General features: G+C 44.6%; 3 protein-coding genes across 5 annotated transcripts in view; 2 read left to right on the top strand and 1 right to left on the bottom strand.

The window, feature by feature from the left end:
• The window catches only part of NRAP (nebulin related anchoring protein), a 73,627-nt gene extending 62,456 nt beyond the window's left edge, over positions 1–11,171 (bottom strand). For all 3 annotated transcript variants that reach the window (XM_049764401.1, XM_049764402.1, XM_049764400.1), the window contains exons 1-7: positions 11,100–11,171; positions 10,063–10,157; positions 9,564–9,651; positions 5,486–5,590; positions 4,149–4,253; positions 1,497–1,601; positions 580–684 (exon numbers count right to left, since the gene is read on the bottom strand). In XM_049764401.1, the coding sequence (XP_049620358.1) occupies positions 580–684; positions 1,497–1,601; positions 4,149–4,253; positions 5,486–5,590; positions 9,564–9,651; positions 10,063–10,157; positions 11,100–11,171 (675 nt within the window). The remainder of the gene's footprint in view (positions 1–579; positions 685–1,496; positions 1,602–4,148; positions 4,254–5,485; positions 5,591–9,563; positions 9,652–10,062; positions 10,158–11,099) is intronic.
• A 14,159-nt stretch (positions 11,172–25,330) lies between these two features.
• On the top strand, positions 25,331–46,800 carry CASP7 (caspase 7). The gene is made up of 6 exons (XM_049764514.1): positions 25,331–25,446; positions 40,176–40,306; positions 40,757–40,885; positions 44,104–44,279; positions 44,630–44,759; positions 46,523–46,800. Exons 1-6 carry the CDS (start codon positions 25,331–25,333, stop codon positions 46,756–46,758), a joined length of 918 nt encoding a protein of 305 aa, XP_049620471.1. The 3' UTR covers positions 46,759–46,800.
• Positions 46,801–67,730: 20,930 nt separating this feature from the next.
• Positions 67,731–71,553, top strand: part of LOC126033458 (caspase-7-like) — a 12,801-nt gene continuing 8,978 nt past the window's right edge. Inside the window, exon 1 of the mRNA XM_049790434.1 lies at positions 67,731–67,852. Coding sequence (XP_049646391.1) covers positions 67,737–67,852 — 116 coding nt within the window. The 5' untranslated portion in view covers positions 67,731–67,736. The remainder of the gene's footprint in view (positions 67,853–71,553) is intronic.

Below are 71,553 nucleotides of genomic sequence, written 5' to 3' on the forward strand. Positions count from 1 at the left end.
GGGGCCGGGCGGTGGCGCTAAAGGTAAGGTGCTTGCCTTGCCTGCGCTAGCCTTGGACCGATCCCCTGGTGTCCCTTATGGTCCCCCAAGCCAGGAGCAACTTCTGAGCACATAGCCAGGAGTAACCCCTGAGTGTTACCGGGTGTGGCCCAAAAACCAAAAAAAAAAAAAAAAAAAAAAAGAAATTGCAGGTGAAATTGGGGAAATAAAAAAAGCTTTTCAAACCAAGGAAACCACTTACTGATCTAGCTTCCACAAGTCCTTGGTATTAGGCTATGGACTAGCTGATAGAAATTCTCTCAAAGTCATGTCTGATAATTTGAAGAGTCTAAAATGAGAAATTTAAGATCAAGCTAATCTATCTGGCTTTCCACTAATGCTGTCAAAAATTTTTTTCTCTAAAGAAGAGTTTTCACAAAGTCTATACATGTAGATTCCTCTGACTCAACCTAAACCTTTATTCTTTTTAGTCCCCATGCAAGACTGAGATGCCTTCTACATTTTTTGTCCCTCCATCTCTAAACAAGGAAAGATCAGGGAGAATCATGAAGGACAATCCCTAATCTCATCATTCCTTACATCGCTTTGAAGCTGGCTTCCTGCCTTGGCCCGTAGCAGCTCAGGCGTATCAGCCACCGTGGTGAATCTTGAGATGCGCTCATCATGGCCTCTCTTGTATTCCACCTATGGGGAGAGAGCAGAGGCCAGGTCACACCCAGAAGCCTGTTAGAGTCTTCACAAGTATCACCTGCACTAGAGACAACCCTGTGGCCAGTCTACCTGGCTGGCCGGGTGTGATTCTACTAGAAGTCTGAAAGAGTACCAGGCACTGTTGAACACTCATAGACATGAACTCACGTCACCTCCAAAACAGTAATAGAACTACTCCTCTTTATAAATGAGCATCAAGAGAAATGACAGGTTAAATAGTTGGCTTCTGAGTTAAAATGCCAGACTTCCAGGAGCATAGTCTAAGATCTGAATCAACAAGCTATGCCATTCTTGAAGAAGACCTTCCATCCAATGAATAAAAATCAGTGTCCTTGGGGGTCAGAGAGATAGTATAGGGGGGAGGGCACTTGATTCGCACATGCCCAACCTGGGTTTGATCCCCAGCATTCCTTATGGTCCCCTAAGCACTGCCAGGAGTAATTTCTGAGTGCAGAGCCAGGTGTGACCCCTGAAATTGCCACCCAAAAATCTTTTAAAAAGTCAATATCCTCAATGCTGAGGAGACCTCAAGAAATTGTTCAGCCCATTTTTTGCTTGAGTGATCGGCTTTTCTTCATTTGACAGATGTAGTTCAATAAACACAGAACATAATTTCTGGAAAACATAGGATCATGATTTTCTCCATAATGTTGTACTACCAGTATCCACTTATTCAAAACATCTCAGTATGCAGTTGCTGTTAGTTTATTTGTTTACTTTTGACCTGGGACTCATGAATGACAAACTCAGCATGATCAAGAATGAGTAGCAGTTAAGGTACTCACTTGGCTGGCCAGCTGGTTGGCTCTCTTGGCCCTTTGGTAAGCAGGAGTGATCATGGCTGGGAAGCTCCCCTTGCCCTTCTGTGGCTCATAATCTTCTGCAAAGTCCTGATGGCCAGAACCAATGTCAGCATGAGAACTAATATGATGTCAGAGGAGAACTAATATAATTTTAATGGCAAGTGCCACCAGAACCCACAGATTGGATTTATAAGGAACTTGAAAATATGTCAGTCCTTTAGAATAAACTGGAAAATGGTGGTCTGAATAACATTTCCCTAAGTTAAAGAAATCATATTTCCCATATCAAAGAGTCTTTCTCTCCATGCTTATACTATGTGGAACATAGCACTGCACAACTCAGACCAAAGGGGAGAACAGCCCTTCTGGCTCAATGACTTAAACCAGATTATGTCTGAGAATGCAGCAGTACATATCCTAGGGACTTTTCTAAAATCAGCCATTGGCGACAACATAACTAAGTACTAAAAATCAGATGTGTATCCCCCTCAAAAAAAAAAACACTTTAGTTTACTATGTTACTGAAATACAACTGTGAAAGACTTGTAAGAAATAAAAAAAATTAAAAAACACTTTAGTATCTGTAATGATTACTTTTCTTTAATTCATTTCATTAATAATTTTAATTAAATCACTGTGAGGTATACAGTTACAAAGTTGTTTATAATTGAGTTTCAGTCATATAATATTCCAATATCCATCCTTTCACTAGTGCAAGTTTCCCACCACCAATGTCCCCAGATCCCCTTGTAACATCCCCTGTTTGCCTTTATAGGAGACATTTTTCTTTTCTCTCTATTTCTCTGTTTCTCTTCCTTTTTTCCTTTTAGACAACGTGGTTTTCAATACTATTACTGAAGGAAATCATGCATATCACTTTACTTCCCTTCAGAACCCAGTTCTTGTCTAGTGTGATTATTTCCAACTATCTATCAATGTCATAATGGTCCTTTCTCTACCCTAACAACTCTCTTTGTGGAAAGTTTCCTACCACAGATTAGTTATCCTGGTCTTCATTTCTATTGTCTTTGGATATTATTACCATATTATCTTTTATTTTATACCCCACAAATCCTTCTCCCTCCCTCTGATTCATTGGGAAAAAATGAAGTTATGAATTTACTTAACATGGATAGATATGTACAATATTATGCTAGTTACTTTCTTTTTAAATTTTTGGTTACACCCGACACTGCTCAGGGGTTACTCCTGGCTCTGGCTCTGCGCTTAAAAATCACTCCTAGCAGGCTCTGGGGACCATATAGGATGCTGGGAATCAAACCTATGTCCGTTTCAGGTCAGCCAAATGCAAGGCAAACACCCCATGCTATCTCTCCGGCCCCTTAATGAGACATATACACTTTAGTGTATCTTGGCTTTTTCTTCCCATTTTCTTAAAGAAATAAAATTATTAAAAACTAACAATATTTTCCTAAGTGGTTTCCACAAAGAACAGGTGCCCCATGTGTGTGAAAGCAATTAGAGCATTCTAGGTGGAGTAGAAATAGCTTCAGGTGATTAGTGGAACACTTTGTTTACTAAAGGAAACATGGGCACTCAGAGTCTTTGTTGTTGTTGTTGTTTTGATTTTTTTTCTAACAGTAGGTCACGTAAGTTTGGTTAACCTCCAGACTAATAGATACAGTATGTCAATCACTAACGATCTGAGTTAAAATTCTCTTTTCTACATAGAGCCAAAGCTAAAAATCTAGCATGGGCCTCATGGCTGGTTGGCCTTAAATTCTGTTGTCAATTTCCCTTTCCTCTGAATCTGGTGCTCTCGCCTCCCACTTTACAAGGGCTCTTGTAATTATGTCACAGGGACATATTCACCCTAATAATCCTGCATGAACTTCTAAACCTGAGAGCTGCAGTGTTAGTGTCAAAGTCCTTTTAACCATGTAGGAAAATTTACTCACAAATTCTAGGTATCAGGACTTGGGACTCCCAAGTTCCAAGATAAGGTCCCAGATAGGCTTCCAAGATAAACTCCCAGAACTGTCTTTCATTTTATAGCTCATGTGCCTTACTTACACAGAACTGCCACTCTGAGTGGATGACCTGACTGCCAGGGCAGTGCACCCCAGCTGGGGGCCAGATAAAGTGCTCACTGCATTTCTCACAAATGGGACCTAATTTTCTTCATAGTCCTGGTCCTGGATTGATCTGATAATTAGTCCATTGGGCCTGAATGGTTTTGCTTTGATTTTCCTTTTCCCTATTTTTGTTTTTCTTCCTCTCTTTAAATTTTCCTTATGATTTCAATTTCACCTAGAAAGATTAAATATTTAAAATACTTGATCTCCCATAGACTCATCCATATAAAAGTAAGACCCAGAGCCACATGGACTGTGTCTTTCTCTATCTCTGTCTCTGTCTCTCTCCATCCTCGCCCTCTGAAGATGCCCTTACCATGTCTAGGTATGCTGCATAATTTCCAAGTCTTCTAAGTAATAAACCTCTTTTAGAAAAGCTTCTTGATGGTTTATGGAAATGTATTAACATTCTTTTAACATGTTATTACCAATAGACTGACAATAGCATTCATACTTCTCCCTACCACAACAGTCAAAATAAAGGAACATCTCAAAAGAATTGCTCCATAGTGACTAATGTCATTTTTAGGGCACTTACCTCCCCCAGAGCCTTCCGGGCCTCAACCATCCTTACAATTTCAGGATCTGGCAGACCTCCTGGGCACCAGGAATTGTCTTCTCCATATCCAGTCCAATAGGCTCTCTGAAAAGAAAACCCAAAATGCATAGAAATACACCTCATACCATTTGGTGAGCAAACCACCCACAATCCCAGCAACACTCATATTCATTGTCAACATTAGATAGGAATTCTCTTAAAAAATCTTAATTCCTTTGTCCTAGCTAGAATGTTCATTCCTTTCAGATTTGAAAATAACCCATTTTCCTAAATAATGAAACTATATTAGTTTTCTATGTACCATCAAAGAGTTCCAAACTTAAATCATTAGGATTTTGCTCCTCAGTTCATCAAAACTGGGCAGCAGGGGAATGCTATGGGCAGGATAATGTGGGGCTTATCACTCAATCAAGCTGTAAAAGCCCACTGCAATGATCTGTATGTTGTGGGGCTAACATTTGGCTAAGCAAATAACATAAAGAAAAAAAAAGAGAGAGAAAAAGGCTGAAGCGGTGGCACGGAGTGGTAAGGCATCTGCCTTGCCAGCACTAGCCTAGGACGGACCGCAGTTTGATCCCCGGCGTCCCATATGGTCCCCCAAGCCAAAAGTGATTTCTGAGCGCATAGCCAGGAGTAACCCCCCCCTGAGTGTTACCAGGTGTGCCCCCCAAAATAAAAACACCCAAAAAAGAGAGAGAAAAAGGAAGGAAAAGTTTACCTTATGTTAACGGTATATTAAAGATATACTTATGTTCTAACTAGGGAATAATTAATTAATAGAAAACACTTATGTGCTGCAATGCATAGATGACAGAAACCCTTGAGAGGTTTTAGAGAGCAGTTGGCATGTGATGGACTTATTCTGGGCCAGATGCAGGAATTTTGAGTTGTGATTCTGAGACTGGAGTCCATTAACAGAGGAAATAGAAAGAAGAAGTCACTCATGCTGGGCCATCACTTCCACACGGACAAGGAGTTTCCATCTGTTTTTTTTTTTCTAATGTATTTAACAGCCCAGAATAGTGTCTTCCATATAATAAATGCAGTAAACATTTTGTTCTAAGTTCCAGGATAGGACATGATGAATAAAAGCATGAAGGCAGTGAAGGGGCTTTGTGGGAAAGACCAGGAAGGTGTAACTATGAGATGCAAAAGACAGATATGAATGTCTCATGAAGATAGCTCAGGTTTGCAGTGCCTACCAGAACACCTACTCTATTCCCTCTAGAAGTAGAAATGACCAGCATTTCAAAGGCATAGCATGTCACTGTGAGTCTTATCTCTTTCTCCAATCCTATTCCTAACTTGTTTCTCACCTCATTCCCCAGTGGCTGCCTGGTAGGTGCAGCTGCGCCTTCCTTGGATTTCATGTCCCAGTGAAAAACAGACTTAAACTGTTCGCTATGCTCTTGGTCACCAATCTGTACAATGAACAGGCCATCAGTAATGTTTCCATCAGAGAAGAGAAGACAAGTAACATACAGCTAAATCATAAGTCTCAGATGCGAAGCCTCAAAGGCCCATAGCACACACTACATTTTTGGAAGCACTGTTGTTGCTTCTGCTCCACAAGCCTGGTGGCTAGACAGAGCCTCTGCTGCATGCAGGGCCCTATGGGCAGAGCGTTTAGAGTTTATTGCTTGAACTAAGACTTCAAGATGACCACAGGAGCCACTGAACTTCAATCTGCAACAATTTCGCCCCAAAATATAGTAAAGCTTTGCCCCCCCCACTTCACATAAATGTTCCCTAATATTTTACAACGTTCCCTTTAACATCTTGAGCGATAATACACCTTGCATTAACTTTTGCATACAGGTACAAGGTTGGTGTCAAGGTTCATTTTTTCCCATGCAATCTAATTATTATATCTAATCATTGCAGTGCCATATATTTAAAGGCCACTTTTAACTGAACTCGGTGGTGATTTTTGGGAAAGCCAGTGACTATAAATCCAGCTCTAGTTCTGAGTTTTGTATTATAGCCCATTGGTTTATTGATACATTCTTATGAATTCATCATCCTGCTTTTATAGTAAGTCTAGAAACCTGGTAACCTACAATTTTGCTACTCGAGATTTCTTGGCTATTCTAAAATCTTTGTTCATAACAATTTATAGGCTTAATACTTCTTTTGTTTGTTTGTTTGTTTGTTTGGTTTTTGGGTCACACCCAGCAGCGCTCGGGTGTCATTCCTGGTTCAATGCTCAAGAATCGCCCTGGCGGGCATGGGGAACCATATGGGATGCCGGGATTCGAACCACCATCCTTCTGGATGCAAGGCAAACGCCTTACCTCTATGCTATCTCTCCAGCCACGGCTTGATACTTCTTATACAACTCCAACATATTTATTTTTAAATTCATAAATGAAAAGATCTTTACATGTTTTTCCTAGGACTTTTGAGAAACCACCACAAACATTACCAAGACTAAAGGCGAGGCTTCTGGTTAGCAGATCTACTGATATTTTTGAACCAGTTAATTTGTCCTGGAGACAATCTTGTGCATTATAGGATGTTTAGCTGCACAGCTAAACAGATGTCCTGTATCCTCCTTCCCACTAATTGTGGCAATTGACAGAAGTTATCACCTTGTGTCCCATGAGGGGTAAAATTGCCCTCTTTGAGAACTTGATTTAAGGATACAGAAACAATGAAAATAGATGTTCTACCCACTTACAGAAGTTCTGTTTTGCTATCCAATCCCTTTACTGAGAAGTGTTGCCTATAACCACAAGGTTCATGCTTATACTAAGAAACAGGAAGAGGAGGGAAGCCAACAATGTTACTAGTAAGATAAGAAGTTGAAGAGTTCAAGTTCAGAGTTCAAGTTCATTATCTCAACAGAAGAGAAGCTAATTATTTTCTCCTAAAACTCCAATCCCATCTACCAAATAGGAAATTTTGTCTTAGTAATGATTTATATATTCATTTTTAAAGATGGACACGTAGAAACAGGAAAATGTCCTTCTGTCTCAGTTACCAACTCACAATCTTCATTTTCCTTCTTCATCATGACCATTAAATTATCCCTTATATTACCTGTTTTAATTTTATCATAGGTACATTAAGTTTGTGTCCACTGACTTGACAAAGTCTCTCAGAGTTACAAGTAAGAAAGTAATCCACTACATTCCCTGGGGTAGTTTTAAATCAGGGACTTAAAAGGGGGCAAGGTTGTCTATTTTAAGGCTTATAGGAAAGGAGAAAGTGACCTCAATTGTCTGGTGCACACACCTTTGAAGACATACACACATGTACCCCAATAAATAGCAGCACACACTATACAAATCGAAGATACACACAGAAATATACACACACATTTATACGTCCACCCTATAGATGTATAGATATATAGTCTATGTATACACCTATGTATATATGCATGCATTCACATGGCATCATGCATGCATGATGTGTACATGTACATACCTATATATTCACACTTATACACATGCATTCACATAAATGATACCAAATGTAAACATACAGTCTTGCCAGGAAGCTCGTGTGTCTATTTGTGGCTGGAAATAGAACCATTGGTAATCTCAGCCACTTTCCTGCTAGGGTCTGCCACACAATTAAAAGAAAAGGAGTCAGGAGACTGGAGAGATAGTACAGCAAATAAGGCCCTTGCCTTGCATGTGTCTGAGCTGGATTTGATCCCCAGCATCCCAAATGGTTCCTATGCACAGCCAGAAATAATTTCTGAGTAAAGAGCCAGAAGTAACCCTGAGCTTTGCAGGTGTGCCCCAAAAAACATAAGAAAAGAAAGTGAATCCACTATTGCCTTAAAAAAGGTAAATATTGTGCGCAAAGTGGTGTTTGTGTGTGTGTATGAGAGAGAGAGAGAGAGAGAGAGAGAGAGAGAGAGAGAGAGAGAGAGAGAGAGAGAGAGAGAGAGACTATAAGGTAAAGACATGGCAGTTGAGGCCTTATTAAGATCTATAGATATTAAGGGATTATTTTATAGGCAGTATCATACATAAACCAGCCATCCCCTGCATAAGTGCATCTCTTTGAGTTTAATCAATAAAACTCTAGCTACACTGCTACCAAAGCATTGGGTATCTGAAAACTTGAGCAAGTGCTTTTCCCCCCTTGGAGTTCTTTACTCATAAAGCCCCACAAGAATAACAAGAAACTTTAGAAGTATGATAAACCACACAAATCTAGACCTGTACTTACTAGCTACTCGCTAAATGGACAACTGAATGACCTGTGTCTGGGCCTCCGTGACTCTGATAGTATTCAGATGATTCTTGTGAAGGATAAATGATATGATTAAGTCAAAGAACTTCCTGGAGTTTTGGCACTCTAAGAAAGCAACTCAATATGTATCTTGTGATTTCATGGAGTGTGATTTCATGAATTCATCATCCAATGAGCAACCCAGTGACCCTGGGACCAGCAGAATATGGTAATCATAATTTCTACTTCAAATAATTAGAATGTATGTATTAGGAAAGTGAAGCAATGCTACAAGTAAGTGTTATGACACACATTGTAAGAAACAATAATTTCACAGGCTCTGTGAAGCCCTTAGCAAAATGAAGTACTTGGCAGGTGACATCAAGAAAATGATCCAGGAAAGATAAAGGCACATGCTCTTGAGCAGGAGGAATGCAGAAAGTGATTTTAAGGGGGGGGTACCCTAAGGAAGGCAAAAATCATCCTAGAGAGTCTTCCCCCTCTGTGTAATTTGCTAATTTTAGACAGCTACTAACTCTGTCCCACAAAGTCACTTCTTAGGGGCTGGCCATGGGGGAGAGAGGTTAAATAATTCATCATCATATCAAAAGCAAGCTTTGATCAATAGCCAGTTATTTGACAAAAGATCATTGACCATTTTCCCAAAGATTGCCACATTGTGGCCTTCTGGTCAACCCAATTATAACTCACAACAAAATAATTTTGGCCTACTCCCTTCCAAGGGGAAATAGGTGGAAGATTTTAGACACTACTGAATCCAGAGAGATTAATAGTAGGGAACTAGAAGCTTTTAATTTTCTGTATCAAAATATCATGTGGTGGAGGACAAAGGAAATAATAGCTTTGTCATATGTACCCTATTATGTGCACTTTGTTTAATGTGTTAGTTACCCGCTGTATGCTGAGTTTATTGTATAGATGTGTTCTGAGCTGGCAGACAGATAATAACGTCAATAAGGACCTCAGTTATTCAAGCAAATTGTCCTGAGACTCATCTATCCTGGCAAGATAATTACAATCTTTGTTAATTAAATGCACTTTGTTGTGCTGTGGAGAAAACTGTCAGGCTCACATCTAGACAGAGATACTTCAAACAAGCAAACAAAAACAAAACGCAACAGGTGGCTGAGCAAAGAGATTGACTTTCAGAGATATTTCGAAAGTGAGAATTAAGTAACTTACCATGGGGGTGGCTGCTGAAGATTTCTTCACATTTAGGTTTAACGGGCTCTGATAGACACTTGTGAATGTGTTGTTCTTGGGGTTGTGGCTACAGAAATGAAATACAAAACCAAACTTAGACTGTGCTTTAGCTGAGAAGATTAAGTGACTTCTTAAAAGTCAATTTTTTTTTAACAGATAAATATAAAACTTTTTTCTAGAAATAATTGCTTTAAAACTCTGGAAAAAATCAACAAGGACTCTCATTACTTAACAACAACAAATGTTGAAACAGATTTGATCTCTTATTTGAAAGTTGAAACTTCAGTTCATTGCATAAAATTAATTTAAAGGAATTAATTTAAGTTCATTTAAAGTAAATAAATTATTTAATTTAAATTTAAATTATTAACTTAAAGGAAAACTTTTGGACTTAACCCTAGAGTTTGTTTTGAATCTGTGATTGCATACTTGCTAAAAATTAAAACTCAAGCTGGGTGGAAGGGCAGCAAACACTTACGCGTGACAGTATGGCTTTTTCTGGTGACTCACAAAATTATTAACTGAGAGCATCATCTTGCAAGTTTCACAGTGAAAACACGCTTTATGCCATATCTAGAAATCACACAGAAGAGATTTAGCAAAATTACCTCCTATTTTTAACACTCTGAATTTCATATCTTTTGAAGTAAAAATAAAGAAAATTGGCATTTCAACACACAGACAAGTACACAACTAAAATATGTCAGACAAATAATTTTTGATTGTTTGGGGGTCACATCCCAGCAGTGTTTAGCGGCTACTTCTGGCTTTTTGCTCATGAGTACTCCAGGGACCAAGCAGTTTCAGGAATCCAATCCAAGCTTCCTGCATCCAAAGTGTGCAGCAAATAACATAAAAAAATTTTATGGAAAATAAATACAAATGAGGAGGGACAGAAAAAAAGGTGAGGGAATATGTATTTCTTTTTGTTTGTTTAGTGGTTCTAAAAAACCCACCTAGGTTTTGCCTTATACACAGCAGACCCGAATTCAATCCCATATGATCTTTCCAAGACTGTCAGGAATGATTCCTAAGCCCAGAGCCAGGAATAACCCTTGAGCACTACCAGGTGCAGCCTAAATAAAACGAAACAAACAAAAACAGAAACGAAAGAAAGTAAGATAGGAAGGAAGGAAGGAAGGAAGGAAGGAAGGAAGGAAGGAAGGAAGGAAGGAAGGAAGGAAGGAAGGAAGGAAGGAAGGAAGGAAGGAAGGAAGGAAGGAAGGAAGGAAGGAAGGAAGGAAGGAAGGAAGGAAGGAAGGAAGGAGAGAAAGAGAGAGAGAGAAAGAGAAAGAGAGAAGAAAGAAAGAAAGAAAGAAAGAAAGAAAGAAAGAAAGAAAGAAAGAAAGAAAGAAAGAAAGAAAGAAAGAAAGAAAGAAAGAAAGAAAGAAAGAAAGAAAGAAAGAAAGAAAGAAAGAAAGAAAAAGAAAGAAAGAAAAATTCCACCTGTCCTTAGGTGAGAAAATAAAATTCCATTTGTGTTATCTATAAAGGCACCAAGAAGCTCCTACTAACCTGATCTAGACAGCTGATCTTCTCAGCAGGGTACACTCCATACCCACACCTCGAGCAAGCCTGCACATTCATTTTAAAGTCTTTCTGTCCGTCCAAGAGAGAAAACGAAGAGAAACGACAGGCAAGAGATCCCTAGTCCCAGGCTAGCTGTGTCAGTCTTCCCCAAATCTCAACAACTGCTAATTAAATTCCTGTGAGTACCGAGATAGGTTTCAATCCAACTTCCCCTTTTCTTTGCTGACCTTCCTCTAGCTCCAAGTCAGCAGCGGGGTGGCTTTTAAAGCCACCACTTACTCAAGGGGCTATTTTGGCAACTCACTCAGCACGCATGCGTCTGAGGACTAAGGTGGAGGTATTTCGAGCTGACATACTTCTCTAAATAGAAAAGTGAAGTCACAGCGGCATCATGTTGATGTGGGTGACCAAATCCCCGTGTGTGATCACGGAGCACGGAGCAATTTCACAAGAGCTGTGCTCATCCCCCAAGAAAAGCACTCAAAGGATATTCATCCTCTCGTCCAACAATCAAATTAGAAATGCTTGCTCCGTGAATCCTGTGACAAAAGCAGAAAGGCCAGCTCCCCACAAACAAAGGAATCAGACTAGACTGATTTACTCTTTGGGGAGGGTATACGCATTATGGAATTTTAGCTTTCTATTATCTGTTTGGGGTATTTTGGTTGTTGCTGTTGGTGTTTGGTTTGGGGGCCACACTCAGCAGTACCCAAGACTTACTCCTGGCTCCACACTCCCACCCCACACACACCCCACACCCCAGCTTCTGTTGCACTTTTGTGATGGAATGTTCAGCTTATTCATTGACTTCCTTTGCGCAGTGCTCGTTATCCCCTGTGCTCTCGTCCTATACACAATGTGACCTCAACCTGGTGCCTGGTTCTGTCATCCAGAAGATGGGATCTGAGAGAGAGCAAGAGTTCTGGAACTAAGATCTACCAGCCTAGTGGCTGAGAGGGAACAGCGGGGTCAGGCACTTGTCTTGCTCACAGCCCACCTAGGTGTGATCCTCGGCACTATATACGGTTTCCTGACTATTGCCAGGAGTGATCCCTGACCATGCAGCTAGGACTATGCTCTGAATACCACCAAATAAAATAACATTATGTCCACCAGCCTAATGGAGGAGGTACCCAAGAGGCAGAGATTCAAGGAAAGTGATGGCAAGCAGTAAGCTACTTTGCAGCTAACAACTATCCTTTGTTTTGGACATGAAATTGTGCCTTTTGGTTAAAACCAGATCTACAAAGCATCCAGAATGGGAAAGTAACTGTTAGGCTTTATGCATCCCAGATAAACTATGCACATCTTCATTTTCTTCCTTGTTCTAAAAGTCTTTAAAAAATGTAAAAAAAAAGGGGGGGGCAGAGTGATAGTGTAGTGGTAGGGCATTTGCCTTGCACGTGGCTAACCCAGGACAGACCTGGGTTCAATTCCTGGTGTCCCAAATGGTCCCCCGAGTCAGGAGCTATTTCTGAGCACATAGCCAGGAGTAACCTCTGAGTGTCACCGGGTATGGTGCCCCAAAAAGAAACAAAAACAAACAAAAAGAACAGCCACAAAAACAAACCACTTTATTTGCTTGTGTGCCAAGCCAAAAAAAAGCTCAGACCAAAGCTTGCTGACCCCAGGATATCACTTGCAACTATACCTGAGTTAGTAGTAGGTAGATGGGAGGTGGAGGGATGGATTAAAAATGGTTTCAGTGGTTCTATTCATTGCAGCACTCAGTACAATAGCTAAGTCTTAGAATCAACCTAGATGTTCAACAACAGACAAGTGGATCATGAAGATGTGGTACATATATACAATGGGATACTACATAGCTGTAAGGAATAATGCAATCATGCAATTTGCTGCAACATGTATGGAACTGGAAGATATTATGTTAAATAAAGTAAGCCATAAGGAGAAAGATAAATACAGAATGATAACACTTATATGTAGTATTTAGAAGAACTGAATTAAGAAATACAATAGTTTAGATAGAGTTGTCTCAAACACCTGTCACCCCAGAGTATAGTGAGGAGAAGGAAAGAAACGGAGTGGAAAAGGAGAAACACAAATATGGAAAGATGGGGGCCAGGGCCAAGTGGTCTCAGGTGCATTAGTGGTGTTTAAAAAAGGACAGAACTAAATACATATTCAAACCAAAGGCAACAACAATGAAATCAAGAGTCTCAAACTTTAACAATCTAAACTTAAAATGGGCCTGTTATACTGGCAGGCTGGGGGTAGGGGGCAGAGGGAGATGGTATGGGATGCACTTAGGGAACATTGGTGGGGAGAGATGGACACTGGAGGTGGATTGGCTCTGATTCATTGTATATCCAAAACCCAACTATAAAGGACTTTGTAAATCACAATGATTTCAATAAAATAAGATAAAGTGTTTTTATTCTGAGCAATTATAATTCATTTGGTTAATTATATCTTCTATGTATATTTAAGCAGGTTAGTCTTTTTTTAATTTTTTTATTTTTAATTATGAGAACAAAGATGTAAAGGAAGAGGACAAGGTAAAGTTACAGTGGAAGGACAATCACCCATAACATAATTCTCAGAAGAAGTCCCCTCGCTGATATCTTAACTTTGAACTTTCAGCCAAAGAACATTAAGCTAAATAAAACAGAATCCATGTACAATTACTTTGTCCCTCAAGTCCCCAGATTGTAACACATTATAATATTTCTTAACAGCACACAAGGCAATCTAAAGCCATAGAACTTACGTAACTCCTTAAACATTAGAGGCATAGTATTTTTTACATTTCCATGTACATGCATATTAGCTTAAGTTAACCTCAAATTTTAAGTGGGTCTTTTTTAAGGATTAGAGTCAAAGGAGCACAGTAAAAACGGTGTTAGAGTGGCAATTGTTGTTTGCATAGGCCCACCAAAATATGAGAGGCATGGAAAGGAATAACCTTGGCCTAAGTACAAAGAGACCCTACCCCTGAATAAGCAGGTTAGTCTTACATTACATGCCAATCACTTTTCTCTATAAATAATAAATGACTTTATGCCCTTTGTTTTATTTTTAAGAAAGAAAGAATTGGTTCAGCCCTGACTGGTCCACCTGGCCTGAGGTTTTTCTGATAAGTGGAGCATTATGCAAGTTATGGTGGGATATCTAGTTCTGATGCCCTCTTTCTGAGCATGGTGCTATGACACTGAAATCTTAGGTGCAGAGAGATGAAACTCTCCCTCAGATTCAAGAAATAGATATCCATTACAGTGGGTAAGGTGCTTGCTTTGCATGCAACCAGCCTAGGTTTACTCAAAACTGCATATGTCTCTAGAATCCCATCAGGAGTGACCCCTTAATTAAGCCCTGAGTACTAGCAGTTGTGGCCTCCAAAATATAGAAATAAATAGATGTTCTCATGGTTGAAGATCATAGAATATGAAACCATGAGATCAGGGGTATGGAGATCTAATACAACTGCAGTCAAAAGAGACAACACCCCAGTTATCTGACATGGAGGGGTTAATATAACAAATATAGCTATAGATGAGAACTGGAATATTAGGTTGTAATATTAGTAAGCTGTCAAGAGAAGTGCATCTTGTTTGTATGTAAGTTACCAGGATTCATCGGTTTCATCTCATCGCCACGTGGTTACCGTATTCTCTTTAGTGATGGGGATGAGTCTTTCTATTCTTGTTTATTTTTGTTTTTTATTTTGTTTTTGGGTCACACCAGGCAGCCCTCCGGGGTTCCTCCTGGCTCTAGGCTCAGAAATCGCTCCTGGCAGGCTCAGGGGACCATCTCGGTTGCCGGGATTCGAACCACCGTCCTTATGCATGCAAGGCAAACGCCATACCTCCATACCCATCTCTCTGGACCCCAGAGTCTTTCTTAAACCTAGAGAGTGTCCTTGTCTGGTGAGATATTTGTTTTTAGATATCTTAAATCAGCTTAATTTAAACAGTGTGGTTACAAGGCTGTTCATAATACAAATGTTCTTTTTCCCCCCAACAGTTGCAAAGTTGTTCATGATTGAGTCTTACAATGCTCAACACACTTCACTAGTGCACTTTTCCCGCCACCAATATCCTATTTTCCTCCCATTCCCTGCCCTCCCTCTCTCTCTCTCTCTCTCTCTCTCTCTCTCTCTCTCTCTCTCTCTCTCTCTCTCTCTCTCTCTCTCTGTCTCTCTGTCTCTCTCTCTGTCTCTCTCTCCCACTCCCTCTTCTCTCTCTCAGTCTCTCTGTCTCTGTCTCTCTCCCCCTCCCTCCCTTCCTCCCTCCCTCTTCTCTCTATCTGTCTCTGTCTCTCTCTCCCCCTCCCTCCCTCCCTCTTCTCTCTGTCTCTCTAAATCAGGGGTCCTCAAACTTTTTAAACAGGGGGCCAGTTCACTGTCCTTCAGACTGTTGGAGGGCCAGATCATAGTAAAAACAAAAATGATGAACAAATTTCTATGCACACTGCATATATCTTATTTAGAAGTGAAGAAACAAAATGGGAATAAATACAATATGTGGCCCGCGGGCCGTAGTTTGAAGACCCCTGCTCTAGATGCTGTGGTTTGCAAACCTGTTACTGAGGGTATATGACGCCTATCACTGTATCTCCTTTGAGCATCCGGTGCGATTTTTGATTCACTGTTAAAGGGGTGCGTGGAGGCGCCCGGTGGCCCAAGTCCCCTAGCGCAGGCCGGCTCCGTCCCCAGTGCGGGACACACGGGGGCGCCCCAGCTCACGCAGGACTCCGCGCCGCGCTCGACCTTCCTTCGGAAGTGGGTGGGATCTCGGTTGGAAGGAAAACAGCTCGTCCGAGCGCCGGCCGCTGCGTCGCTCCTGGAGGCGGGAAAACCTCCGCGGATCCCGCGGCGCGCCGAGGGGCTGAGCCGGTTTGCGGGGTGAAGGTAACTGGCTGAGAGGCGGGTACCGAGCCCGGGTGTGTGTGTGTGTGTGTGTGTGTGTGTGTGTGGAAGTTGGACCCAGTACCGGGTGTGTGTGTGTGTGTGTGTGTGTGTGTGTGTGTGTGTCAGAGGCGGGTACCGAGCCCGGGTGTGTGTGTGTGTGTGTGTGTGTGTGTGTGTGTGTGTGTGGAAGTTGGACCCAGTACCGGTACCGGGTGTGTGTGTGTGTGTGTGTGTGTGTGTGTGTGTGTGTGTGTGTGTGTGTGTGTGGAAGTTGGACCCAGTACCGGCGGAGTCGGGGCAACTCGATGAGAAATTCCCTCCGGGAAAACTTTTTCGGGGCGCGCTCCTGTTTGGCTCCGTTTGGGGGGTGGCGTGCGACCCGAGGAAAGGGTGTGTGTGACCTGGGCCCCCAGAAAGTGCTCCCTGGGCCCGAGAAATGGCATGCTGGTGGGCGTTTGCCTTGCACGCAGAAGGACGGTGGTTCGAATCCCGGCAACCCAGATGGTCTTCAAAAGAGCCAGCCAGGAGCGATTTCTGAGCGTAGAGCCAGGAAGGAACCCCTGAGCGCCGTTGGGTGTGACCCCCCCCCAAAAAAGTGCTCCCTGAGGACATTTGGGCTGGACTGCCCGGACGGTGCGCACCGACCCCTGCAATCCGGGAAGTGCTCGGGACCCCATTCTGCAGGGAGCACCCACCCCCATTCCCGGCCCGGGCCGTGCCCATGGCCTCTCCGATGCAGGTGCCTCCCACGGCGGTGCCCTCGGCGCAGCTAGTTCAAGGGCGCGCCCCCTGGGGTGCTGCCGCGGCCCATCGCGCCTGACGTCTCCGCACGGGCCGTGCGCTCGGGCCTTCCCATGCAGGGCGCGTCCCCGGGGTGGAGCCCGCGGTCCGCCCAAAGGGCCCGAATTTGCATTGCACGTGCGGGCAGCCGGGCGTGCCCCCGCTTCCCCGGGAACCCAGACCCGCAGCCCGCCCAGCGCGGAGTCCGGCGGGAGGCGGCGCCGCCCCTTGCACCGTGGGCGCTTTTGCTTTCGCTTCTTCGCCTCCAGCCCCAGACGCTTCCGACGGCCGACGGAGACGGTCGCGCCCCGCAGCCCTCCAGCCGCCCGGCCCCGCGGACACGGTAATTCGGGCCGCGCCTCTGCAGCCTTGGCACCCCGCCTCTCCTTCCAACCGTCTAGCCGCTCCTGCCCCGACGCCCCTTTTCTGCTAATATCCCCCCCCGCATCCTCTCCTGCACCCCCAGCCGCGAACGCGCGTCACATGCTGGGTTCGAGGCCCCCAGGGCTGGCTCAGCCACTTCTAGAAGCTTCTCTGCGCCCCCTGGTCTCTGCGGTGCTCAGCTACCAAGTGCTCTGTGCCCAGGCTGGCCAAGCAAGCCTCTGGCCGGAATTAGCAGGGAAGGAATTTGCAGCCAGCGAGGCTGACACTGGTGCCCAGTCTAGTCTCCCCTTGTAAGCTGGGATCTCAACCTTTTTTCCTTTCTTGCCATAATGGGGTAATGGGGACCCCCTCTCCCACCGCCAGCAGTGCAGGGAGGAAAGGGTGTGAGAGCAGCGCTGTGGGCACTGTTGGGGAAATAAGGCTCTTTAGGACCTCCTAGGATAAGAAAAGGGGGGATCCTTTTCTCTGTAGGGCAGCCTACAATTCTCCCCCATTATATTTAGTTTCCCACTTTGGGGGGGTCAGGCAGTAGGATCTCTTGTAGGTGGCCCTGTGCGTCATAGCCAGACCTTTCCCTGGGTTCTGGTGGACTGAGGGGCACTTCCTCCGTGGACACCTATACCCCACCCTTCAGCCCCAGGACCAAAACTGATACCAAGACAGCCCTCCACCCACCTACCCGGCGGTTACCCGCTGCAGAGTCCTAACCTCTCCCAAGAAAGCCAGGTTTCTCCCGCATGCCTGGGGAATGTACTCAGAGACCAGGCCAGGCAAAGTGCCCAGCTAAGCCCCGCTCCATTGTTTTCACTTGGAAGTGAGGGAGCCCCAGATTGCATTGGGCCTTTGGGGTCTGGGGAAGCAGCTGCTGTGATTCACACCCGCACCCCTTCGGGAAAGGACCTGACTCAGACAATAGCGGGAAATGGTGACCCACCTTCCCCCAACTCTACGCTGCCACGTTGTGTTTGTTTACCAATGATGACAGTTTCTTCCCAGTCTGCCCAGAAGCACCTGAAATAGAGTCGGGATTTCAGAATGCAAGGGAGGCACAGGGATGAGTCAGGAGGTAAAGCAGCTCCACCCCTGCGACCCTCAAATCTCCCGCACAACACATAGTTCTTGGAACTTCACAAGGAGAGTGATTCCTGAGCACAGAGGGGAGTAAGCCCTGAGCAACTTAGGTTGCCCCTTTCCCCCTACTGGATGCCCCCATATAAATCAAAACAGTGCCAAGAAGGTGAGTAATTGAACCTTCTAATTGAGCTCTGTGAGAAGTGGTGCTATTGGGACTGTCTTGGGCACTTAATCTGCACCACCGTGTGTGGCTTTTCAGTGTTCCTCGTTCAATTCATCCTCAGCCACCTCCAGGTTTCCCGATTTACACATGAGGAAACTGCTCGCAGCCAGTGCAGGCTTCTGTTCAGGGCCCTTGGCTAGTTGAGGAAGGAGCTGATTGGAACCCAGATCCGTGTGTGTGTGTGTGTGTGTGTGTGTGTGTGTGTGTGTGTGTGTGTGTGTGTGTGTGTGTGTGTGTGTGATGTGTGTGTGATGTGTTTGGTCTCTCTTGTGTGTGTGTGTGTGTGATGTGTGTGTGTGTGTGTGTGATGTGTGTGTGATGTGTTTGGTCTCTCTTATCTTCCAGACATTATCTCCTCAACATGTTGTTTAGGTACTAAAGGACATAAACATTTTTTTAAAAATTGAATTAAGAGGGGCCAGAGTGGATAGATCATTTTAGAAAGTAATGAATCAGAATATAATCAGAATCAATAGATAACCACTTTTATAAATGATCAGAGCACAAATTATTATCATTGGTGGAGACTATATAATGGGAATTTTTAAGAGGAAAAAACTAATATGTATATACTATATTATATATACATATATATTTATATATAAAATATTTGCCCAATTCTAAATATGGTTAGTACTGCCACAGTTGAACTTCCAGTTTTCACTAGATTCCTTTTGGTAGGAGACATCAAATGCTTCATAAAATGACTCTACATTTGTTTTTTACTTGTATTAATTTTAGAAGTTATCAACTTTGTCCTGGACCTCATAACTTTACACATGGATTATTTAATCAGATCCTAGCTGTTCTTCCATTCAGTTTCATGCCAATTCATTCTTCTTAATACTTTCAAAATTAATCTTCCCTGAAACAGTTTGATCACATCTCTTTACATTTTCAGAATGATATGATTTCTGGTTTCTTGATGAATCAAGCATAAGTTGTTCTACTTTTCTCCTTTTAAATCCTGTTCTTTTTTTTAATCCTGTTCTTTATATTCTAATGCAGAATTTCTATAACTTTAATTCTTAACTCAATTGTGTACTCTTATATGCTCTCCATGGGATGGTTCATTCCTAATGTGTCTTCTATAATTCCATTCTCTTTCTCCAGTGTACCCTCTTTTGTTTAACTACAAGTATGTCTTACTTTGTTTCAAAAGTAATTGAATATTCATCTTATCTATGATCTCTTTTTGCTTAATGCTCATTTGTTGTCTCCTATGAGATATATATGTATGTGTATACATAAGTTGCACATAAATTTCATGGCTGGCTCCATGTTGCAAATTAAAATTCAATGTTTCACAGAGAAATTAGAATATACAGTTTGCCATCTGCCTATGCTTTGTGTAGTAATATATTTATATTAGAAGTATCTATAAGTCATGTGATATAAGAAAAATAATTTTATCTTGTACCTTTAGGATTCATATAACAATAAACTATGTGCAAAAAAAAAAAAAAAAAAAGAGGGGCCAGAGTGATAGCACAGTGGATAGGGCGTTTACCTTGAATGCTGCCTACCCAGGACAGACCTGGTTTTGATTCTTGGCATCCCATATGGTTCTCCAAGCCATATGAGCATAGGAGCATTTTTTTTTCTTTTGGACCACATCCGGTGATGCTCAGGGGTTAGTCCTGGCTAGGCGCTCAGAAATTGCTCCTGGCTTGGGGACCATATGGGATGCCAGGGGATCAGCACCACTGCTCCAAGGCCCTCCAGGAGCAATTTCTGAGCACAGAGCCAGGAGTAAACTCTGAGTAGCACTGGGTGTGGCCCCAAAACAAACAAACAAATATAATGTATTAAGAGACTGTGATTAGGGGCCAGATTGATAGCACAGAGGTAGGGTGCTTGCTTTGCATGAGGCCTACCCGGTTCGATTCCTGGCATCCCGTATGGTCCCCCAGCCTTCTAGGGGTGATTTCTGAATGCAGAGCCTGGAGTAACCCTTAAGCAACACAGGTGTGGTAAATAAATTTTATTAAAAAAAGAGAGAGAGAGAGAGAGACTGGTACAGTGATTCCTAACAGTTGTTTTAGTCTGCACTGCCCCAATACCCATCCTCAAGAATTAATTAGGGGAAAGGGATTGGCCATATCTGGTGGTGCTCAGGGGTTACTTCTGACTTTTGCATGCAGGAATTACACCTGGCAGGCTCGGAAACCTTATGGGATGCTGGGGATAGAATCAAGCCAGCCATATGCAAAACAAACACCCTACCCACTGTGTCCTTACTCTGGCCACCCAGGAGTCCACCATTTTAAGCTGCCTCTGGATCTTGAGAGTTGTAGAAATAGAGTTATTGGGCATTGGCTGGCAACTTTCTGTCCTGGGAGGTAAGGCGCCCTCAACTTGCAGAAGTTAGGGTGCTTGGGAGACTGTTGATGGGACCAGCAATGGTAGCAGCAGTGAAGGGTCATGTTAAAGGGGTCAGACTGTGCTCATACCTTGCTTCACTTGCTGTTGAAAATAGATGGGGCTGAGAATGTAATGCTCACCATTGCTAGGGATACCCCCAGACACCTGGGCAGCCTTCAAGAACTGCCTGTAGCCAGGCTCAGGACCATGTGGTGACAGGGCTAGAACTGGGGTCCCACCTGGGCCTCTCATATGCCTTAACTGTCATGCCATCTCCTGGCTCTTGAAGGCCCCTGAAGCACCCCAACCCTCTGAAGGGGGTGAGAAAAGGGAAGCTCTCTCCAGTGGGCAAAGCTAAGAGCCCTTGGCTTTCTGAGTGCATGTCAGGTGAGCTCAGACCTTGGAGGGGCAGCAGTCAGGAGAATTGGGCTCCTCTGATCCCACCTACTTCTAGGCAGATTCTCGTCTGGGAGGTCTGTGGTCTGGGCAGACTCTGGGAGGATTCTCATCTTTTTTTTTTTTTATTTATTTATTTTTTTTGTGGTTTTTTTTTGGGTCACACCGGCAGTGCTCAGGGGTTACTCCTGGCTCCATGCTCAGAAATTGCTCCTGGCAGGCACGGGGGACCATATGGGATGCTGGGATTCGAACCGATGACCTTCTGCATGAAAGGCAAACGCCTTACCTCCATGCTATCTCTAGGCCCCGGATTCTCATCTTGATGGACTCTCATTCTGAAGGATTCTTGTCGGGATTGATAGAGTCTGGGCAGACTCTTATCAGAGAAATGAGCCTGGGGCAAGGTGCTTTAGGATTGAAGGGTTGAGTCACACCATGCCCAAGTGTCACACAGTCTGGCTGGTTATTTCAGGGGTGCTGGCTGCCCTCTTAATCAGCAATTCTTTTGTGGGGCAGGAAGCCTCCTTTCCCCTGAAGACCCCTTTGGCCTAATTGAGGTTGAGGGGGGTCTGCCACCTTGGGGCTGTAGAATCAGCTCTCTCTCTCTCTCTCTCTCTCTTTCTCTCTCTCTCCCTCTTTCTCTCTCTTTCTCTCTCTCTCTCACTCACTCACACACACACACACACACACACACACACACACACACACACACAGAAACTGCATCATGATGGGGGTCAAGGGATTCCTAAGTGTGGGCCACACCCCACACTTCTGCTACCCATCTCAGTTCTGTCAAACTTTCCCTTCACAAGAAGCTTCCTCAGTTCCCCTGAGGGTCACTGGTGGGCAATGTGCCCCCCCCCAGTGGTACTGCCCCTCACACCTGCCTGTCACCCCCTCCTACAAGCTTCTGGAGATTTCCCTGCAGGATTTCTCTGGCATGAAGAGAGTCTCCAGCATCTGTGCTTGGGGGCCCAGCTACATGGTCGCAGCCCCCACCTTCCAAGATTGGTAGCTTAACCCCATCCTTTGTGTTGGTCACTGGTTATCATTTCCATGATCCCAGATTCTGAGGAAATGCCGAAGGGAAGGTTCCGGGCTGAGCTCTCCTCCCTGGTGTGTCTTTATCTGGTGTTTTTTTTTGTTGTTTTGGGGGCCGTACTGGTCAGTGCTTAGGGCTTACTTCTGATTCTGTGCCCAGAGATCACTCAAGGTGGGGAGCTGGGATCAAACTCTAGTCAGCCGTGTGCAAGGCCTGTGCCCCATCCACTCTCCAAGCTCTTCATGGTGGGGTTTATAGAATATGTTTATTCATGCTGTTAAGGATCCAGGTTGAAAGGTCACTGAGACTAAGTAAAGGACATGAGATAAAGAAAAAAATAAAAAAAACATTGGATAAAGGTTGCCAGGGGGCTGAAGCAGGCTTATCTCTTGGGGTCCCCATAAGAAGAATTTATCTGCTGAGCTTCCACTCCAGTCCCTGCCCCATCACCCAAGGTAGCTGAATACCTAAAAACTGGAATGCCACAAAACCCCCAGATCTGTTGTAAATTGTATCATACAACAAAATAACTAAAGAGCAAAGAAATCCTACCGCGTTGGGCTGAAAGGTCCTGTGGACTGTGGGAGAGGCAGGTTGACACTCTGGTGGTGCATCTGAGATAGACCTCAAACATAAACAAAACATTGCACCCCTAAAAAACTTGGACATGCCTGTAAACCAGCCTTACCTCCGCAAAAATACATTTTCTTGGAAAATAATATACAAAGATAATGTTAGATAGCTTTTTTTGGGTGGTGTACACCCAGCAAAGCTTGGGGATTAGTCCTGGCTCTTTGCTCAGAAATCACCCCTGGCAGACTCTGGGGACCCTGTGGAATGTAGGGGATTGAACCTGGGTTGGCCATGTGCAAGGCAAATGCCCTACCCACTGTGCTATTTGCTCAGGCCCCAGTTAGCCTTTTAAAAGCTAACATTTTTTTAGCGATCATCTTCCTCAAATGAATTGACATTAAAATTTAAGTGTCCAAAAAGAAAAAGAAAAATCAAATGCTCCCTAGCTGGAAATGGGGGGCAGAAAGTGGAGGTTCAGCTCCTCAGATAAAGCTAATGGTCACCTGCTTCTCACATTCTGTGGAGATGGGACCACCCTGTCCCTCTCTTTTCTCACTACCCAGATCTCCTCTCAGGCCTGCTGGAAGCTGTGGGGATAATGGTGATGCCAGGTGGGTGTCCCTTTACCCTTTACAAACCTGCCCCTAGCTTTGCTCCTCCCCTGCCCCAGAGGCTCAGGCTGTGCCCTGAGAGGTGTGTTCAGTGTCTGATGTTGGGGCTTCGGCATCTTCCTGTGCACCACGTGGACAGGCAGGATTGGGGATCGCTGGGTGAGCCTCCAGGCACTGCTTTACACATGCTCAGAAATGACACCCCCCTCCCCCCATGCCTCCACCAGATCTGCTGGCTGCTCTCTCCCAGGGAGGAAATGAGGAGAATTTCAGTAAGACACTGGTTCTCTGTTACTTCCTTTGGGGTGTCCTTTTCTTCTCACTCCTGGTTGAATTCATTTGGGGGATGGTGGTTGGGACTGGACACACCTCTCAAGCATATGCAGGAGACCCAGGGTCCTATTGGGGATTCTAAAGTCACCCAGGCCTGTCATTCAATGAAGGGTCCCAGTGGTGTGGGGAACTGGGGAGTCTGGGCCAGCTGCATGCATTTGAGCTCACCAACCATGGTACAGACTTCAGGCCTTGGGTTCTTTTTCATTCATCAACCCCTCATGTACCAGGTTTTCCTGTCAAGCTGAGCACCCTTGGGTTTGCTCTGAGGGGAGGATTGTGCAGAGGAAGCGAGAAGTGGGAGGTGAGAGAAATCCAGGTGACCCTCCCTGCAGAGGAATGAGGGCAGCAGTTGCCAGGCACAGACAGAGATGGACCTGGTATGCTCAGGGGCACTGAGAAGGCCACTGGCAGTGTGGTTAGACCCACATCAGCTTCATCTGGCCTAGATTCCTCCCCTGGGAATGGCAGAACATCAGGGCCCTGCTATTCCACTTTATTGGGCACCCCAGGACTAAGATAAAAATCTGAGATTACGCAACAAACCATATCATTCTTGGGAGTTACTGTTTTCATCATCATCATCACCTTTACGGGAAAGGGAGGTACTTGTAGGACTGACTGGTCCTTTACCCAGAGTCAGGGTCCACGAATCTGCAGAGTGTTGCTGTATTTGTCCATATTTTTGCTTTTGTGTCCACCTCTGTTCAGGGTACAGAGCACTGGTGCTCATGGCCAAGTGGCTGGATTCATGCCAGGAGATGACAGCCGCCTGTGGTTCCCCCATCCTAGCTGTGGACTCCCCAAGAATCCCAGGAGCCCACATTTCATGAGGACTTGGAGGAGGCTCCTGATTCTTGTAAAATTAGAAATCTGCCAACTAGGAAAACAATGGGCCAGACATGCAGCCCCGTCAACAGTCACCTGAGTTCGGCCTGGGAGCCTGGTAGCCACCAGCTTGGATCTGGGCTTGATGTATGGGCAGGGTCTGGGAGGCTTGTTCTTCACACTTCAAGAACCTGCCTCCTTTCCCGGTCCATAGTGGTCACTGATTCACCTGCAAGGCAGGTGTCAGGGCTCCCCAAGGCCTCGGCATGCCCCCTCACTGTCCTGTGCCCAGTTTCAGACACAGCCCTGAGTCAGGGTTTCCACTCAGCAGCTGAATGAACAACGGAGTCGTTGTTTGGCAGCTGCAAGCCTGCTCCTCTCTAGACTTCATGACCAGCTTCCTCCTTGCGTGATGATCATTGGATAACAGAATTGTGGGGGCTGGAGAGACATTACTGCGGGTAAGGTATTGGATTGCATTTGGTCCCCCCGCTAGGAGTGATTCCTGAGCACAGGGTCAGGAGTAAGCCCTGAGCATAGAACCAAGAGTGATTCCTAAGCTCAGAACCAGGAGTAATTACTGAGCACAGAGCCAGGAGTAAATCCTGAGCAGAGCCAGGAGTGATTTCTGAGCATGGCCGCTGGGTGTGGCCTCGCATTCTGGTCTCACAAGAAGAGAGCATTTGTCAACAAAGTTGCTGGTTCCGACTCCCCGGTGTCCTTTTCTCCATGCAGATGGCAGATGACCAGAACCTCACCGTGGAGGAGGGTGCTGGGGACACAGTGAGCAAAGAAGAGGACTCTGTGGACGCGAAGCCGGATCGCTCCTCTTTTGTGCCGTCAATTTTCAGGTAAGTTTCCTCGTTCCTGGAGTGTCCCTACTTTGCCACATCCAGGCTCGGAAAACCCGGAGTCTGTCCTCTCTTGCCAAGTTCCTGGGGTTCCTGGGTGCCAGGAGGCATCCTTCTTACTGAGTCCTCCCTTACCTTTCTTGATGTGCCTAGGACCTCGCTTGAACTTCTTTGTAATTGTGTTCATTTCACATATTGAACTCCTGGTTCCTCATCCTCTCCCTGCCCCATCAGAAGCCATCAACTAAGATAGTTGATAAATAGGGAAACTGAAGTACAAAGGGGCTGAACCTCTCATCTTTCTGGCAGCAACTGATACATGGCAGCACTGAAATTCGACCCCAGATGGGCCTACTCACATTTGGAGGGCACCAGTGTTCGCTTGATGGAGTAGGCTGAAAGCCATCCTGGCAGGATGGGGCATTAGTCTGTGGGTCCAGAACCTCAGATTTGAGTCTCCTGAGCTGATTCTGGGATGCGACAGAGGTGGAGGTGAGGGTAGACCACCATCCCTGCAGTACTCCCAGAGCTGGCCCTGAGCAGCATGTGGTCCCCCTCAATATTCCAGAGAGCTCAGGGGAGACCCCTTTGTCCTGGACCTGGCACTAATTGCAATTCAGGGCGAGGATGAGAAGCTGAGGATGCTGAGAACTCAGCCCTCTTGAGCCCCTTCCAAAGGCACTGGCTGATCAGTGCCAGCCCCTAAGAACACAAGAACAGAACTCTCCCCCCACCCCCCCAAAAAAGTATCTGCCAACCTGCCCCGGTGATGGGTCAGACTGCATTCCCCCTCCTCCTAGTGGGGACAGACTGAGGCAACTCTCCACTCCCAACTCCCAGGTATTTGGGTCAGTCAGATTGCTGGACTCTGAGCGAATGAGAAATTTGAATAGTCATTTCGTAAGTCTGAGAAAAGAAACTTTGGAGTGTTTGTGCCAGAAATTAAGAAAAGGATTGGGGTTTTAGGTCACACTCAGTGACCTAAACACACAGTGTTTGCTCCTGACTCTGCACTCAGATCACTCCTGGTGGTGCTCAGAGGACCATATGTGGTACCAGGGATTGAACCCAGACCAGCCTTTACAAGATAAGCACCTTACCCACTGTATTCTCTCCCCTGGCCCTGAATCATTTCTTTAAATGTGTCTCGTGAAATCTAAGTCCACAGTAATTTGATGGCAACTCTGTCCATTAGTAGTAGATCTGAACAGTTTTCACAGCCGAACTTTAGGCAATGTTTTTTTCTTTGCCATTTTTTTTTAAATTCTGTTCCCATCCCACATTTTATCTAGTGGGATAGTGATTTGAGTGTCTTGCTTGAATTTATTCTATATCTCTGTAGCATGTATATCATAATTTTTAGGCATGTTTTTAAGATGGGGGGGTACTCTATCTACATTAAGATACTAGTCTTTGGGCCCGGAGAGATAGCACAGCGGCGTTTGCCTTGCAAGCAGCCGATCCAGGACCAAAGGTGGTTGGTTCGAATCCCGGTGTCCCATATGGTCCCCTGTGCCTGCCAGGAGCTATTTCTGAGCAGACAGCCAGGAGTAACCCCTGAGCACCGCCGGGTGTGGCCCAAAAACCAAAAAAAAAAAAAAAAAAGATACTAGTCTTTCTTAAAATCAGTTATTTCTGTGACCACCAGAAATTCACATTTGATTTGCGCAAATAACTGTTGGTAAATCATTAGTATTATCCATTTGTGATTCATCAAAATAATCATGAAAAATAACTTACATTAAAATTGTAGATTACAATGGGAAGGGTAGATTTAATAGCATTTAGTTCTTTATTAAGTAGACCCATAATACTTGTTAGAAAAAAGAAAGAATTCAGGATCTTCAGCTTTATCTTTCTTTTTGCTTGTTTTTGAGCTATACTCAACAGTGCTCGGGGGTTAGTTATCCCTGGCTCTGCACTCAGTATTGACTTCTGGCAGGCTCAGGGAACCGTGTGGGATCTTGGAAATCGAACCCAGATTATCTGTGTGCAAGGGAAAGACCCTACCCACTCCAGCTCTTCCTGTTTTTCCTTTTCACAGCCACAAGGGCACAGAGAAACCAAGAATCAATGTGTAATGTCAATTTTTTTGGGGGGGTCATATCTGGCGACGCTCAGAGGTTACTCCTGGCTCTACACTTAGAAATTGATTTGCTCCTGGCAGACTTGGGGAACCATATGGGATGCCGGGATTCAAACCACCGACCTTCTGCATCTAAGGCAAACACCCTACCTCTGTGCTATCTCTCTGGCCCTGGAATGTCAATTTTTTACTTTATTTAAAAACCTTATTTTACGACGTTGTTCATAATGTAGTAGTTAATGGCATTTCATGTCCCAACACCAATCCCACTGTCAGTGTAACTTTTTCTTCACCATTGTCCCTGATTTCCCACCTAACCCCAAGTCTGCCCCCTTGGCAGGCACAAAATAATTTCTTTTATATTGCTTTCTACAACAGAATGACTATGGAATTATTGAGAAGTACTTTAGTAAGAGAAAAGTTATGCAAATTGTTATATCTCACAGTGGGGTTATTAAGTCAAAGCTGGGGCTGGGGATGCCCTTCAACTTTCTTGGCGTTTCCGCCCCATTGCCACTAGGTGGCAGCACAACATTGCTCTTAGTTCCATGGATGCTAGGCCCCTCCCAGTCCCTGCAATTGCTCCTCAAACATAGAACTGTGTTCTAACTTCCGGTGCTTGGAGAACACCTGTAAAGCCCAACTCAGAGAATATTCAGGATATAAATATGAAAGATCTTAAGAATTTAGGAAACAATGACTTGGAGTTGCAGAGCCCTGAACAGAGGCCTGGTTTGGAGTCCTGTGGGATCTGGGGGCCTGAATGGGTATGTTGGAGTCTAGAGCTCCCACAAGGTCCCACTGCCCTCCAGGTGCCAGTGGTTCTGGCCCAAGTAGAGCCTGGATGCTTGATTAGCCATAGACGGTAGCTCACTGCCCATCTGGAGTTATAGATAGGGAGGCTGAGGAGCAGGCACAGGGAACTTGAATTAACAGGGAGAAAGCATTGGGGTTGGCAGCAAACTGGGAGAGCCTGCTTGTCAGTTCACATGGGGCGAGGAACAGGATAGCCCACGTTGCCCGGATGTTGGAAGTGGGAGAGGCAGCACCCAGCATCGTGGTCCTGGCACCTCTGAGAGTCACGCTCTGCCCTGGGCCCTAAGCTGGGGAATCAGAGGCTTTGTCTCAGCTCAAGGTCATTTTCCAGGAAATTATCCAAAGCAGCAGCCACTCTCTGGCTGAAGTGGGGGCCACATATTCCCTGGGAAGAAAGAGGTGGGAGAAAAGGCTGTTTTTCCCAGGTTGGAGAAATTCCCCAAATTTCTGGGGAGGTGCTTGGCTTGGGTCCCGCAGGCTTTGACTGCACCCATGGGTGCTACCCTCTGCCCCAGATTATAATTCTTCTCTTTCCTGGACTGTACCTGGGTTTTTCCACTATGTAAACAGATCCCTGTAAACAGTTTTACAGTGTAATGAGAGGGAAGTTCTAGGCGCCTGGGAGCACAGAGTTTGGAGTGGCAGGAGCGAAACTCTCAAGTCCTTGCAAAGAATGTGCCTCAACACTTCCTGGTGATTGACAGCAGTCAAGCAAGTGGGGTGTGGGAAGTGGGGGAGGGTGTGTGACACCCACAGACCAGAGCAAGTTCTTCCGCTGGAAAGGGAGCCTCCTCTCAAACTTTGCACTGTATATTGAGCTAGGGCTGTCTGATTGTCGGTGACTAAGACTTGATTGACAGGTGGTGTGCTCCTTCAACGGCCTTGGATGCAGGTCTTGGCCCCACCTCCCTGTCCTGAATCCAGGTCTGCCTTTTTTTTTCTTTTCCTTGCCTTTCTTTTCTTTTTCTTTCTTTCCTTTCCTCCCATCCTCCCTCTTCTCCTTCCTTCCTTCCTTCTTTTTGAACCACATCAGGCAGTGCTCAGGTGATTACTCATGGTCTGCACTCAGGAATTATTCCTGGTGGGCTCAGATGGGATGCTGAGGATTGAACCCAGGCTGGCTTCATGCAAGGCCTGTGCTATAGCTTCCCCTGGGCTATGGCTCCATCTCTAGGTCCAGGACTTTCTGACTTTCTTCACTTGCATGGAAGGATCATGTACGGCTGCTTATGCACTGAATCATGGGCCTAATAAAGTCACTCTCAGCTGTGGGATTACTGAGAGGGGGGAAACAGTGTATATCATCTGGCAGAGGAAGAGGAGTGTAGAACTGTAAGGTTTCAAGGGAGAGTCTGCACAGGGCCTCATCGGCTCCTCTGCAGTGTTTAAGGACAGTCCGCAGACAGAGCCAGAGGTGCCTGCAGGAGAGGGACCCGGAACAGACCATGCATGGCAGTGTGTTCATTGCTCAGACATCCCATGCCCATTAAGGTGGGCCCCAGGAGCACTCCAGCACCTCCATTTGTCTTCAGGCATTTATTTCTTTCCTCCCATGTGGGTCAGCACATCAGGCTTATCATAGAAAATCTCCTGTTGACTTCAGCTGGCAGGGGACGTCATGGGCTCAGCTTTCCTCCTGAGTCTTCCAATCTGCAGGTACCTTCAGGGAGCAGCCAGCCCAGTGCTCTCATATAAACCTTTCCTTGCACAGAAATTTTTGAATGTGTCTGTTTGTGATGCTGGGTCCCTTGAAACCTTGAGACATACCCCTGGCGGATTATTTTTTTAAAGTCCTATCAGTTTATATGGCTTAGAATTCATTCTCCTCACCCACTCCCCTGGGAAAAGATGGTACTATAGATGCTGCTTCGTTGGGATGAAAGAAATCTGCTTTAAGCCAACTATGTCCCAGAGTCACTGTGCAGTTAAGAAAGGAGTTTTGGACAACCGAGGGAGAGCTCAGACTGGCTGACCCCTGGGAGATTCCCTATCATGACTGACTTCTGGTTTGTGTTCATGTGCTTACACGTAACTTTCCTCTCTGGCCTTCCCCAAGGGTGCGGTCTTGCTCCCTGTGTATATTTGTTCATTGTCAGGTGTCCCCCAGGTCTGCCTGCTCATCGCTTGAAAGCTACTATGGGGATTGAAGCATTTGTATAGCAGGTAGGACACTTGCCTTGCACATGTTCAACCTGAATGCAATACCTGACACCCTATCTGGTCCCCTGAGAAGGTCAGGAATGATCCCTCAGGACAGAGCCAGGGCACTGACAGGGAAAACAAATGAAAAAAAAAATTGGCACTGCAGCAATTGATTCTCTCACTCCTGCTTATGTTCAACCATGCTTGTAGCTGTTGCCAGCTAACGTTGGCATCAGTTGGGTGCACGTTTGTTTCTCCCCTTGACCCTCTGCTTGTGGTAAGTTCCTTTGCCCCCAGGAGCTACCCCTGACAGGGAGGAATCCAGGACATGGAGTCAGGGGCCTTTGCACCTCACAGCAGAGACAAGGAAACCCTTGTGTGAATGGTTCTATAGAAAAGTCCATCTGCCACACCTGATGTTTCAGTACCGGGCTTCTGTCCCTACCCAGCTCCGGGCCCCATACATTCATGTTAATACAGCGAGGAGGGGAGTTCTCTGACCTTCATCTGGGGACACAGGACAGTGTCTAATTCTGATGCAGAGCCAGCTGCGTGCAGATGGATGGTGCCACTTTCATTCCATCCTTGCTCCTCAGTCGTGCCTGGGGCCCATCTGTATGGGTACTGCTGGGGTTGCCCTTCGTTGAAATGATGCCAGGAATGAATCCTCCCCCAAATATTTAGACAAAGCTGCTACAAAAACCAGAACTATCACTCCAAATGAAACCTCCCAGATATACTGGGGCCGAGGAGCTGTAATGAATGTCTATGATGGACGCCGCAAGGAATTCATTGCGGAGACACTTGGGAAAGGAGGGTTGATAAGAGCCGGGACTGTGGCAGGACAGAGCCTGGACAGCTGCTCTGGTGAAAGGTCCAGGGTCCTGAGTGGCTTGGAGGAAGCCATTCTTGCTCATGTGGCTGCCTCCTCCAGGTTTACTCAGTCATGCTTGGGAGTCACTCCTGATGGTGCACAAAGAACCTCGTGTTGCTGAGGATCAGATTCAGGGCCCCCAAGAACAAAGCATGTGCTCCAGTCTTTGAATCCATTATCCTGGCAGTGGATGTTGATGCTAGAAAGTTCTCCAGTCCAAGTTCCCCTCCTAGGAAGAGTCTCTAAATCCCCATCTAGCCTGTGTTTGTTTTCTGCCTCTTGATTTTATTGACATGACTGAGTTGGCCTCCAAGGCTGAGGTTGAGTCCCAAGAAATGCTGCTGCTTGAGAAGGGAAGAGGTGCTCAGGCCCTTGGCAGAGATGTGCTTCTGTGAGCACTTGGTGGGGTGGGGGTGGGGGGGCAGTAGGGACTTGAGGAGATGGACACTTCTGTGACCTCACATCCCCACTGCTCTCTAGCTCCCCCTACAGATACTTTTCTTCATTCTCCCCCTTGGTTCTGCTGATCTCATTTGTGGCCAGATTTATTTTCTAAAATCTGCAAACAAGACTGGAACCCAGAAGCTTTGAGAAGGATTGAAAACTTGAATTTACTCGTCTGGTTACCTCATAAGCCTTGGACAGCAGAATTCTCCAAAGTAGAATCTGTTGTTTCTTCTTAGTGCTAGTCAGGATTAAAAACTAGATTCATAGGCTGGGAGCTAGAAAGGGTGGGAAGGAAAAGAGGTTTCACCTGAGAAGTGAACAACTGTCTGATTCCATCTCTCCATTAATGCTGGGAAGCCTGGGGTGCTGGGGATCAAACCCATGCTTCTTGCATGCTCTCATGCTCTCGGCCTTCTGAGCATACCCTGAACCCTAGAATATGACTTTATAAGTCCCCTGACCAGCTGTGATTCACTCTTTCCATGGTTCTACTTGAGACTTTGCAGCAGAAGTGGGTTGCACACTTTTCACACTTTCCATACTCTAAAACCCACCCATGAGGCTGGTGGTGCCTGTTAGTGGTGATTGTCCCTGGGGACCATCTCTAGAAGCTCCTTTCTCATTTCTCCCATTTGTCAGATTCAGGGGTGGGACTGTTTTCTTGGATCTGAACTTGACAGAAGTACAGCATGGCCAGCATAATGGGGTCTGTGTCATTGCTATCACGCTGTTCCAGCACCTTCTATAGTAAGTTCCTTGGAGAACCCAGAATCTGTGATCAGCCCTTGTAGAGCATCTCTCTGGGGATGGATGCCAGCTTTGGGCCTTTCTGATCTGGGTCTTTGTAAGCCACTTAGAAACAAGCGACTCCTTCCTTCCTGGCCACTCCAGGGAGTCCCCCAGTGCTGAGCTGGGGCACTTCTCTGTCTCTCTCTGTCTCTCTGTCTCTCTCCTCTCTCTCGTACAGACTCTGGAGTCCTTGAGCCCTTGCTCTATTCAGCCATGCTTGGCTGCAGCCACTGATTCTCCAGCTGACTTATTCTACTAGCTTCCAGCCCTACTGTGGCTCAAATGACCTTGTCTGTCCATGCTGATGGGAGTTGGTGGCCCAGTAGACCAGCTGGGGATTTACCAACACCCAGAGGAATGTCCCTGGCAGGGCTCTGCAGAGGGGCCTTGCTTGATTGTGGGATTCAAGCAGTTTCTGCTGAGCCTGCAGCACAGCTATGAGGGCTGGGAGAGCCCTTCAGGAAGGTCAGCAATCCTACATGAAAATCTCAGTCACCTTCCAGAAGCTTCTAGAATAGCAGGCCAGCCTAATGTCCAAGAATCGGGGTTTCCCTGATGGAAAGAAAGCAGAGTTGGATTTAAACAACAGTAGCTGGTGACACCGCTCAATGGGCATGGGTAGGGAACAGGCCATGGGCTTTCCTGAGCGGAGAGGCATCAGTAAGTCTCAGCACCACAGGGCTGGTTCAGGCAGTGGGCACATCAGCCCCAGAAGGCCCCGTACTGCAGGGAAATGCCACAACTTGATTGGTTTTAAGAGGCAAAGAAATTCTGGGAAAGGGAATTGATCAGGGGGCTCTTAAGAAACCTGAACTGTGATCCTGGCTTTGAGATCCTGGATTCTCTTGTTCGAACTCTCTCTGAACTGGGTTAACATCTCATAGTCATAAAGGTATAAAGTCACATGAGATAAAATATGTAAAGCAGCAAGAGATTCAAATGAGGTACTTACTAGAGATGCCTTAATTGCTGTAGTACTGATACAGAGGAGGAAGCTTCTAAGATTAGGGAGAAGCATTTGGGGAAAACAGAAAAATGGGGTCTCTAGGGACCCCATTCGATAGCTGACACAAAAAATGTAGGAACCAATAATTTCTCCAAATGGGTCCACAAATCTTGAAATGCATGATTTTGAACTAATTAGTAACTCCTACTTTAAGCTTTTGAATATTTTATTGATTCATATATATTGAAAAAAAAAACAAGTATGTGGACCCAAGAAATAGCACAGGGTTCAAGGCATGTGCCTTATGCATAGCTGATCCTGGCTTGAGCCCACATGCCTCATACAGTTCCTCAACCATCACTCGTGAGCATAGATGCAGGACTAAGCCCTGAGTACTATTGGGTATGGCCCAGCCTCCTTCCTCCCAACTTTGTCCTCCACCCCCACTAAAAAGCATACTCAGAATTCTTCTCACATCCTGATGTCTTGCCTTGGGCCTCCCATTAAAGGATCGAATATTTTTTAACAATAACTAGTATGTAAGGTCAACCCTAATATATGATTTAAAAATAATCAATACTAATAACAGCATTTATTCACCAGTTCCTTCAGCCACGCACTAGGCCACTTGCTGTGAAACATAGACACTTGTTTGAGGCTATGAGACAGATGTTATTGTTTTGTCCTTTATCACGAAGGAAGATACTGAGAGGTCAAATCACTTGTCCTCGGTGGCTCAGCTCTCTCTATCCCTTGCCCATCTTGGAAGCATCTGCAAACATGCAGGGTGAGCAGCAGTATATTTCTCGGGGCCCAGGGGGCGCTGTTGCCACGGCTCTGCTCATGTGTTGGGTTCATTCTCCACCCTCCTGGCTGGCTGAAAGTCAGCCCATCTGGACAGAGACCATCACTCCCTTTCCAGTGGTTGAGCTTTCGCCGGAAGCTTTCCCTTTGCAGGTCCAGGAAGCAGAGACCAGACTGGACTTTGTATCTGTCCTGCTGGCTTGTGAAGGGTCCAAGTGACACATTGAGTAAACAGGCCAGTCTTTCAACAGGCCTGCGGATAAGATACACATTGGAAATAGAAAGCAGGAAAAATAGGCAAAAAAAATTATCTCCAAAAAAGCATTTCAGTTGGTTTATTAGGGAAGGGGCATGTTCAGGACTGCAATTACAACTGACTTATACGAAGCAAATTTGAGTGTTTACAGGCCTCAAAAATATATCTGCCAATTTTTAGGACTTTGTCCTTTGGAAAAGCGGAAGGAGCCTGGATATAGACAAAATTAAGTGGCAAAACAATGGTCCAGGGGCCGGAGAGATAGCATGAAGGTAGTGTGTTTGCCTTGCAGGCATAAGAATGGTGGTTCGAATCCTGGCATCCCATATGGTCCCCTGAGCCTGCCAGGAGCGATTTCTGAGCATAGAGCCAGGAGTAATCCCTGAGTGCAGTTGGGTGTGACCCAAAAGCAAAAACAAACCAAAAATACCACAATGGTCCAGTTTTCCCACAGAATCAGCAAAGAGGCTGACCCTGGTTCGCTCCTCAGCATCCTATATGGTCCCCTGAGTACCACCAAGAATAAATCCTGAGTGCAGAGCAGAAATTATCCATGAGCATCACTGGGTAAGACCCAAAAACCAAACCAAACAAAAATAAAAGAGGCCTCAGCATACCAGAGAGATAAGTTTTATGTAGGCACCTAGTGAGTCCTGTTTTAAAGGCCTTTGTATAACTATGGAAAGTGCTTTCTCTGAAGTGTGGGTATCTGTATTCCTTAGTGTAGTCCTTTTTTCCAACATAAATAGAGTACTTTTTCAAATTTTAGTACATATTGCAGGAGAGAGAAATACCTTTTGTTTCTTTTTTTTTTTTTTTGTACTAGTAGTACCTAGGGGCTTAGGGCCACTAGGCTCTACTGGCCATTGTTTGATTGCTGGTTCAGCCAGTGCTAGAAGCCCTCTGTGCTCCTGCAGGTAGTGCTCCTGCAGGTCCGTGCAGAGCTGGAGACCACCATCTACATAGCAGATCCATAATCACATGATCCAACTCCTCATGCATTTTCCCTGCACACCCTGAGCTTCAGCCTCCCTCTAGCTGCTGCTTCAGAAGGACTTTGAGAGACCTTGAATTCACTGGGAGCCCATGAGATAGTGCAGGAAAGGAGAAAGTACAGGAGAGGAAGGAGAAAGTGAGGTGGTTTACTTGCTTGAAGGAAGATATCGGTGTATTATTTTAGTATATAGCCACAGTTAACAAGTGTTGGAAGGGGGATGGTGAGGCCTTTCTTGGCTCGGCCTGGCTCCTGCAGCCTCTTAATTGGGGGTGTCGAGGGATGTTTTTACTGAGGAGGTGGTGGGCCAACAGCTAAATTTGGGAACCTGACATGCCATCTCACTCTGAGTCTATATCTGGTCTCAACAATGCAGGACTGTGAATCTATGCCTGGCACAGGAACAGGGCTCAAGCTTTGTGAGGCTAACAGCTCCTGCCTGTGCAGCTCACACCAACAGAGGGATGCAGATCCTAGCTTACCCCAAGTCCTCAGTCCCTGGAGTCCAGATAAGAAGCAAGAAGAGGAGGCCTGATCCAATAGACTGGATTCCAAGTTTTCTCTTTGCAAATAAAAATGTTTCTGGGGCCATATGGTGCTGAAGTGGACTCTGGTTCTTGCTTGTACTGTGCGTGTCTGGCGTATAGATCATCTCCCAGCTGGGGATGGCCTTGAGGGTTCACAGCACTGCTGGGCCTCAGCAGTGCCATATAAACTGAGCCCCAACTTGGAACTGATGACCTGCACAGCCAGGTCACCCTTGGCTACCTGAGTACTGTTTAGAGAAACCCTCTGCACAATAAAGTAAAAAACATTTTGCATGGAAGAAATACGGTCTTCAGGCTAGAGTGATATACAGTGAGCAGAATACTTGCCGTGCATGCTGGTGACCCAGGTTTGATCCCTTGCGTTCCATATAGACCCCAAGTCCCACCAGGAAGTGGTCCTTGAGTCAGAGCCAGGAGTAAACAGTAAGCACTACAGATGTGGCAAATAAAAACTGAAAACAAAATCTGACCTTCTATGAGAGGAAGAGAATGACGTTGTGGTGCAGCTGAGAACCATGGTCAGGAGCCCGACCTGAGCTTGAAGATGTCGTTGCACAGAGCTAAGCTGAAATCTAACCCCAAAAGACAGAAGGACCCTGTCTTCCCAGCTACAGAGAAGCCCCTATATATAAAACGCCAAGAAAATGCATCAGAAAACAGCCTCAAACTCATACCCTGCACTCACATCATTTCTTCCCACTTTCATCCTTTTTTTTCTTTTTTTTTTATTTCTGGGTCACATCTGGCAATGCTTAGGGGTTACTCCTGGCTTCACGCTCAGAAATCGCCCCTGGCAGGCTCGGGGGACCATATGGGATGCCAGGATTCGAACCACCGTCCTTCTTCAAGCAAGGCAAACGCCTTACCGCTGTGCTATCTCTCCGGCCCCTTCCCACTTTCATCTTACCTCTCTGAGTTTGGGTGGAGAACTCTAGGAGGGTGGTGAACTACAGATTATTCTAGCAGATACTCTAGTCTAGAGCATGGCGCTGTGGTGCCCAGCCCAAGTGATGGTCTCACTTGACTTCTCTCCAGGTGGGAGACCTAAGGTAGCTCCGTGCACCTCACTTTCCACACTGGCTAAATGATCTGTTCCCTCATCAACCATGGTATAATCTAATTGTCCCAACTGACACTTGTCAACAAAATTTGATTAAAGGGTCCAGAGTGGGCATAGTTGTTGCTGGTACATTGAAGGTTGAAAGTGCTGCGCCCCTTTGGTTTAGGTTACTTCCACTGCAATCCAGTTCATGGAGTAGTTCCCCCTAACAGGGCTGAATCTTCTCATATCATTTGAGTTGATCATATTTTTTATTAATATGATGAACTACATTGATTAATTTTTTTTTCAGTGATACTTGTATTCCTGCAACAAGTCACACTTGGTCATGCTATCTAATTTTATAGTTGTCTAGGTTTGGCTTGGCAGTATTTTGTATGTGTCTTCATAAGGGGTCTTGATCTATAGCTTTGCTTGTTCTGAGCATTCCTTGTTTTAGGGATTGGGGTTCCATGAAGGTTTCTAAGAACAGATAAGTCTCTGAAGGAGCCTATATTGGAGGCGTGTCTAGCAAGTCTGATTATTACTGGTGACTTATCTCTCTACCCACTTGGTGATGTGTCCCACATTACAGCCCCAGTATTGTGCCATTCCTCTGATCAACAGCAGCATCTGGAGACAGGACAAGAACTATATTTCTGGGACCAGAGTGGTGGTGCAGCGGCTTTTGCCATGCACGTGTCTGACCTAGGATGGATCGTGGTTCTAGCCCCTGGCTTCCCACATGGTCCCCCAAGCCAGGAGCAATTTCTGAGTGCATAGCCAGTAGTAACCCCTGAGCCTCACCAGGTGTTCCCCCACCAAAAAAAAGAACTACCATATTTGCCGGAATATAAGACGACTGAGTGTATAAGACGACCCCCTAATTTTGCAGTTAAAACATAGGTTTAGGCCTATATTTGCTGTATCAGACAGAACGTTCCTGTGCTGCAACTGTATGTACCACAGTGAGCCAATCACAACAAGCAAAGGTTCAAAGGTTATACTGTAATAGACTTTCTCTTTGACTCTGGCCAATCTGAGCAGGCTTTTTACAGTGTAGATTCAGGTCCAGAACATTGTCTAATTTGCATGCATAAAAAGCCTGCTTGGATTGGCTGAGTTAGAGAGGCGGTCTGAGCAGCCTTGCAGTGATTGGTGCAGGATCGAGTTGGAAAATTCGTTTTGTGGCAATATTAAGACAATTTTCGTTTAGAGGCATATTGAAACATTTTTCGGGATATACTCGGCGTATAAGATGACCCCTGATTTTCGGTTGACTTTTTTTGTTTCAAAAGTCGTCTTATACACCGAAAAATACTGTATATTTCTGCTAGCCTGATCCTATTCTAATGTCACTGGACTTCCAGATTTTCACTCACAGAACCTGCAAAACCAGCACCCAATCATGAAACCACGTACAACCAACACCCACTCAAGAAAGTCTTTATTTTCCTCCACTCCCTCCTCCTCCCAGCAAAGGCAGTGCCACCTTCCAAATTCCACTACTAGGCACTTGGTTTTTAAACTTTAAAAGATGGAGATATGTGGTAGGTACCTCTTTGAGTTGGGAGTCTTGTGCTTGGTGTTGAGCATGTGAGTTTCATTCATGTGATTGTGGCTATGCCAGGGCTTTGTGGTATGGCATCATGTGATCTTAAATGGTGAGTCCATCCTGTTGTAAATTAATTTTGTCCTATTTTCTGTTAGGTTTTTTAATGAATGATCCCCACTGTGCAGATGGGTCTCTCTTTTGGCAATTATGCTTACTCTGCCAGTTCTCCACAATGAGTACACGCTGTAGGTCCTCGAAGAAATCTGTGATAACTTCCAGTACTAAGTGTGGTCAACAGGAAATAGTAGTAAATCTTATTTGATTACACCTTGTTTTACCCAAAACAAAGATCATCCCTGGTTCCTTTATATCTGTTTGTTTACAACTCGGTTTTACCCCAAAATAGAGATTGTCTTACATGCAAGCCTGGGCAGGACTGATTCAAGATAACCTGAGCTAAATGTTCTTACTCAGTCCTTTCTCCCCCACCCAGGGATGATCTCAATATGAAGTAGAAGATTGCCAGACTACATGGGTTTCACCCTGTTTGGTTTGGATTATTTTATTTGGTGACCCTGCTTCAGAGCCACTCACCGGGGTTATAAATAGTATGGGGCATTTTTACAAAATCTGGTACATGTTTATGGGCTTTCTATTAGATTTTAAGTTCCAATTTGGTAGCATTTAATTAAATTAAGTCTGACATTCTGGGTGGTTTTTTGGGGGGGTTGGGGAGGTGCTTGCCAGAGTGGAGAGTTGGCTCTTGAACTCAGGGGTATACCCAACCCACTGTTCCTTTCATCCATTTTTATTACTAGCTGAAATGACATTGACACTCACTCTTACATGTGTTTCAGGAGAACTTTTTTCATACTTGTTCAAACGTTGTCACTGAGGCACACCCACCGAAGCATGGAGATCCTTTTTTCAGATTCTTCTCCCTGCTCATTGTCCTTCCGCCCTCCTCCCCTAAACCTCACAGCACTGCCGTCTGAATCCCAGGGTTGGTTTTATCTGTTCCTTTGTCTCATTTCTCAGCATCCAACATGTGAGTGAGAATAGTTAGTATTTGTCTTTTTGACTTTGGTTTTCCATATCCCTCTCTCATCCCATCCATGTTGTTGCAATGATGAGATTTCATTTTTCCTACATAGTCCATTGTATATATGGCCCATATCTTATTCTCATTGGGCACTTGGTTGTTTCCCAGTGTTGGCTGTTGGCAGGAGCACTGCAGTGAGCATTGGCGAGAATGAGTCTTTTGCAGTGTCGGTGGGTCCTTTTAAGACCAGTAAGCAAAGCCTTACAATCATCCCCATGCCTTCACTGATAATTCCCCTCTCTACTCAGGGTAGAAATACAATCAAAAACACAATCAAAAGGTTTGGTCCAGTTGTCTCCCATCGTGCCTAATGGACTTTATATTTTTCCAGTAAGAAGAAGAAAAATGTTGCACAGGCACCAGTCAAGGCCAGTCAAGAATCTTCATTTCGGTATGACATGAATTTTGCGAAGTTGGGCAAGTGCATCATCATCAACAACAAGCACTTTGACCGGTGCACAGGTGGGTGCATTGTAGAGTGGAGCACCATGTCCTGTGCTCTCCCTCTCCCTCCCTCAGTCAATGACTTGAATTAGATATTCATCCAAGAACTAGCTGTGTCCAGCTGCTGTGGCACACAGGTCCTCCTCAGATGGTGTCCAGGAGTCCAGAAGACAGAGATATGGGGATTGGGAGCTCTCAGTCTTAAGAGGCTGTTATGTGCAATTGCTGATGGTACTGTGGACCACAAGGCCAAGAATGCATGGGCACCATATGACCTTGAGCGGAGTTAAGAGTCACCATGATAGGGTGGGTTTAGGGACACTTTCTTTTGAGGTTGCTTTCGATCTCAGTTGCTCTCCTAAATTGTGACCTGGGTGGCTTTCAGGTGGTAGCTCCAGGCCTGGTGGTTCCAGCCTGCAGCATCCATCCCAGGATTGCTAACAACACCCCTATGCTCGATTCCCACAGGTATGGATACCCGAGACGGAACAGATGTGGATGCCATGGCCCTTGTCAAGTGTTTTGGAAACTTAGGCTTTGAGATGGTTGTCAAAAATGACTACTCCTGTGAAAAAATGGTAGACCTGCTAAGAAAAGGTATCTTTCTCCCTAACTTCTCTAATTCCACCCTTCTCTTCCTTCTTATCTTCCTGCTTCCAAGAGAAAGAAGGTCTCAGGAAAAGGCTTTCCAAGGACTCTTAATTCCTGTCAGTCGCTTCCCTGCAAGAGGGATGGGTTCTATATCTAGATTCAAGTGACTAATTCCTAGGAAGTCCCAAGTCTGTCCCTTTGCACATATGTATCAACATTATACAGGTGGCAGCTAGATACCAATGATGCATATACTTTGAAGTCACCTTCTTTTTTCTTTTGGAGCACAGTCAGACCAAACTGCTATGTTTTCATGACTATTGATAAACACAAGGATTAGCAAAGATAGAGGGGTACCAAGGTGGCAGGACCCAGACACTCTTGGAAAAGCATTTCAGGCTAGTATGTGATAGTGATTTCCTATTCACACAATAGACCGTGACTGGGGCATAGTGATCAGCAGACAGTGCAAATTGATGCTGCCTTCCCTACAATGCATCTAAAAGAAAAAAGAACCCAGGCCAAAGAGAGATGGTTTCAAGGCTAGCACAAGGTCCATGGTTTGATCCCCAGCATCATGTGGCCTCCTATCAGTACTGCTGATAGTTCCCTCCAAAAAATAAATGTTGTGGGCCAGAGTGATACATAGTGGTAGGGCATTTGCCTTATATGCAGCTGACCTAGGACTGACCCAGGTATGTCCCAAGCATCCTATATGGACCCTGAGAAAGCCAGGAACAGTTTCTGAGCGCAGAGCCAAGAGTAACCCCTGAGCGTTGCTGGGTGTGGCTGAAAATACATAATAAAATAAAATGAATTTTAAAGTTAAAAATGTGGCAGTGACTTGGGGGCACACCAATCAAGGCTTACTCCTGCCCTTACACTAAGGGGTCACTACTGGCAGGCTTGGGCATCATACTGAGTGCCAGGTAATGAACCAGGCTCAGCCACAAGTGAAACAAAAGTCTTGCCTACTGTACTGTTGCACCAGTACCTGAGAGACCGTTTTTTTTTTAAAGGTCCTCACCTTCTCTTAAAATACTCTCATATTTTTAAAACTGGACATTTTCCCCTAGTGTTTGTTTGTTTGTTTTGCAAACACATACCTAAAAACTAGCCCATGGTACAATAGAGACTAAAAATGTGCAGTCAGAGTTTGGAGTCTCATCCAGATCTTAACAGTTGGGCCATAATAGTCTTGGTATCTGGGCAGAACTACTAATTTGGGACTTTCCTGGAAGGTGGTTCCTGTTTCTAGAGGATGGAAGTAGGATTAGCAATGATGGAGACTAAAGATGTGCTCTGAGAGGTGTAATGGTCCAGATGCTAGGGTATGTCCCCATTCTGGTTCCTTTTGTTCTGGAAAGACACTAGCTCTTTCTGAGCCCAGAGCAGGCCAGGATCACAGATTTCTTGTTCGTGGTCCAGTGCATGAGCAAAGGATTTTGGTTAACTGTAGTAGATTCCAGCAAGGGAGCAGTTCCTTTCTCTAACTTGGACTTAATTCATTCAAATGGTGCAAGGGTCTGATTCATAACATTCATTCTTATGACTCATTTCATTATTAAGATCTATCTGTATAGTTTATCTGATAATAAAACTGATCTTAAGGTAAGAAGATAAAGGAAAAAAATCCCTCTGCCTTGTTTCTGTTTATCATGAAACAACAAAACCACTGCAGATCCATGCAAAAATGTCACTGGAGTTGGGCCAAGGCAATCACATCTGGATTGTGTTCGGTGAGAAGCCAGCAAGCTCCTTGTCCCCTGGGCTGGACTCCAGTCTGCAGCACCTACAGGTTCTGCCTTCCAGGGCCAAATCAGGACACTTCTAAGACTCCCCTTTTTATCAGTGAAATAAAGATAAAGAGGCCTGCTGGTAGGGAATGAATAACATATTCAAGCAAAGTGCCCCTATCACTGTTGACCCATATTCTTGTTCAGAATATTCTAATCCTTCCTCTTCCACCCCTGTTGACCAACTCAAAGAGGAAGGGATGGGTTATTTTTGTGACCTTGCTTGCCAGCTAGTGAGAACCACAGTACTTATAGAATGAGTTTGAATTGAGCCAACCCATTAGCTTATGATGCCTTTTCTCTCCAAATTCGTAGTCCATGTATTGTAATCATTGTAGTTAATCTTTCCCTTTTTTGTAGTTAATATTTCTTTATTTAACACGGGGTCTCCTACGTCATGTTCAAGAGGCCTGGGAGCCCTACTGGTGATTCTCAGCCAACTAATAAAGAGGTTGAATAAAAGGGCCTAAAGGTGAAGATGTGGTGCAGCCCAGGCTCTCCAGTGTCAGGGATGACCCGGGTATCCCAGTGGTGCTGGGAACCTCCAGAGCTTCACCCAGCAGTGCTTAGGGCTTCTGGGGCTGCATTCAGTGATGCTCAAAGGACCATATGGTATTGAGAATAGAAATTAAGTCAGGCACAGGCCAGGCATATGCTCTAACTGTGGAATTACCTACTGGCCCTTATAGTTTGCTTTTTAGATGATAGGAAAATTCTGAACTCAAAATTGATCTGTTTGGCCATGCACAAGTGGCCACATGAGATGTGAAATATGATCAGATTGTGCAGCCTCCACACATACTTCTCCAGAGCCCTTTGTCTGCCAGAACTGACATCTCAGCTTCATTGGACACTCACCTCTCCTTCCCCTTTTCTTCAACCCTTCACCACCTCCATTCTCCTTCAGGTCTTGGGCCTGAGCAGACTCCGTTGTCCATTTTCTTCCTGCATGTGCTCTTTCATGAACAGATATTCTTTGGTAGTTTATACGTGGTCTGCTGCTGAGATACTAAATCCTTTCATAGATCCTTCACATCTGTTTCAGACAATAAACTAAGACACAAGCAGGTTACAGGAATTGACTCATATCACTCATGATACAGAGTGAGGTCACACCCTCAGCCCCTCCATGGATCATCGTCACCTCCAGAAGTTGCTTTAACCTTTGAATCTTTCCCTATTCAAGGTTCTTTTCCTTTTGAGAAATCCCATTCTAGTTTCAGACAGGGAAATTTTAGCATTCTTCATGTCAGTCATTTCTCTCTACTGATCTTTCTCTGGTCTAGCAGGGAGCTGAAATCTCCCCACCACAACCACCCTATCTTTCTAATAGTGTCAGCAACTAGGCCAGAAGGGCATGTAGTTATGTAGCTAAAGCCCCATGGGACATACGTTTGACTTTTCAGTGTTTAAATCGCTTGCTTTCAGTCTCTGAAGAGGACCACAGAAATTCAGCCTGCTTCGCCTGCATCTTGCTTAGCCATGGAGAAGAAAATGTTATTTATGGGACAGATGGCAAGATACCAATCAAGGAGTTGACATCCTATTTCAGGGGAGACAGATGCAGAACCCTTTTAGGGAAGCCCAAACTTTTCTTCATTCAGGTAATCCCTTTTCAAAGAGAGTACTGTTGTAAATGGGAGATGATGCCCAGGTTACTTTCACTACTCCAGATTTCTGTGTCATTTGTGTTGGGGCCATGCAAATTTGGCTCCTACTTCCTATACCTAACTGTTTGACACTTGGATTTGTACTGGGTCACAAGTAAGGAGGGAGTCTTTAGACATTCTAATACTTTGAGATGTGTGGCATGTTTATTTGATGGGAGAGTCATCTTAAGTCTTGGCTTTATCCTGGAGTTGCTGGGCACTGCAATGCTGATTCTGGGCACTGAGCTTCTGCCGTGAGAACACCCTCATCTCCTGTTCTGTCTTCCTTGTGTTTGGCTATCTAGGCCTGCCGGGGCACAGAGCTTGATGATGGGGTCATGCCCGACTCTGGAGCTTTCGATGATGAAGGTCCAACTGTCCGAAGTAAAATTCCTGTAGAAGCTGATTTTCTCTCTGTCTACTCCACAGTTCCAGGTAGGGAGATTGTTGTCTAACACTCCAACCCAGCCCACCCCCAGTGTGGAGCTATTTGCTCTGTTGAAATATTAAATTAACCCCAAAGGTAGTGGCATAACCACACCCACGTAGTATCTAATACCTGGAGGTCAGATTCCAAACTGGGCTGGCAGTGCATTTTCTCAGGGAGCTGGGGCTGGGGCAGATACATGTTGATGTCCTGGCTTTTTCCCAGAATGTCATAACTTGCTGCCTTCCTAGGCTTCTATTTCCTTCTTTATGGAGAGCCCCAGCACCTAACTCTGCTAGGCTCACATCTCTGTGTAATTCCAGTTGGAGGGAAATTCTCCTTTTTCAAGGGTGTCTTGTAATTAAATTGAACCTGCTAAAAGATGATTCTTTCATTTTATAGTACTTTTATTATTGATATGTAGACTGTTTTATGTCACTCTATAGTTTGAAATGTGTTTTACCTTCTAGCTAATATTTACCTTCTCTCACTATCCATTTAGCTGTTGTATAGGGAATTGGGATAGATGTTCTTGTTACTCTTATAGATTGAAAAAAAGTGTGTGTGGGGGGGCTTGAGTGATATACCCAAGGTCACAAAGAAATTTTAGTACATGACTGAGATATGGCCCAGACCAGGATTTCTTCACACAACAACCTGTAAACAAGGATAATCCTAAAAAAGCCAACAACAAACAAGCCTATTTAGCTTCACTTTCCTGCGAAAAACCCATCCTTAATTTAGAATCCTCACAGCTCTTGAGCCATGTCCATTGATAGATCCTGAAGGTATTGGTCACCATCAGCAGGTTGATCTGTTTGGAGATATAAAAAATCAGCTTTGTAAGAATTTTGTAAGCAAGAAAACTTCCAAATAGTGGAAGTTTTTCAGTAAGAAAGGTCTGATCTTCATGCTCTTGAGATGAGGGAGGTCTAGGATGTCACTGCAGAGATAAAAGTGCTGCACTGTGGGGCTGAGTTAACCAAAGGGAGAAGAGCTGCCAGACCTGGCTCCCAAAGGTCCCCAAGTTTGGGGGCAGAGCAGGAGCATTACCAACTACTGAAGCAGAGGGCCCATTGTTAGGTCTCTGGTGGATAACTCAACTTTGGCTGCTCTCACAGAACCACACACCACAGATAACACATATTTCTAATGGTGCTGGAGGCTGGGAAGTCCAAAATCATGGTGCTTCCAGTTTGGTTCTGGAAGAGGGCATGATTCTTGGCCTTAGAAACATGGGGCCTGTGAGGTGGCACTAGAGGTAAGGTGTCTGCCTTGCTAGCCAAAGAAGGACCGTGGTTCGATCCCACGGCGTCCCATATGGTCCCCTCAAGCCAGGGGCAATTTCTCAGAGCTTAGCCAGGAGTAACCCCTGAGCATCAAACAGGTGTGGCCCAAAACAAAACAAAACAAAAGAAACAGGGTGTAAGGGACTTGGCTTATTTGTGGCCAACCCTGATTCTGTCCCCAGCACTGCCTGGCTCCCTGAGCAGAGCACCTCTAGGAGAGCTCCTGAGCTCAGAATCAGTGTCCTCCCCTTAACGTGTGTGTGTGTGTGTGTGTGTGTGTGTGTGTGTGTGTGTGTGTGATCAGTGTTCTTTCCTCAACGTGTGTGTATGTGTGTGTGTGTGTGTGTGTGTGAGAGAGAGAGAGAGAGAGAGAGAGAGAGAGAGAGAGAGAGAGAGAGAGTTGCTCACTGGAACTGGCCATCAGTGCTCAATGGAATCACTTGAAGTGGTGAGAAGGTGGTCTCCTTTCTCCTCTGTCAAAGGCTATTACTCTTGGCGGAGCCCAGGACATGGCTCGTGGTTCGTGCAAGCACTCTGCAGTGTCCTACAGGAATATGGGAAAAGCCTGGAGATCATGCAGATCCTCACCAGGGTCAACAGCCGAGTGGCCCAGAACTTTGAGTCCAAGAACAACAACCCAGACTTCAACGAGAAAAAGCAGGTGCCATCCATTGTCTCCAGTCTCACCAAAGAACTCTACTTTGGCAAGGCACCCTAAGGCTGACACACTGCGAATGTCACCAAATCCAACATTTGGGGGATGTTTGGGGATTTGTGGTTGTTGACAAATCAGATACTGGGGAACACTAGAAAATCATCTAGGAGTGTAAAACGTTTTAATTTTCCTTTTAGTTTCAGGAATTGTGCTGATTCAATGTGAACAAACTTTCTGGTGCTCTCTTGGAATTTCCAAAGGTTTATTTTCCCTATGGTGCCACTGTAATATTCTCATTTACTATGTGTTTCCGTCTCTATGATGTCCTCCTTAGAATCTACAACATACCTGACCTCTGCAGATGACTCTTGGCCATGTTCACTGTGAACAGTGCTGATGCTAGTTTACAGCCAAGACTCTTGTTTGCACCTGGCAAAGGATATTCAGGGATTCATGAAAAGTCACCTTTATTAAACAGAAGGTGAACATGGAGGAGCCTTTGAGTGATTTGTCAATGATTTAGGGCCAGTTCCTGTGCATAAATATTAAGATAAGATGGACAGGCTGGGCTAGGGGCGGAGGGTAGGGAATCAGGGAGTCAAGTAAGGTCACAAAAATCCTAAGTTTTCAATAGAGAGAATTGACTCAGATGAATGAAGAGATGTGTCAAATAAAAGGCAACTCTCCACATCTAGCATTATTATGGAGTATTATGGTTCCTTGAGTACAGAAGCTGAACAAAGCTGTTGTCTGGTAAGCGAGTGTCAAATGGGCAGATATGGAAGAACCACTCCTGCCCCTCTAGAGCCCTGTGGCATCTTTTCATCCAGAAAGATGAAAGAGGGTAAGAAAGACCCTGCACATGTGGTTTCCTACAGGACTAGTGAGGCTTGGGTTGAGTTGGGGAGAGATGGTTGTTCTAAGCTTTACTCTAAATAAAAATTTTGTTACCTCTTATTCTGTAAGCAATGGAAAGTCTATGACAATGGTTTTCTATGTTTGGTTTTTGGGATGACATTTAAAATATGGGTAAATTGATACTTTTATTGTTCCTAATAACTGGCTTATAAGAAATTCATATTTTTCAAATTAAACTGTAGTTGGTTAATTTTAATTCATTAAATGCTCAATTTGCTTTTCTTTCAGAGTTGTTTTATGAGAATGGGAGAAAGAGAAAACAGGTTAAGAATTGGCTTTCCTAAATTGCTACTAAACCCGAAACATAATTTAAATTTGTTTTGAAGCCAGAACACCAATTTTTAAAAGGTCCCTTGGAAAGGTGACACTTATATTAGTAAATAAGGTTCACCAGCATAGAAAGTCATTTGTGATTCATCCTTTATAAAAATGATTAATTTGGCACCAAAATTAGTTGAGTATTTTCAGTAAGTGAATTTAGGGTGAGCTTATTAGATTTGTCCCTCATTTTCTTGCCATCCAAAATAGACTAAATGGTCAAATTTTAAGTGGTGATCATGAATCAAAACTCAACACACATCTTTGCTTCTATTCCCAGAATTCACAGCCTGTTCCTAGAAAGCAAATTTCCTACCTCAGAGATAAATGTGCCTGTGTGAACATTTAATTATTGGAAGTAAAAAGCATTGTCCTTTTGGGGCCAGAGTAATAGCACAACGGGTAGGGCATTTGCTTAGCATGTTGCTGGCCTAGGTTCAATACTCATCCCATATGGTTCCCCAAGACTGCCAGGAGTAACCCCTGAGCACTGCTGGATGGGACCAAAAGCAAACAAACAAACAATTTCCCTTTAGTTATATGCCTTGTAAGTTTCCTTTAAGAGAGAATGTTTTGGATTATCTGATTTTCTGAGCAGTGATTCAAAGAATTATATTTGCTTATCATAATGCATTAGAGCAGAAATATTTATCCCTGATCAGCTCCTCTGGGTCTGCTTCCCTTCCCACCCTATCTCTGCAGGGGCTATGCTGGGAAGGAGGGAAATTCGGGTGTCATGGAGGCCCTGGCAGAAACCAGCCCTGAGTTTCTCCACATCAGGCAACACACGTTGCCCAGACAGCAGCTGAGGTAACTCTAGGGATGCCATGCTAGGGAGACTTCCTGACTGCTGCTTTCACCCAGCTTGTGCAGAACGTGGTAGCAGCTTAGCACTCACCTTCCTGTGGAAGGAGGCACTAGATGAAGGAAAGTCTTCATGCTTCATCCACTTCTGTCTCCTTCTGTCCTGGAAGAAAACAAGGGCTGTTGAGCACAGACATGTAAGGAGCAGGGCAAAGCCACAAGCTTTTGGGCCAGAAAGGTTTCCAATCCCAATAAACACAACCCAAGAGGGTGGAAGATGGTAAAAAGTTTATCATTTAAAAAAAGAGAAATATTTATCCCTGTTAAAAGAGCCTAATGTGGGGTCAAAGAGATAATATAGCAGGTAAGGTGGTTGCCTTGCACATTGTATACCTGGGTTCAATCCTCAGCACCCCGTATGGTTCCTGACCCCCAACCATGAGTCATTCCTGAACACATAGCCAATAGAAAATCTTAAGAATATTTATAATTTTCCCCCAAAGATCAAATTTGACATTATCAAATTAAGGAAATTTGACATTTGCATGTGTTTCTTTTACATGTCTTTTACCTCCAAGATTTATACCTTGGCATTTGCAAACCTATAAATGAAACTAACAAAGCCAAAGAGAAGAATAGTCTATATGTGACAGGAAACCTGAGAACCTGAATTATTTTGTTAGCCCATTACCTGAGTGGTGTCTAACCATGTTTGGTCTTCCATAGGCATAATCATTAAAGAAACAAATCATCCTGCCCACCATCCCTCCACCTTAATCAAATAAATCACACTCACTTGGGAAACTGGAGGGCTTTCAAATAGGATGATACTCATCCATTTATATCGTCCTGTCTCAGAAACTGGAAGATTTACTCCCATTAGATTGATTGATAAAAAAAAATTGAAGCTTTCAACTGTGACTGAGCAGTCTTTTCCTGGGACCATAAAGACCATCATAAATTTCATCCTAGGATGTATGCAAAAAATCAGGATCTCTTTTTACAGAAGACTGACTTTGACAAACATGACTGAGCAGAACTTTTCCTGGGACCATACTGAAAGACCTTGGGGTTTGACAAATAACATGCCTGGAATCTCATGACAGTAGTTGGTCTCATGACAGTATGCTTTAAGGTGCAGATACCCAGTATCTCTTAGGCCAGTGGAATTTCCTTTTTAATTTCCCAAACGTTTGCTGCATCTGTGCAAAAAAATTTTTTTGCCACATCTGCCCCCCCTTTTCTTTTTTCCTTCTTTAATTTTATTTTTGCTTCTATATAAGAGCTCCAGCCTTTTTTAGAGAATCATAGAACATAATTCATCTTGTTATGCCTCATATTTCTTTTTTTGTTTTTTGTTTTTGGGCCACACCCAAAATACGCAGGGGTTACTCCTGGCTATACAATCAGAAATTACTCCTGGTTTGGGAGATCTTATCAGACGGCAGATGATCAAACCATGGTCTATCTTAGGTCAGCGATGTGCAAGGCAAATGGCCTACTGCTGCACCATCACTCCAGTCCCCTACCTCATATTTCTATGTCTTCCCACAAATTGAGAAAATAAAAAAAGTGTATGGGACTCAGGGGCCAAGTGATCTCAGGAGCATTGAGTAGAAATAAAAAACAGTCCTAAATACCCAAACCAAAGTCAATGACAATAGAATCAAGAAACCCAAACTATAACAAGCTATACACACAAAAAATGGACCTGTTACGTTAGAGTTCAGGGGCTAAGGATGGAGGTATGGGATGCATGCTGAGAACTATGGAGGAGGGAGGTCTACACTGGTGATGGAAATGACCCTAATTCACTGTAACTATGTGCCTGAAATAAAACTCTGAAAGGCCTAGCCTTGGTTTTCTTGATTAACAATTTAAAAACTCTTGTGGGTCAATCTTTGTATAATAAAAAACTGATTTTTTTTAAAAAGGAGATTAAAGGAATTCGCTGAACTGTTTATGCCCAAATCCTCCCATCTCAAGTTCCCAAGCTCAACAGAACACACAAAGATACCCCATGTTGCTGACCATATTTACAGTGTTGATGGCATGGAGTGTCCAGTCCATTTGTCCATGCCAACTCCTTCATAGTGGCCTCTCATGTAGTTCTGGTAGGTTTTTTTGTTTGTTTTGTTTTGTTTTTGGGTCACACCCAGCAGCATTCAGGGGTTACTCCTGGCTCTACGCTCAGAAATCGTTCCTAGCAGGCTTGGGACACCACATGGGATGCCGGGATTCGAACCACCTTCCTTTCGCATGCAAGGCGAATGTCTACCTCCATGCTATCTTTCCGGCCCAGTAGTTTTCTTTATATTTGTTCTGCACAAAAATGTGGTATTATCAATAAACATTCTCTACCTGGCTTGACATAGATAAATTACTCATTTTAATGCACCACACTAAGTGATTATAACTAATTTAAGCAGTGTGTCTATTACTTTTATTTTTATTTATTTTTTCCTGTGTGTTTATTAATTAAAACACACACAAACATACACACACTTAAAATCATTCTTAATACTTGAACAAACACAAGAAGGAAGAGGAAGACAAGAAAACCAGCAAGTTCTAATGGCCATGGACAGCATAACCCAAACTTGATTTTGTTTGGAATCTACAGCTGTATTTTTTTGTATTTTCATAGTGTGGGTATCCCGTCCCCCAACTCACCTATCTCACCTGAATTCAGAACTGCCCACACCTGAAATGGGCGGGTAGAGAAGTCTGCAGCGGGGAAAGGGGATAAGAAGAAGAGATAGAGGCAAGAGAGAGCCATCATCATCAGAGATACAGCATCGAATTCAGCATCAGATACTCGGTATCATCAAAGAAGCAGCAGTAGGAACATCACCAGAGGTAGTTGGTCAGCCTGGAAGCCAGTTAGGAAGTTTGGTAAAAGCAGCTGAAAGGGAGACAGACCGAGAGAGCCCAGTAGGAGTAGAGAAGTAGCTGCTAGGAAAAGGCTTAGTATAAGAGGCCATGTGAGGAGATGTGCATGGCGGTAGGGACTGTGAAATAAAGCTGGCTGACTCCTGGAACTTCATTTGACTGCTTTGTGAATCTCTCTGCCCTCACCCTGCAACGTTCAGACCCACCAGACCATAGCAGCTGCGGGAGCCGGGTCGAGTCCAGTAAGGCCTCATCATCCACACCAACTCTAGGACTAATGAATTTATATTAAGACAACACATAGTGTAAATCCTATGAGGATGGAGCTTTCCAACAATGTAGTGTGTGCTCTGGGTCTTTGAGACTTCACATTTGAGACTTATGATTTAGCTGTATGTTACTTGTCTTATCTTCCCTAATTAAAAATAAAACATTACTGATGGCCAATTCATTGTACAGACTGGTGACCAAGAACATAGCGAACAGTTTCAATCTGTTTTTTGCTGGGACATGAAATCCAAGGAAGGTGCAACTGCACCTACCAGGCAGCCACTGGGGAATGAGGTGAGAAACAAGTTAGTAACAAGATTGGAGAAAGAGACAAGAGTCACAGTAACATGCTATGCCTCAGAAATGCTGGTCATTCCTCCTTTTAGAGGAAATCAAGTAGATGCCCTGGTAGGCACTGTGAACCTGAGCTATCTTCATAAGACCCATGTCTGTCTTTTGTGTCTCATAGTTACACCTTCCTGATATTTCCTACAAAGCCCATGCATTGCCTTCATGCTTTTATTTATCATGTTCTATCCTGGAACTTAGAACAAAATGTTTACTGCATTTATTATATAGAAGACACTGCTCCAGGATGTTGAAATGCATGAGGAAAAAACAGATGGAAACTCCTTATCCATGTGGAAGTGTTGGCCCAATGTGGGTGTATTCTCCTTCCTGTTTCCTCTGTTAACTGACTACAGCCTCAGAATCCTAACTCAGAATTCCTTTATCTGGTCTAAAATAGGTCCATCGCATGCCATACTTGCTTGCATACTTGCTAAAAAATAAAATGCAAGCTGGGTGGAAGAGCAGCAAACACACGTGATTGTGCGCCTTTTTCTGGTGACTCAAAGTTATTAACTGAGAGCATCATCTTGCAAGTCTCAGTGAAAACATGCTTTATGACATATCTAGAAATCATACAGAAGAGATTTAGCAAAAAATACCTCCTTTTAATTTTTGTATTCAAGATTTCCTATGTTTTGAACTGAAAATAAAGAAAATGACATTACATATACAGACAAGTACAGAATTAAAATACTTTAGACAAATAACTTTTGATTCGGGATCACACCTCAGCAGTGCTTAAGGGCTACTTTTGAATTTTTGCTTACGGGTATTCCAGGGACCACGCAGTGCCAGGAATCCAGCCCAAGCTTCCTGCATGCAAAGTGTGTAGCAAATAACAATTTTTAAGATGGAAAGTAAATATAAATGAATAGGGACAGAAAAAGGTTGGAAATATATATATATTTTTCGTCCTGTAAAATCCCACCTGAGTTTTGCCTTACACACAGCAGATGTGAGTTCAGTTCCCAGTATATCATATGGTCCCACCAAGACTGCTTGGAGTGATTTTTGAGCCAGAGCCAGGAATAACCTTTGAGTACTGCTAGGTGTGGCTCAAAAAAGCAACCAAACAAAAACATAAAAAGAAAAAATGAAAAAGAAAATTCCCACCCATCCTTAGGTGAGAAAATAAAATTTTATTTTTGTTATCCATAAAGGTACCAAGAAGCTCCTACTAATCTGATCTAGCTAGACAGCTGATCTTCTCAGCAGGATACACACCATACCCACACCTTGAGCAAGCTTGCAATTCATTTTAAAGTCTTTCTGTCCGTCCAAGAGAGAAGATGAAGAGAAATAACAGGCAAAAGATCCCAAGTCCCAGGCTAGCTGTGTCAGTCTTCCCCAAATCTCAACAACTGCTAATTAAATTCCTGTGGGTACCGAGATAGGTTTCAATCCAACTTCCCCTTTCCTTTGCTGACCTTCCTCTAGCTCCAAGTCAGCAGCGGGGTGGCTTTTAAAGCCACAACTTACTCAAGGGGCTATTTTGGCAATTCACTGAGCACACATGCATCTGAGGAGTAAGGTGGAGGTATTTCGAGCTGGCATGCTTCTCTAAATAGAAAAGTAAAGTTAAAACGGCATCATGTTGATGTGGGTGACCAAATCCCCATGTTTGATCAGGCAGTGCAGAGCAATTTCACAGGAGCTGTGCTCATCCCCCAAGAAAAGCACCTGAAGGATATTTATCATCTTATCCAACAATCAAAGCAGAAATGCTTGCTCCATGAGTACTGTGACTAAAGAAGAAAAGCCAGCTCTCCCAATAAAGGAACTGAACAAGATTGATTCATTCTTTGGGGAGGATCACTCTGGGCAGGATTGGAACCATAAAGGATGGCAGGAATTGAACCGGGTTGGCAGAGACCAGTCCCACAGTACTATCACTTTGGCTTAATCTGTTAAAAGAAAAAAACAATTAGGCTAAAAACTTACTGAGACTAAACACTTACTGAGATATTAATTTGTGTTTAGTTTGTTTCGTGTGTGTGTGTGTGTGTGTGTGTGTGTGTGTGTGTGTGTGTGTGTGTGTGTGTTTCTTTTTACAAGGTAAAAGTAATGGATGAGAAAGCATAGATTTGGACCTCTCTGTATCTATTATCCTGGACTGTTCCAAGCAGGCATATTTCCTTGGCTTCTAGGCCTGAAGGGAAGCAGCTGAAAGACAGGTTTGTCCTCTGAAGCAGAAGCCTCATGGCTGAATCCTAAAGGGACTGGGGAGATGTGGGCCTGGGAGCAAATGCTGACATAGGAAATAATCCACACAAAATTGAAGGGAATGATACAGGTCCAGCAAAATTCTACCATAAGATTTCTGCTCCTAAACACTAAGCCAACCAGGTAGATAGTTTAATTGTGGAAAACTGAAACCACGAGCAATTTATCCTGAGACCTGGAGTTTTTTATTGGGAAGTGAAAGACCACACTCTCTGTGGATGTGAATGTGAAATGATTTGGAAGTGATTGAAAGCTCCCACCTTTGCTGATATGGTTTCAGTTTAAACTAAGGGTGTCTATCTTGTTGGACTAGGTCTACCCTAAACCTGGAAGCAGTACTTGAGGCTAGGACTGGGGCACAAGTTCACTGGGGAGATAGTCCCTGCCAAGGTTTGGGGCAAGAGGACAGAAAAGGGGGAGCAGATGAAAGGTCTCTTCTGAGCTCATAGCCATGGTGGGCAGCTGGGGCTCTTTCCTGGAGGGGACCTGCCCAGGAAAATATCAGATGTGCCAAAATATTATTTCCTTGAAGGATGAGATGGGCAAATTTAGACAACAGTATCATTCCCTTATGCCCTGAGGGTGCAGTTGTCCATCACTATCCCATACAGCATCTGAGAAAATTGGGAGTAAAGGGCAAGAGGACATGACAGCAAAAGCTGAGAGATGGCAAGTTCTGGAACTAAGATCCACCAGCCTAGTGGCCTGAGAGGGAACTGTGGGTTCAGGCACTTGCCTTACAGCTCACCTAGGTGTGATCCCTGACACTATATACAGTTTACTGAATAATGCCAGGTGCAATCCCTGAGCATGCAGCTAAAAGTATGCTCTGAATACCGCCAAATAAAATAAAATTATATCCACCAGCCTAAAGGAAGAGACTACCCAAGAGGCAGAAATTAAAGGAAAGTGATAGCAGGCAGTAGGCTACTATGCAGCTGAAAACTTTGTTTTGGACATGAAATTTTGTCTTTTGGTCAAAATCAGGGCCACAAAGCATACATAATGGGACAGTAACTTACTAGGCTTTGTGCATCCCAGATGAATTCTGCACATCTTCATTTTCTTCCTTGTTCTAAATGTCTTAAAATTATAAATATGAAGATGTAGTACATTTATACAATGGGAAACTACATAGCTGTAAGGAATGATGCAATTTGCAACAACATGAATGAAACTAGAAGATATAATGTTAAATGAAGTATGCCAGAATAAGAAAGATAAATACAGAATGATACTACTTATATGTGTTATTTAAAAAAAAAAACCTGCATGAAGAAATGTAAGTCTCAAACACCATTGGCCCCAGAATATAGAGAGACCGAAAGAAACTAAGTGGAGGAGAAACACAAATATGAAAGGTTAGGACAGTGGTCAGCAACCTGCGGCTTGCGAGCCACATGTGGCTCTTTACACTTTTAATTTGGCTCTTCTGTGTGCCGGCCTGCCGCTCCAGGAGTCAGGATTCTGCTCCTAGCCTCTGTCAGAGCTCGCCCTGCAGCCGGCTCCAAGAGTGTAAGATGATACCCAGTATCAACCCTAAACAAAGGTGTTCCCCCAAAGTCATCCTTTCTTTTTTTTTTTTTGGTTTTTGGGCCACACCCGGTAACGCTCAGGGGTTACTCCTGGCTATGTGCTCAGAAGTTGCTCCTGGCTTGGGGGACCATATGGGACACCGGGGGATCGAACCGCGGTCCGTCCTTTCTTAAACCTCTTCCTTTGATATGTAAAATGAATATGTACTTTTGTCTCTCTCTCTTGACCTGACGCCTCCTGGTATTGGGAATTGGTTTTAATTAAGAAAGAGGTGTTCTAGCTTTTTGGACTCGAGGCAGAGAGTACAAGGTAAAAGGCCATGAACTCTATGATCATCCTTTCCTGGCTAGCTTGGTTTATTTCTTTCCTGCTACCCTGCTTCTTCAGACCAGGTTGGGTGGGGTTTAGAAATACAGTGCCTGGAGTGATCTTAAAACACATATTTTATTTTGCACAAGAAGTGGGCATCTTCCATGAAGGGATTCTCAACCCAGAGTTTTCTTTTCTGTGCATTCTCATGTTCATAGTACTCATGATTAAAGTTGTGAGCCCTTAAATGCTGTTTTATTTATATTGATTATGACTTTCTGCATAATATAAGTGCCAATCAGAAATTTTTTGCAAGAGTGGAAACATTTCAATATCTCCTTTTCAGACACAGTTATCCCAGAATCAGATTCTTTTTTGAACACATCCATCTTATGTCTCACTGTAAAAACTACTTGTGAAACTCCCCTGCAGAGAAATATTAAATTCATAGAGAAAATGAATAATGTCTGGCAAATACACAAACTTAGCTACAGATTCTTTGTCCAACTGGGGCTGTACAAAGTCAGAGTTCTGCTCTCACAGGAACTGCACTACTTCTTCTCTCTTGCCAACAAGGCAAGAGAGCACCTGAACAGCCACTTCACTTCTTCATGGAGAAGATGCTAGTAGTGGGCATCCATACTCTCACACAGGGTGGTGAATAGCCTGGATTTGATCACAATTGTGAATTTCACAAATTATCTTTACTGTTTCATCTGTCACAGAGTTTAGTTCAGCAGGGAGGTTTTTGAATCCAGTCTATCATACAATGAGTGGATACAATGTATGGGTATGCAACTTCTGTTTCTTGTGACTACACAAAAACACTAAGCCATGCACAGTGCATCATCTGTACATACATCAACACATCAGATTATTATTCTGAGTGAAATGAGTCAGAAGGAGAGGTGTAGACACAGAATAATCATTTGTGGCATATAAGAATAATAAATGGCAACATGGTAATAATATCTAGAGAAAATAGGGATGAGGGACAGGAGGACTAGTCCATGATAGGAAGCGTGCCATAAAAAGTGGTGAGTTCAGTTAGAATAGAGAAAGGTACATTATGGCATTGATAGTTGGAACATATCAATCTGGACAAGAACTGGATGCTGAAAATGGATAAGTGACATGCCTGGTACCCCTTAATTAACAATATTGCAAACCACGGTGTCAAAGGAAATTTTGCAAACCTTAGTGTTATAAAGGAAAAGAGAGATAGAAAAAAGCAAAATGCCTGCCCTTGACATAGGCAGAGGAGTGTGAAGGGGAAGGAAACAAGGGACATGGTGGTGGGGAAAGTGCACTGGTGAAGGGTGGTGTACATTCTATGACTGAAACTCAAGTATGAATAATTTTGTAACAAACATGCTTAAAATTAATTTTAAAATGTTTCAGACACAATCATAATTCCTTTATGATATATCATATGCCTTTAACAAAGTGCTGTTTTTGTGTGTATTTTAGTTTTGTTTCTTGCAGCACACACTAAAGTGTCAATAGATTTTTTTTTTCCTTTCAGTGAAATCACTACTTTTCTCTGGAACACTGTCCTTGCTTTGAAATATTATTAAAAGGTTTTTCTCTTTTACCTTTTTCATCTCCGTATTGTAGGGTTTCAAATTTTCAGCATATTTTGGTTGCCAAGAGAAAACATTTGAAACGTTTTGCTTCCTTATTATCAGAAATCAAAGCATTTTTCCTCGAGAAGAGTGTTCACTATCTAGAATTAACAAACGATCAGTGGATTCTAAAAGTGTATTTCATGGTGGATATTACTTCACATCTAAATCAGCTTAATCATAAACTACGGGGAAAGGAAACACAATTTTTTCGATGTTAGAAGAAGTTATTTTGTTTGAAAACAAATCATCTATTTTTGCTCAAGATTTTGACAGAGAAACTTTGATTCACCTTCCAAGCCTATTGAAATATCGCCAAGAAAATAATTCTGATATTGACATTACCTATTTTAAAACAGCACTTTTAAATACGAGGGAAGCTTTTTCTCAAGAGGTTTCAGGATTTCAGAAACAGCAAAGTGACGTTGGCCTTTGGTAGAATACCTCTAGATTTAAAAAACAAAGAACTGTGGAGCTCGAAATTTGAAGGTCTTTGTGCTAATTTAGAAAGATTGGAGAAACACAAATGTGAATTTAGTTCACAGCGCAAGTGGTCTGCTTTGAAAGACCTGGAGAAGGAAGATATGTTGATTTTTAACACCTGGAATAGTATTCCTGACTTATATAATCAACTAAAAAAGCTAGCATTTTCTGTTCTTTCCTTGTTCAGGTCTACATATTTATGCAAACAATCATTTTCAAGCATGAATCTTATCAAGAGTAAATTGAGAAGTTGTCTCATCGATGAGAACCTGGAAATGTGCCTAAAATTAAAAACAACAACTTACAAACCTGACTTACTCAAACTATCCAAGGAAATGCAAGGCCAATGTTCACATCATGTTTGTGACTTTGTCAGTCATTGTCAGGATGTAATTTTCTCTACATTGTAAGGCAAATTTTATGGAATTTAACATTATCGATAAATAATATTGTTCTAAAGTTTTTGTTTTATTAGTTGTGTTATTTTTATCCTCCTTACCTATGTGGATACTTGCATGCAGAATATTCTCAATAAAAAACTTATTGAAACTAAAAACAGTGTACCATCCTATGTATTTTTGATTTTAAAAATGTGGCTCTCGGGGCTGGAGGGATAGCATGGAGGTAAGGTGTTTGCCTCTCATGCAGAAGGTCGGTGGTTTGAATCCCGGCATCCTATATGATCCCATGAGCCTGCCTTGCCAGGAGCAATTTCTGAGCATAGAACCAGGAGTAACCCCTGAGCGCTGCCAAAAACAAAAAACAAACAAACAAAAAAAAAAAAACCCAAAACCAAAAAAATGTGGCTCTCAAAATAAATTTCAATCATGATTTTGGCGAGATTTGGCTCAGTTGAAAAAAAAGATTGCCGACCACTGGGTTAGGAGGCCAAGAGGTCTCAAGTACACTGGTGGAGATTAAAAACAAATGGACAAACTAAATATCCAAGCCAAATGGAATCAAAAGACCCAAACTTTAATAGTCTAAACTTAAAATGGGCCTTTTATACTGGCAGACAGGGGGGATAGTATGGGTTGTACTTGGGGAACATTAGTGGAGGGAGATGGACACTGGAGGTGGGATTGGCCTTGATTCATTGTATGTATGAAACCCAACTATGAGGGACTTTGTAAATTACAATGACTTCAATAAAATATATTTTTGTTCAGAACAATTGTAATTCATTTGTTTAATTATATCTTCTATGTATATTTAAGCAGGTTTGTCTTACATAACACGCCAATCACATTTCTCTATAAATGATAAATGGCTTTATTCCTTTTGTTTTATTAAAACAAAAAAAGAATAGATCAGTCCTGCCTGGCCCACCTGGTGATAGGTGATAGGTGGTTTTTGTGATAGGTGGAGCATTATGCAAGGCAATGGGAGGACATCTGGCTCTGGTGCCCATTTCCTGCGTACAGTGCCATAACACTGAGAGTTTAGGTGCAGGGAAATGGAACTTTCTCTCGGAGTCAAGAAACAGATATCCTTTACAGCTGATAAGGTACTTGCCTTGCATGCAACCAACCCAGTTTTACCCAACACCGCATTTGACTCCTGAATCCCACCAGGAATGACCCCTTAATCAAGTAAGCCCTGAGTACTACCAGGTGTGGCCTCCAAAATATAGAAATAAATAGATGATCTCATGGTTGAAGATCATAGAATCTGAAACCATGAGATCAGGGGTATGGAGATCTAATACAACTGCACTCAAGAGAGACAACACCCCAGTTATCTGACACGGAGGGGTTAATGTCACAAAGTGTCAGCTATAGATGAGATTTGTAAGATTAGTAAGACTAATAAACTGTCAAGAAAGTACATCTTGTTTGTACGTAAGACACCAGAATTCATCGATTTCATCTCATCACCACAGTGGTTACCGTTTTCTCTTTATCGAGAGAGTGTCCTTGACTGGTGAGATATTTGTGTTTAGATATTTTAAATCACTTTATTTAAACACTGTGGTTGCAAAGCTGTTTATAATACAAGTGTTCTTTTTTTTTTTTTAATTCACCGTTACAAATTTGTTCATCACTGAGTTTCTGTCATACAATGCACCCTTCACTAGTGCACATTTTCCGCCACCAATATCCTCCGTTGTTGCATCCGATCCGAGGGTACAGTGTGTGTGCGTGGCCAGGGTTACAGAAAGTGCTCCCCTAAGGACATCTATCTGCGCTGAGATGAGAGATCTCGGCTTGTTGGGTCTGGCGCGAGCTCCAGAGCTCGCCTGGTACCTGGGCAGGAATCCCTGGACGGCGCGCGCGCTGGCCCCTTCAACCCTGGAGGTGCTCAAGACCCATTTTGCAGAGAGCACCTCCGGGTCCGGTCACGGCCCTTCTAGTGCAGGCACTTCACCTCTCGCGGTGCCCTCGGCCACCTAGTTCAGGGCGGCCCCCTGGGGTGGTGCCCGCGGCCCTTCGTGCGTGACATCTGCCCTTTTCGTGCAGGGCGCGTCCCCCGGGCTGGTGCCCGCCATTCTGGCAGAGGGCCCAAATTTGCATAAGTGCAAATTTGCACTGGCGTGCCCCCAACTTTCCCGGGAACCCAGACCCGCAGCCCGCCCAGCTCGGAGTCCGGCGGGAGGCAGCTCCTCCCCACTGCACCTTGGGCTTTTTTGCTTTGCTTCTTCGCCCCAGACCCTTGAGATGGACGGATGGAGACGGTCGCACCCTCCAGCCCTCCAACACCCTTGTAGGCGATCCTATGCGTCATAGCCAGGCCTTTCCCTCGATTCTGGTGGACTGAGGGCCACTTCCTCCATGAACACCTGTACCCAGCCCTTCAGCCCCAGGACCAAAACTGATGCCAAAACAGCCTCTGGGGTTACCTGCTGCCTGTGCTTCTGCTTGGGGCAGAGTTCTAACCTCTTCCAAGAAACCCAGGTTTCTCCTGCATACCTGGGGAATCCACTTAGAAATCAGGCAGAGTGCCCAGTCAAGTCCCTCTTCGTTGTCTTTACTGGGAAGTTAGGGGTCCCCCAGTTGAATTGTGCTTTTGAGGTCTGAGGAAGCAGCTGCTGTGATTCACACCCGCACCCCTTCAGGAAAGGACCTGGCTCAGGCAATAGCCTGAAACAATGATCCACCTTAATCCAACTCTGCATGGCCATGTTGTGTTTGTTTACCAATGATGACAGTTTCTTCCCAGTCTGCTTCTGAAATAGAATGCTGGGGAGGCCCAGGAATGGGTCAAAAGATAAGGCTGCTTCACCCCTGCGACCCTCAAATCCCCCATACAACACAACACATGCTTCTGAGGACAGAGTGGGGATTAAGTCCTGAGCACTTTAGGTCGCCTCTTTTTTTCCGGGATGCATGCCCTCAAACAAATCAAAAAATGCCAAGAAGGTGAGCAATTGAACCTTCTTTTCTAGCTGAGCTCTGTGAGCAGTGGTGCTATTGGGACTGTCTTCGGGACTTAGTCTGCACCACCATGTGTGGCTTTTCAGTGTTCCTCGTTCTGTCCATCCTCAGCCACCTCCAGGTTCCCCGATTTACACATGAGGAAACTGCTCCCAGGCAGTGCAGGCTTCTGTTCAAGGCCTTTGGCTAGTTGAGGAAGGAGCTGATTGGAACCCAGATCCGTGTGTGTGTGTTTGTGCGTGTGTGTGTGTGTGTGTGTGTGTGTGTGTGTCTGTGTGTGTCTGTGTCACTTCCCAGGATCCCTTGCACTACCTCCACAGCATTTTGTTCAGGCACTAAAGGACAGAAACATTTGTTTGTTTGTTTGTTTTTTGGTCACATCCGGCAGTGCACAGGGATTACTCCTGACTGTATGCTCAGAGATCACTCCTGGCAGGCTAGGGGGACCATATGGGATGCCGGGATTCCAACCATCGTCCTTCTGTATGTAAGGCAAATGCCTTACCTCCATGCTATCTCTCCAGTCCCCGGACAGAAACATTTTTTTTTAATTTTATTAAGAGGGGCCGGAGTGATAGCATAGCAGATGGGGCATTTACCTTGCACACTGCAAACCCAAGATGAACCCAGGTTTGATCCTAGGCTTCCCATATGGTCCCTGAGCCTGCCAGGAGCAATTTCTGAGTGCAGATCCAGGAATAACCCCTGAGCTCCACTGTGTGTGGCCCCAAAACAAAACAAAACAAAAATAATGTATTAAAAGACTGATTTATAGTGGTTTCTAACAGAATTGTTTCCGTCTACACTGCCCCTATACCCATCAATGACCCTTTCTCTCAGGAATTAATTGGGGGAAAGGGATTGGCCATACTGGTAGTGTTCAGGAGTTTCTTCTGACTTTGCATGTAGGAATAACTACTGGCAGGCTCCAATAATCTTGTGGGATGCTGGGATGGAATCAGGCGAGCCATATGCAAGGCAAACACCCTACCCACTGTGTCATTACTCCGGCCACCTAGGAGCCCACCATTTTAAACTGCCTTTGGGTCATTAGGGTTGTAGAAACAGAGTTCTTGGGTGTGGTCTGTGTGCCTGGCACCTTTCTGTCCTTAGAGGTAGGGAGCCCTCAGCTTGCAGAAATTAGGATGCCAGGGAGAATATTGATGGGACCAACAATGGTAGCAACAGTGAAGGGTCATATTATAGAGGCTGGGCAGTGCTCATACCATGTTTCATTTATTGTTTGAAAATAGATGAGGCTGAGAATGTGGGGCTCACCAGTGCTAGGGATACCCCCAGCCACCTAGGCAGCCCTCAGGAACCTCCAAAACTGCCCATAGGCATGCTCAGGACCACTTGGTGCCAGGGCTAGAACTGGGGTCCCACCTGGGCCTCTCATGTGCCCTAACTGCCATGCCATCTCCTCGACCCTGAAGGCCCCTGAAGGCCCCTGAAGCACCGCAAACTTCTGAAGGGGGTGAGAAAAGGGAAGCTCTCTCCAGTGGGCAGAGCAGAAACCCCTGGACTTTCTGGGTGCATGTCAGGTCAGCTCAGGCCTTTGAGGGGTAATAGTTAGAAGGTGAAAATTGGGCTCCTCTGGTCCTACCTACTTCTAGGCAGACTCTCATCTGGGAGGTTTGTGGTCTGGCAGACTCTGGTAGAACTCTCATATGGATGGACGGTCATTTGGAAGGATTATTGTCTAGGTGGACTGAGTCTTGGTCAGACTCTTATCAAAAAAACCCAGCCTGGGGCAAGGTGCCTTAGAATTGAAGGGTTGAGTCACACCATGTCCAAGTGTCACTCTCTCTGGCTGATTCAGAGGTGCTGGCTGTACCCCATCAGCCATGTTCATAGGCAACCCTTGGCCTAGTTGGGGTGAAGGTGGGGGTTCCCACCTTAGTGCTGTAGAATCAGCTCAACTCTTTATTCCTGACTTATGACCAATTCCTCCCCCCACACACACACACATATACACACACATTGGGAAACTGACCCTGCATCATGATGGGGGTCAAGGGATTTCTAAATGGCCTCACAGTCCTCACACACCCCACACTTCTGCTACCTGTCTCAGCTCTCCTGTCAGACTTTCCCTTCACAAGAAGCTTCCTTAGCTCCCCTGAGGGTTGCTGGTGAGCAGTGTGCCCCCATCTCCCCAACTTGTTTGTGGTACTGCCCCTTAACCCTGCTTGCCACCCCCTCCTGTAGGCATCTGGGGACTGCCCTACAGGATTTCTCTGGGATGAAGAGAGGCTCCAGCATCTCTGCTTGGGGGCCCAGCCACATGGTAGCAACCCCTCCTTTTTCAGGATTGGTAGCTTAATCCTGTCCTTTGTGATGGTCACTGGTCATCATTCCCATGATCTCAGATTATGAGGAAGTGCCGAAGGGAAGATTCTGGGATGAGGTCTCCTGCCTGGTGTGTCTTTTTCTGGTGGTTTTATGTTGTTGTTGTTGTTGTTGTTTTGGGGGTCATACTGGTCAGTGCTCAGGGCTTAATCCTGATTCTGTGCCCAGAAGTCACTCAAGGTGGGGTGCTGTTTTAGAAAATAATATACAAAGATAATGTTAGCTAGCTTTTGGGGGGAGGGGCACACCCAGCAACATTCAGGGATTAATCCTAGCTCTTCACTCATAAATTACTCCTGGCAGACTCTGGGGATCCTATAGGATGCCAGGGATTGAACCTGTGTTGCCATGTGCAGGGCAAATACCCTACCCACTGTGCTATTGCTCAGATCCTAGTTTGCCTTCAAAAGCTAACAATTTTTAACGTTCATCTTCCTCAAATGAATTCACATTAAAATTTAAGTGTCCAAAAAGAAAAAGAAAAATTAAACTGCTCCCTAGCTAGAAATGAGTGTGGGAAGTAGGGGTTCAGGACCACATCCTGTGAAGATGAGACTGTTGTATTAATCATTAAATATAAAGTCCTAGTGTTGTGGTGAGGTCTTTCTTGACTTGGCCTGGCACCTACAGCTCCTTCAGCCAGCAGGTCTATAGGTTGCAGAGTAAGGGTGGAGAAATAATTTCACAGGCAGTCAGTTGAAGCATGAGGAGATATCCAGCTTTATTACAAGACCTATTCACCATGTGCATTTCTCATATGGCTTCTAAGCTAAGCAGCCTCTTTCCCACTACTCTCCATTTTAGCAGTATCTCTCTTCCTCCCCCAGGAAACCCCTTAATTACCCACCACAGACCACCCTGTCCCCCAGTCTCTCACTACCTATATTTCTTCTTGGGCCAGCTGGCAGGTGTGGGGGGTGGTGGTGATGCAGTTGGGTCTTTGCCCTTTATATACCTGCCTCAGTTTTGCTCCTCCCCTGCCCCTAGAGGCCCAAGCTATGCCTTGGGAGGTGTGTTCAGTGTCTGATGTTGTAACTTTGGCATATTTCTGTGCACCATGTGAACAGGTAGGAATGGGGTATCCCTGGGTGAGCCTCCAGGCTACAGAGCCCCTGCCACTGCTTTGCATATGCTCTAAGATAACCTTTTCTGTACAACCCCCCCCCCCCACACACACACACATACACCCGATTTGATGGTTACTCCCTCCCGGAAAGAAAATGAAGCGAATTTCAGCAAAATACTGTTTCCTGGGCCGGGCGGTGGCGCTAAAGGTAAGGTGCCTGCCTTGCCTGCGCTAGCCTCGGACGGACAGCGGTTCGATTCCCCCGGCGTCCCATATGGTCCCCCAAGCCAGGAGCGACTTCTGAGCGCATAGCCAGGAGTAACCCCTGAGCATTACCGGGTGTGGCCCAAAAACCAAAAAAAAAAAAAAAAAAACACTGTTTCCTGTCACTTCCTTTGGGGTGTCCTGCTGCTGGCGGCTTCAGTCTGGGAGCACAGGCAGGAATTCTATGAATCCTGCCTCAGGGGAGTGGGTTGCACTAACTGGCAGCGAAATATGAAATATGAAGACATGACACTACACAATTAATGTATGGGGAAACACTTTCTGGCAAGTGTGTTACAACTTTAATCTTCAAGCTAGGAGTATTTTTTAATTAATTTTTTATTTTTAATTATGAGAACAAAGATGCAAAGAAAGAGGACAAGGTAAAGTTACAGTGGAAGGACAATCACCCATAAACAGAATTCTCAGTAGTCCCATTGCTGATATCTTAACTTTGAACTTTCAGCCAAAGAACATTAAGAAAAATAAAACAGAACCCATGTACAATTACTTTGTCCCTCAAGTACCCAGATTGTAGTACATAATATTTCTTAGCAGCACACAAAGCAATCTAAAGACATAAAACTTATGTAACTCCTTAAACATTGAAGGCAAAGTACTTTTTTTACATTTTCATGCACATGCATATTAGTTTAAGTTAACCTCAAAAGTTTAAGTGGGTTGTTTTTCTTAAGGATTAGAGTCAAAGGAGCACAGTAAAAAATGGTGTTAGAGTGGCAATTATTGTTTGCATAGGCCCAAGGCTAGGAGTGTTTAAAGGGGTAAAGGGACAGTCATATTATGAGAGGAATGCTCACATTTTGTTTCTTTACAAAGTACAGAAACTTATCAGTATACATTGTTTGATGTTTAAAACAATACACATGGCTCTAGATGGTTTGTAATCTTAAAATAGAATATAATTTAGTTAGGAGCCCAGAGGATAAAAGGAAGGTAAACTTACATTTCAAAGTAGTTCTTCTCTGGCCTGGCCCTAGGTGTCATACTGATGTAAATTAAGAGATTAGCAAGAAACCCGGTTTCCTATAACAAATTTCCTTCCCCTAAAGGAACAGGTTTCTAGCTTAGGGGCACAGAAGTGGGCCTGGTGTGCTCAGGGGCACTGAGGAGGCCACTAGCAGTGTGGTAGGACCCATATCAGCTTCATCTGGCCTAGATTTCTCCCCCTGGGAGTGGCAGGATATCAGGGCTTGGCTACTCCGATTTATCAGGCACCCCAGGACTGAGAAGATAAGAATCTGAGATTGTGCAATAAGCCACATCATTCTCTGCAGAGCGTTGCTCTGTTTGTTCTTATTTTTGCTTTTGTGTTTGTCTCTACTTGGGTGCAGAGCCACCATGCCCAGGTGGCTGGATTTATGACAGGAGGCAGTAGCTGCCTGTAGTCTCCATCCTAGTTGATGGACTCCCCAAGAATCCCAGGAGCCCATGTTTCTTGAGGACTTGGAGGAGGCTCCTGATTATTATGGAGTCAAACACCCTAATTCTTGTAGAATCAACAATCTGCCAACTAGGAAAATAATGGGCCAGAAATGCAGCCCCATGAACAGTCACCTGAGTTGGGCCTGGGAGCCTGGTGGCCACCAGGTTGGATCTGGGATGGGCAAGGACTGGGGGGCTTGTTCTTCACACTCAAGGTCCCTTTCCTGGTCCGAAGTGGTCACTGATTCACCCCTAGAGGCAGGTGTCAGGGCTCCTCAAGTCCCTCAGCATGTCCCCTAGCTGCCCTGTGCCCAGGTGCAGATGGACACAGGTCTGAGTCTGGGTTTCCACTCAACAGCTGACTGAACAATGGAGTCGTTGTTTGGCAACTGCAAGCCTTCTCTCTAGACTTCATAAGAAACTGCCTTCCCGCGTGATGATCATTGAATAACAAAGTTTGGGGGTGCTGGAGAGACATTATTGCATGTAAGGTGTTGGATCCAGTAAGTGCATTTGGTTTCCCACCAGGAGTGATTTCTGAGCACAGAGCCAGGAGTAAGCCCTGAGCACAGAAACAGAAGTAAAACCTGAGCAAAGTAACAGGAGTGAACCCTGAGCACAGAACCAGGAGTAATTCCTGAGCATAAAGCCAGGAGTGAGCCCTGAGCATAGAATCAGGAATGATTCCTGAGCACAGACCCAGGAGTGGCCATGAGCAGCTGCTAGGTGTGGCCCCACATTCTGGCCCCAAGAAGAAAGCGTTTGTCAGCAATGTTGCTAGTCCAGACACTCAGTGTCCTTTCCTTTGTGCAGATGGCGGATGACCAGAACCTCACCTTGGAGGAAGGTGCTGGGGACGCTATAAGCAAAGAAGAAGACTCTGTGGATGTGAAGCTGGATAGCTCCCCTTTTGTGCAGTCATTTTTCAGGTAAGTTTTCTCTCTCCTGAAGGGTCCCGAGTCTGCCACACGCACAGTCTGGGAGCATGCCCTGTGTGCCAGATGTCCCCACACTGGGGTTTCTTGATGCAAAGGGCATCCTGCTTACCATGTCCCCCCTTTCTTTTCTTGATGTGCTGTGAGGATGTAACTTGGACCTTTCCTCGTAATTGTCATTGTTTTACATATTCAACTCCTGGTTCCTCATCCTCTCCCCATCCCATCAGAGGTCATCAATTAAGATTGTTAATAGATGGGGAAACTGAGGCACAAAGGGGCTGAACCTTTCATCTTTTTGTCAACAGCTAATACATGGCAGTGCTGAAGTTTGAATCCAGATGGGCCTATTCAGATTCATAGGGCACCAGTTTCCCCCTTGATGGAGTGGGTATTTGTGAAGGGCTCAAAGCCTTCCTGGCAGACTTGAGTCTCCTGAGCGAATGTTGGGAGACTTTGGGGAACTGGGGAGGACAGATGTGGAGGTGAAGGTGAAACTTCATCCCTGCACTGCTCCCATGAGCTGGTGCTGAGTAGCATGTGGTGCCCACCACGTTCCAGAAATAGCTTGGAGGAGACCCCTTTGTCCTGGACCTGAACTCCTCTGGTACTGTAGTTCAGGGCAAGAATGGGAAGCTGAGTAGGCTAAACTTTAGTTCCCTTGAATCCCTTCCAAAGGCACTGGCTGATCAGCACCAACCACCAAGAACAGCCCCCCCCCCCAAAAAAAAAGCATCTGCCCACTTCCCTGGTGATGGGTCAGACTGTATCCGGTCTCCTTCTAGTCAGGACAAGCTGTGGAGATTCTCCACTCCTGACTCCCAGGTATTTGAGTCAGTCAAATTGCTAGAGTCTGAGTGAGCAAGAAATGGAATATTTTAATAGTCATTTTGTAAGTGTGGGAAAAGAAGCTTTTGGGTGTTTGTACCAGAAATTAAGAAAGGGACTGGGGTTTCAAGTCATACTCAGTGATGCACAGGGTTTGCTCCTGGCTCTGCACTTAATCACTCCTGGCAGTGCTCAGGAGACCATATGTGGTACCAGGGGTCAAACCCAGACTAGCCTCATAAAAGGCAAGCACCTTATCCACTATAGTCTCATCTCCCCTTTGCTCCTGAATCATTTCTTTAAATGTGCCCTATGAAATCTAAGTTCACAGTAATTTGATGGCAACTCTGTCCATTAGTTGTAGGTCTGGACAGTTTTCACAGCTGAACTTTAGGCAATGTTTTTTTCTTTTGCAATTGTTAGTGGAGTCTAAGGAAATGATTCAATATATTATCACCAGATCATATGCTAGGGTAGGGTACAAATACTGATTAGGGTAGGATCAGTAATCCTACAGCCAATCTTTTTTAATTCTGTTCCTGTTCCATAACACTTTATCTAATGGGAAAGTGATTTGAGCATCTTGCTTGACTTTATTCTATATCTCTATAGCATGTACATAAGTTTTGAGGCAGTTTTTAAGTTGGGGTACTCTAAGTTACTAGTTGTCTTTCCTAAAATCAGTTATCTCTTTGACTACTAGAAAGTCACATTTGATTTGAACAAATAATTGTTGGTAAGTCATTAGTATTATCCATTTGTGATTCATCATGAAAAATAAATTATATTAAAATTGTAGCTTACAATGGGAAGAGTAGCTTTATTAGCCTTTAGTTCTTTATTAGGTAGGCCCATAATACTTGTTAGAAAAAGAAAGAACTCTGGATCTTCAGCTTTTTCTTTCTTTTTATTTTGTTTTTGGGCTGCACTCAACGAGGGTTAGTTAACCCTGGCTCTGCACTCAGGAGTCACTTCTGGCAGGCTCAGGGAACTATGTGGGATCCCAGAGATCTAATCCAGATTGGCTGTGTACAAGGGAAACATCTAACCCACTGTACTATCACTCCAGCCCTTCTGTATTTCCTTTTCACAGCAGAAGGCACAGAGAAATCAAGAATAAATGTAGCATGCCAATTTTTTTTACTTTATTTAAAAACCTTATTTTGCAAAGTTGTTCATAATGTAGTTGTTTCTGCTATTCCATGTCCCAACACCAATCCCACTGTCAGTGTAGTATTCCCTCCACCATTGTCCCTAGTTTCCCACCTAACCCCAAGTCTGCCTCCTTGATAGTCACAAAACAATTTATTTTTTATTGCTTTCTACAACAGAATGACTATGGAAGTATGGAGAATTACTTTAGTAAGAGAAAAGTTATGCAAATTGTTATATCTCACATTGGTTTCATTAAGTCAAAACTTGGAATGAGGAGATGCCCCTCAACCTTTCTTGGTGTTTCAGCCCCATGTCATTAAGTGGCAGCACAACATCTCTCTTAGTTTCATGCCTGCCAGGCCTCTGTCCCCGCATTTGCTCCTCTAACACAGAATTGTGTTCTAATTTTTGGTCCTTGGATGGAGAACATCTGTAAAGCCCAGCTCAGAGAATACAAATATAAAGGATCTTAGGGATTTAGTAAACAATGGCTTGGAGTAGCTGAGTCCTGCGAAGAGGCCTGGTTAGGAGTCTAGTGGGGTCTGGGGGAGGGACAGGTATGCTGGAGCCTGGAGCACCCACAAGGTCCCACTGCCCTCCAGGGGCCATTGGTTCTAGCCCAGGTAGAACCTGGATGCTTGACTAGCCATAGAAGGTAGCTATGGTCTGCCCATCTGGGGTTGCAGACAGAGAAGCTTGAGGAGCAGGCGCAGGGAACTTGAATTAATAGGGGCATGATCTAGCTCCTTGTGTATATTTGTCCATTGTCAGGGAGGTGAGGTGTTCTCCCAGTCTGCGTGCTCATGCCTCGAAAGCTACTGTGGGGATCGAAGCATTAGCTTAGCAGGTAGGACACTTGCCTTGGACATGGTCAACCTGAAATCAATCCCTGGCACCCTGTCTGGTCCTCTTAGCTGGCCAGGAGTGATCCCTCGGCATAAAGCCAGGAATAAGCCCTGGACACTGACAGGGAAAACAAATGAAAGAAAAAAAAAAAAAAACAAAACATCGGCTGTGCAGCATTTGATTATCTTACTCCTGCTTATGTTTGGCCATGCTTATAGCTGTTGCCAGCTAATGTTGGCATCAGTTGGGTGCACGTTTGTTTCTCTCCTTAACCCTCTGCTTGTGGAAGTTTCTTTGCCCCCAGGAGCTGCCCCTGACAGGGAGGAGTCCAATACATGAAGTTAGGGGCCTTTGCACCCCGCAGCAGGAACAGGGAAGCCTTTGTGTGAATGGTTCTATAGAAAAGTCCAGCTGCTGCACTTGATGATTCATCACCAGGCTCCTGTCCCTGCCCAGCTCTGGGACCTGTGGGTTCATGTTAATACAGCTAGGAGGGGAGTTCTCTGCCCTTCATCAGGGGACATGGATGGTGCCTGGTTCTGATGCAGAGGCAGCCACTTGCAGATGGATGGAGACAAGAGGTACCACCTGTAAAATAACCCCACACACCATGAACAAGTTCGAATCTGGGTCATTCATAAAATAATCCAAACCAGGCTGAGAGTGAAACACTAATAGTCTGGCAGTCATCTTCCTAATATGGAGCACCAGCTGTGTGTTACAACTGCCATTTTTATTGAGTACAGAGACCACTCCTTGGTGGGGCAGTAAACCCACCCAGGTTTACAAGTAATACAATCTCTGTTTTGGGGTAAATCCAAGTTGTGAACAAACATACAGAGGCTGGAGAGATAGCATGGAGGTAA

This window comes from Suncus etruscus, chromosome 17, assembly GCF_024139225.1.
Source record: "Suncus etruscus isolate mSunEtr1 chromosome 17, mSunEtr1.pri.cur, whole genome shotgun sequence".
Lineage (NCBI taxonomy): Eukaryota > Metazoa > Chordata > Mammalia > Eulipotyphla > Soricidae > Suncus > Suncus etruscus.

Bases quoted from the DNA above. Each gene is read 5' to 3' on its own strand.
- CASP7 (XM_049764514.1), top strand. From the start codon at position 25,331: ATGGCAGATGACCAGAACCTCACCGTGGAGGAGGGTGCTGGGGACACA. The intron at 40,886-44,103 runs GTATCTTTCTCC...GCTTGCTTTCAG, and splicing joins GGTAGACCTGCTAAGAAAAG to TCTCTGAAGAGGACCACAGA. The intron at 44,280-44,629 runs GTAATCCCTTTT...TTGGCTATCTAG, and splicing joins CCAAACTTTTCTTCATTCAG to GCCTGCCGGGGCACAGAGCT.